At 42.2% G+C, this 72,089-nt stretch overlaps 1 protein-coding gene across 1 annotated transcript; it reads right to left on the reverse strand.

Moving 5' to 3' along the window:
- Positions 1-32,371: 32,371 nt before the first annotated feature.
- FGF4 (fibroblast growth factor 4) lies at positions 32,372-52,258 on the reverse strand. The gene is made up of 3 exons (XM_077462246.1): positions 51,678-52,258; positions 45,855-45,958; positions 32,372-40,044 (listed from the first exon to the last, which is right to left on the reverse strand). The coding sequence occupies exons 1-3, from the start codon at positions 51,973-51,975 to the stop codon at positions 39,868-39,870; spliced, it is 579 nt and encodes a 192-aa protein (XP_077318372.1). The 5' UTR covers positions 51,976-52,258; the 3' UTR covers positions 32,372-39,867.
- Between the last annotated feature and the right edge of the window lie 19,831 nt (positions 52,259-72,089).

Below are 72,089 nucleotides of genomic sequence, written 5' to 3' on the forward strand. Positions count from 1 at the left end.
GTCCGTTCGGAATTCTGTACAAACGATTGGACAAAGTCCGATCGGATTATGTTGTTGGAAAATTTTTAGATCCAGCTCTCAAACTTTGTTGGTCAGACATTCCGACGGAAAAAGTCAGATGAAGCCCACACACGGTCGGATAATCCGACAACGCGGTCCGATCGGACATTTTCCATTTGAAAGTTCGACCGTGTTTACAGGGGCTTAAAGATACACCTGTCTGTTCTTTTTGTTTATGCTTTTTTACTAGGATAGTTATATTCATAGAACACAGATGTAGTTGCAATCCTTTATTATGCACATTGGTTTTAAAAACTCTGATAAATACAAACGAAACGGCATCTTAATTGCACCAAATCTACTGTATAAGATAAACCAAATGTAATACATACTAACTATGCGAGCAAAACACTGTAATGGGTCCCCATACTTTAAACCGCTAGATGATGAAAGGATCAAAAGAGAAATATTAGGACTTGTAGTGTATTATGTCCTCTTCTTCAGTGTGTCATATCTGAGCAGATCTATAGAAGGGAAAGAAAAACTCATGTGATGCAGTAGAAATCTGCCAGATTTTGTTGTCTGCAGGCTGTTTTGCAGCAAAGGTGCTATACAGTGACACAAAAGAGTCAGGTTCAAGACTCTTTATAACAGGGTAGGCAACCTTTTGCGCACAGTGTGCCGAAAAATGTTTTCAAAGAAATTGAGCGTGTCGATTTTATAGCAAAAAAATGTCAACTTCACACTCTCAATCACGAAAAGGATTTTTTATAAAGTAAATGCTGTAAACTAGCGAGAAATTAACATCCTGCACTCTCACACCTCAGATCAGCCCCAATTCATGCACCTTCACACCTCAGATTACTGGCCCCTCGCACATCTGCCCCATCAGTGTACTATCCTGCACATCTGCCCCATCACTGTACTACCCTGCACATCTGCCCAACAACTGTAACCCCCCTCGATATCTGCCCCACCACTGTACCCCCCTGCTCATCTGCCCCACCAATGTACCCCCTTTCTCATCTGCCCCACCACTGTAACCCCCTGAACATCTGCCCCACCACTGTAACCTCCTGCTCTTCTGTCCCACCACTGTAACCCCCTGAACATCTTCCCCACCACTGCAATCCCCTGCACATCTGCCCCACCACTGTAACCCCCTGCAAATCTGCTCCACCACTGTAACCCCCTGCTCTTCTGTCCCACCACTGTAACCCCCTGCTCATCTGCCCCACCAATGTACCCCCTTTCTCATCTGCCCCACCACTGTAACCCCCTGAACATCTGCCCCACCACTGTAACCCCCTGAACATCTTCCCCACCACTGTAACCTCCTGCTCTTCTGTCCCACCACTGTAACCCCCTGCACTTCTTCCCCACCACTGTAACCCCCTGAACATCTTCCCCACCACTGCAATCCCCTGCACATCTGCCACACCACTGTAACCACCTGCAAATCTGCTCCACCACTGTAACCCCCTGCTCTTCTGTCCCACCACTGTAACCCCCTGCTCATCTGCCCCACCAATGTTCCCCCTTTCTCATCTGCCCCACCCGTGTACCTCCCTGCACATCTGCCCCACTGCTCTACCCCCCTGCTCTTCTGTGCCGCCGCTGAACCCCCTTCTCATCTCTTCCATCACTGCACCTCCCTGCACATATGCTCCACCACGTAGCCTCTTTTCATCTATGATATGCAGAGTGGTGAAAGGAAGCAGAGATGAGACACATCTACCTGTACTGGCACACTCATCCTGCTGATTCAACTCTTGCATCCAGCCCACATGCTTCTATATGTTGTATGTGATGTATGTGATGTATGTGATGTATGGGATGTATGGGATGTATGTGATGTATGGGATGTATGTGATGTATGGGATGTCACATACAAGCATCTGGAATGGATGCGCAATGATGAGCTCAGGTCAGGGGCATTTTCTGAAAGCAGTGGGCCTGTGTGCACGATCACAAGCTGGGCCCCCACAGCTGAGAAAAAGTACGGCGCTCTGCGACACAGGAAAAGTTGGGTGCTATTTTCATTGCGCTGAATACTGGCTGTGGCTTAAAGGGACACAGAGTGCTGGGGGTTCAGTAGTAAGTGACACAAAGGTTCAGGAATAATTTCAACAAAGTTCCCAGAAGCTCAACATTAATTCCACAAACTGTCACCTGATTGGGGTTTTCTCAATCACAGTGAAATCCCTTCTTTCTGAGATTGGTAGTGACAACCAAGTGAATCATCTTCCTCCAGATGGTGGGCGGGACTAGCAAGACTGTGATTGGCTTTAGCAGTGGCCAATGACAGTCCTCCTCCTCCTGGAAACAGGGAACCCCCCCCAGCAGAACTGCACCCAATCGCTTTCTCATCACAAAAGCTGACGATCGCAGTTACAGAAAAGTTAGAGAACCAAACAATGTTTCCCATCTTTTACAATGTGTGGGGTCACAGTGCCTCCCCCTCAGTGCAGGGGCGGTGTGGGGAATTGTGAGAATGGAATGTATTAGTGTCTCACCCACACTTCCCTGTGCTGCTCTGCTGATGGCGAGGGAGCCAAGTTTCGGCAAAAGAGGCTTTGTGTGCCGCTTGCGGCACCAGTTCCGTGGGGTTGCCTACCCCTGGTTTATAAGCTGCTAGCCAATTGCAAGGAAAGTATCCATTTCCGTTTTTCTGTTCAAAAAATTCTTGTTAGGTATTTCTGGTTTATAAGCTGCTAGCCAATTGCAAGGAAAGTATCCATTTCTGTTTTTCTGTTCAAAAAATTCTTATTAGGTATTTCTTATGTAAAGTACAAAGTACAAAAGGTGACAATTATACAGATAGACATGAATACATATCCATGTGTCATTTAGAAGACAAGGGTCACTATGATGCATATTGCAAGGTAACATAACTTGAATCAGCACATTACACCATATTATGGAAAAAGGTAAGAGTAGCAATACAATGTACAATGTATTGATAAAGGGAAAAACCTTAGCACTGATATGAATAAATATGTGGGGATAACACTCATGTATAGGAAAAACCTAAATGACTAGGCTGCAACCATGTCAGTGTTCTGTCACTCACTATAAGGATTGATTGTGTCTAAAAAAGGGGATAGGAGGCTACCAATCCTGAGGCTGCTATGAGGATATGTGTTGGACACAGTACGGTGAAAAAAGGCAATAATATCATGTGCAAATAGGCAAAATGATAAAGTGCAAAATGAATTTGTGTACATGTGCGTAAATGCTATGCACTTATCACAAAAAAATGTGCAAATAGGCAATAATAAGTGTTGAAAACGAAAATCTCCTTCACATCCAGTACAAAGTGCTGTTGTGCTTATTGCTGTTCAGCCTAACTCCTGAACAGCCTACAGGGCTACCAATCCTAAAGCTACTATAGGAAAAAAGTACTGTGCAAAATTACAATAATATCATATGTAAGTAAGTAAAAAAGGATAAAGTACATAAGAAATGTAGTGTGAACAATTAGCAAGGTGCAAAAAAGCTGTGCACTTATCACAAATGTTGTGCAAATAAGCAATAATAAGTGCTAAAAACAAAAAACTCCTTCACAACCAATACAGAGTGCTGTTGTGCTTATTTCTATTCAGCCTGTCTCCCGAACAGCCAATAGCATCCCAAAAATAAGCAAGTAACAAAAACATATAAAAACAATCCAGTGAAAGTTAATACATAATAATAATAATAATAATAATAATAATAATAATAATAATAATCACAGAAAAATAAAAAATATTAAATAATATTATAGACACCACCTAAAGACCAAAGATAGTGATTAATATATACTGAATGTGCTGATTACTATATCCATATTAATGTGCGGTCTTTGATTCGTAGAAAACAGAGTCCCACCACTATCAGAAGATAGTTTGGCTTGCGATCGTTTCCCACAGCACAAAGGAAACTATCTGGGACCACTATCACTCACGATCGTATTGCTTCGGGTCCGATCCAATCACAAATCTTGGCACTAAATAAAAAAAACTTTCATTGCGCAGTGGTTACAAATTCTACGAGCTACAACCACACCGATTTCACTCACATAACCCAGGCCGACAAGTAGCGCTTTCAAACAATCAGCTGGATAGGAGGCGTTTCCCAGACAAGCCACCTTGCTTTCTAGATTCTCAGAAGGCTCCGAACGTAACGTCACTGGCTCCACCCGACGCGTTGCTTAATATGTCACATGACTTTATCAAGTCTCTGGATGAAAATACTGTAGACCTGTACTCACAGCCACCATTTGAGTTAAAAAAAAAAAAACACAGATTGTTTTCTGATTCGTTTCTGAGGGCATCAGCTCCAGTTTTCTTGATTCATTCATGCCTTCCGAATGATTCATCCCTGGTTCAAAGCAGGGCAAAAGCACCTTTAGCCAACCAAAATGATAATAGCTACTGTATGGTACAGGGTGGTATCTACTTTCAAGTAAGTGTGCTTCATGGTTGCCAGCTGTGCATTTGATGACAAAATGTTTTGTAAGTGTTTGGAGTACTAAGCACGCCATGGCATCCAACGTCCAGGTAAGATCCTTGTATGTACACCTAGGGGAAAGATGTGTTGAATTACTGGTTCCAACATTACCCCAAGGAAAAAAAGGGAAAAAAGTAAGGGAAGAGTTATAGGGGTATGGGGATGAATGGTTTGAAGTAAGAGAGAGGGTAATGTTATATATTTAAATGTGTTAAAGAGAGTGGGCACACATGGACTGGGTACAATAGTAGTCAGTGTTGGTCATCTTACTTTAAAAAAGTAATTAGTTAAGTTACAAATTACTTCTCCCAAAAAGTAATTGCGTTAGTAACTCAGTTACTACATTGGGAAAGTAATTAGTTACTTAGTTAAAGTAACTGTGACTTTTTTTTTTTAAATATTCTATAATGCAATTACGTTCTATAACATCTTTAATATCAAAGATGCTTATATTAACTGAGGAATAAAAACACTATATACAGTATTTTAGAACATTTGGTATATATTTGAACCCAAATGTTGAGGGGGGTGGCAGCGGTGATACTTGAGGGGTGGCAGCAGGGGTACTTGAGGGGGTGGCAGGGGTGGTGATGTACTTGGGGGGGGGGGGGGTGGCAGGCAGCGTGGTACTTGGGGGGTGGAAGTGGTGGTGCCATCCTCTCCCACCACCTCTGCCTCTTACTGATCCCATCCCCCACCACCACTGATCTCATCCCTACCCTATCCCCCCATCACCTCTGTTGTAGAAGTGATGGTGGGTGGGTAGGGATGGGATCAGTAAGAAGCAGAGGTGGTGGAGGACTTGGGATGGATCGATTGCACTGCAATTCGAATCCTCAGTCACTTACTTGAATGCCTCCAGGGATGCCTTTCCTCATGGGGAGAGAGAGAGACCCTCCCCTTCACTCGATTGGTGTCAGCTAGTCAGCTGACTTCATTTTTCAGTGTCCACCCTGCCTCCCTACATTCTCTCTCTGGATAGGTGGGGCGGGATGAGGCGGTCCAGACAGTCTCTCTGAGTCTCAGCCTCTTCTCAGCTCAGCGGGCAAAAGCCCCTCTCCCGGCAGCGGAACGAACGGCCAGGCAGCGCGGCCACGACGGGGCCTCCCGGGCGGTAGATGTAATTGAGGTAACTCTGCCCAAGTAATGGGAACTGAGTTACCATGGGGGGAAGAGTAATCAGTTAGATTACTCATTACCCTCTAAAGTAACTCCATTTCGTAATGAGCTTCTAACCCCAGCTTGTTCAATTAAGCTTTGGTAATAAAACCTGGAAGCTCATTGGTTTCTATGCAGAAGTAAGCCTGATTTTGAACTTTCCAGCTTTAGTAAATAAACCCCATTGTGTACTTAAAAGTGGGGTATGCCTGTAATATGGGTATAATAATCACTTATTAAATATGGCGAGACAATGTAATTTGTGTAAGCTGAGGGGGGAGGGTAGAGAGAGAAGAGAAGCAAAAGCCTTTATTATCCAAATGATCACCTTTTTTTTTCTTCTTTTGGCATTAGTCAATTTAATAGGCACATAGTGCCGAAATGGCCCTTAGAGGCCTTTTTAAATAGATGTTTTTTTATTTTTTATTTATTACACTAACACGTAATAAAACTAATTTATGAATCTATTCATACTTTATTTTTGCACATGGTGGTAATTCGGCCCACAGGCCTCTTTCATAAAGGGGAAGGGGAAAGAAAAAAAAGAAAAGGGAAAAGGAAAGGAAAGAGAATTTTTCTTTACTTTTACACTAATAAATGTATAATTTTGGTTCTTCTTGCCCCTCTTTTTTTCACTTCATTTTTTTTTGGGGGGTTAGGGGTGTAATGATTGATTGGAGCATCAAGTGATATTAGTAACATGAATAGCTAGGGAAATTGGGACCCTTATAGCCGGTTCACACAGGTGCGACTCGTCAGGCGACTTAGCCACCTGACAAGTCGCGTCCCGCTCTGTGCAATGGAACCGTTCTAATCGGAGCGACTCAAGTCGCTCCGACTTAGAAAAAGGTCCCTGTACGACTTTTGGGGCGACTTGAGGCGACTTGCATTGACTTCTATACAGAAGTCATTTTGCAAGTCGCCGCAGTGGTCGCGTCCAGGTCGCCTGAGGCAGTCGCGCTGTAAGTCGTGCTGCCTCAGTGTGAACCGGCCCTTAAAGCGGGAGTTCGGCCGTTTTTTTTTTTAAAAGTCAGCGGCTACAAATACTGCAGCTGCTGACTTTTAAAATAAGGACACTTACCTGTCCAGCGCGCCCCCGATGTCGGCACCCGAAGCCGATCTCTCGATCATCTCTTGGGTGCTGCCGCCACCATCTTGGGTATGGGAATCAGGAAGTGGAGCCTTGCGGCTTCACTTCCCGGTTCCCTACTGCGCATGCGCGAATCGCGCTGCGCAATAAGGATGGTCCCCGCTGTCCCTGGGATCCATGTGTTTCCCAGCGGACAGCGGGGGACCCGCAGGAAGTGGTGTAAATATCCGCAGATTCTGCGGATATCTATGCTGGAAGTGGGTGCAAATACCTGTACTGTACAGGTATCTGCACCCCCCTCCCCCCTGAAAGGTGCCAATTGTGGCGCCGGAGGGGGGGAGGGTTCCGATGAGCGGAAGTTCCACTTTAGGGTGGAGCCCGCTTTAATTGGGGGGTGTCAGAGCAAATTCAACCTTTATGATATATTGAGGGTTATTTACTAAAGGAAAATCCACTTTGCACTGCAAGTGCACTTGAAAGTAAAGTCGCTGTGGATCCGAGGGGGACATGCAAGGTAAATAAAAAACAGCATTTTAGCTTGCACATGATTGGATGATAAAATCAGATCTACCCCTTAGATTTAGGGCGACTGCAAAAATCCTTGTATGTTGGCTCATGTTTTTGATTCTGTCACAAGCACGGGGTGGGATTCCTCTGAGACCAGTAGATGTGAATAGACACGTCAGTTTAAGCACAGATGTTGCAGTGATCATTTATAACAGTGATTCTCAACCAGGGTTCCGTGGAACTCTAGGGTTCCTCCACAGGTTGCTAGGGGTTCCTTCAGCATTGGGCAATTTCTGCCTCTCAGATAAGTTCCCGCTGACACCATTGATCTTTTTAACTATCTATAAGGAGGTAATTCTTCCCAATGACCACAAGTGTAAGCCCTTGTACACATGATCGGAGATTCCGACGGAATGTGTCCGATCGGAGCGTTTTGTCGGATATTCCGACTGTGTGTGGTCTGCATCGGACTGTTTCCGTCGGAATATCCGTCGGACCAAATTTTCCAACTTGCCGGAAATATTTTCCGACAAAATGCTCCGATCGGACATACTCCGATCATGTGTAGAGAATTCCGATCGGACAAAGTGCCACGCATGCTCAGATCAAATTCCTACACCAAAGCTATTGGCTACTAGCCTGAACATAGTCCCGTCGTAACGAAATAACGTCATCACGTTCTGAACGATTGGATTTTCCGACAACTTCGTCCGACCGTGTGTATGCAACAGTTTCGGACAAAATCCGTCGGACAAAATCCGAAGGACAAAATCTCCGACCGTGTGTACAAGGACTAAGAACCATTCTTCCCAATGACCATCACATTAATGTATCATGAGTTGTAGATTTCTAATTTTTAACAGGGGTTCCCTGAGAACGGAGAACTATTTCAAGGGTTCCTTGTTGAAAATCAGAAAGGCTGATTTATAATAACGTGGTACACATTGAAGCTTTCTCTGTTGAGGGGCATTGAGCTAAATATAATTTTGTATATTATGCATCAGACCCTATTCATCAGGCATTAGTAATATCACCCCTAAAAAAACGTTATGTGGATCTTTAAAAGGCAGCTGAACCCAAGAACAAAAATGTAATATATTGTAGCTTTCCAGGACTTAGATGTGGTGGCTGCATTTGTTTTAATCTTTCTGCTTAAGAACATTTTAACAAGTAAAGAAATGATCTGTCGATCGTGCCAGAAATGCAGCATTTGTATCACTTGCTGTGGGATGAGCTGGAAGCATAAAACAATCTTTTCTTCCTTTTGTACATACTAATCCCCTCTAACTCCATGTAATGGAATGGAAGAATGGCAAACATGTTTGTAGTCCTGGGGTGACAACCATTGGTCCCTCCTTAGATACAGTGGCGCACTGAGCTACCCAGGATAGGAAGTGTGTTATTCTCAGGAAGGTAAAATGAAAAGGAAAAAATACTTGAAAGAGAAAACTAATGTAGTCAACACATCTAAAGACTAGTAAACTGCAACATACTGTATAACATTTTTGTTTTCTAGGTTTTGATAAGATTTAATGCTTGCAGATATTTTAGTGAAACTTTTTTTACTTTTACTTTTATAAATACTGTATGTTATTCTAGACATGTATAACCAAGGAACCAGCCTCGCTTATCTATACACATTTTTTTTATTGAATTAAGGATATAAGTGAGATGTCACTGGTATGGCAATGTATTCTGATTATGTCATTGTCAATGAAACTGATGTTGTCAAAAAGCGATGAATCAGACCATTGAGAAACTTGTCCTTTGGATATGCAAGAGTTGGCTGCAGGATGTGAGAGCACAAGATTGCCCTCCAAATAACAAGAAATGTACTATTACTACAAAGTGTACTTAGCATTTTTGCAATCTGTTTGTTTTACTGTCTGCCCTCATTAGAATGAGTTCTAGTATACTTCCTTCTACCATAAAATGGTCATTGTTTTGGGGTGCTGGTAAGTATTTCTATATATGTCACTGGAATAGACATTATAATCGGAAAACCTTTTCAGAAAGAAGTCACTGCGATCACGTTTAAAACAAGATTAAACAATATATTTTAATTGAGTAATGTGACAAACAATTGCTAAATATACAAATACAACATATACAGTAAATGGAGATTTATTTATATAGCACATTGTCATATTTGTCTTCATTAACCTCCCTGGCGGTATGATTATTTCAGATTTTTGGTGCTGAAAGCGGTACAATTATTTTGCATGGAAATTTGACGTTTTATATTGTAGGCCTGCAAATCTTAGGAATAATTCACTTAAAGAGGGATTCCGCCCCAAAAAAAAATATTAAAAGCCAGCAGCTATAAATACTACAGCTGCTGACTTTTAATAAATGGACACTCACCTGTCCTGGGTTCCAGCGATGCCGGCAGCCGAGGCCGATCGACCGCTCGGGCCTCGGCTGCTGCCGCCGCCATTCGAGGTGAGGGAATCAGGAAGTAAAGCGAATCGGCTTCACTTCCCGGTTCCCTACTGCGCATGCGCGAGCAGCGCCGCGCAATAGGAAATCTCCGCGCTGTCACTGGGACCCGTGTGTGTCCCAGCAGACAGCGCGGCAGGGCAGGGCAGGAAATGGCGTAGACTCCCGTGGGAGTCTATGCCCGGAAGTGGGTGTAAATACCTGTCTTTGACAGGTATCTCCACCCTCCTCCCCCCTGAAAGGTGTCAATTGTGACACCGGAGGGGGGGGGGGGGTTCCGATCAGCGGAGGTTCCACTTTAGGGTGGAAGGTGGAATCCCGCTTTAAATCTGTCCAAACCAGAGTCTAGCAGACATCCCGGTTATGATAAAATGTGAAAAACAAAATCATAAATTAAAATATAACAAATAACTATAAAGAATTATACCAAATAATAATATAATACTAATAAAAAATATTCAATAATGTAATCAAATCAAAAACACTAAAATTTGCTCAGCTGCAGAATTGTCACTGTCGTTACTTTAAAGTATTTGATGACGGATCTCCCCACAAATCGCTGTTTATCCAATTTATTATCGCTGTTTTCTAGATGGTCTAAAACCACTTTTGATGTAAAGGGACGGTTTTGATTGCTATGGACAATCTCCAGTTTCCAGGCAGAAAGAAAAGTTTTTATAATATAAAACTGCATGCAGGACACTGGACAGACCACTAGGGACAAAGGGGATGTGAAATATTTACATACAGCAATGAAATCTGTAAGATTACATTATACTGTATGTAATGTGTGTGTTTCACTTTTTGAATTTTGTGCCGTTCTCTGTCCCCGTGCATCGCAACGCTCGCAGGGAACGGAGCGCGGTTCCGTGATAGATCGAGCGAAGGAGGAGCCGCTCGTACAGCGGGGGGACATCGCTGGATCCAGGGGATAAGGTAAGCACACTCATCCGGGATTCAGCGATGTGATCCCGAGTCTGGCTCAGGGTTACCACTAATGGTTCTGAATTTTCACCCCGAGCCAGACTCGGGAATACCGCCAGGGGGGTTAAAGTGTATATATAGCCAAATTTATTTTTTAGTTTGTATTAACCTCCCTGGCGGTATGATTCAGTCTGGAATTAGGTGCTGAAAGCGGTACAATTATTTTGCATGGAAATCTGAGTCTAGCAGACATCCCGGGTATGATAAAGTTTATAATATAATAAAGAATAATAAAAATTATTCAATAATGTAATTAAATCCTAAAAAACTGAAAAAGGGACACGTTTTGGTTGCTATGGACAATCTCCAAATTCCAGGCAGAAAAAACAGTATTTATAATATAAAAGTGCATGCAGGGCATTGTACAGACCACTAGGGACAAAGGGGGTGTGTATTTTGTAATACAGCACTGTAATCTGTAAGATTACAGTGCTGTGTGTGTTTTGTGTCTTTTTACTTTTTTAAATTTGCCGCCGTTCTCCGCTCCCGTGCGCCGTAACGCCGCAGGGAACGGAGCTCGGCGGCATTCGGCACTGTGAATCAAGCGGAGGACAACTCGATCACACAGCGCGGAGGACATCGCTGGATCCAGGGGACAAGGTAAGTAACTCTCCCTGTGTCCTCCCCTGCATCCAGCGATGCGATCCCGAGTCTGGCTCGGGGTTACCGCTCCTATCAGTAAATTCCTAACCCGAGACAGACTCGGGATTACCGCTAGGGGGGTTAAGTAGGGAAGGATTAGAACCTCTGTCAAGTTTTTGTACTTGCTGGGTAAATTCACCCTCTCTATATTACCTGGTATTCAATGTCACCAGTACAGAATGTGACACAGTACAGTGTTGGGAAATCAAAAAAAATCTTAGGTAATCTTCCAATGGAAACACCTTATCTGATGACTGTCTAAAGCCTGGTAGACGCAATGAGATTATCAGACGAATGATCATCTCATTCTTCTTTTTGCATACTATGTCTCCATATCGCAAATTAACTGCTTCAGCCCCGGAAGATTTGGCTGCTGAATAACCAGGCAATTTTTTTCTGTTTCGGCACTGCGTCACTTTAACTGACAATTACACGGTCATGCGATATGGCTCCCAAACAAAATTGACTTTCATTTTTCCCCACAAATAGAGCTTTCTTTTGGTGGTATTTGATCACTTCTGTGGTTTTTATTTTTTGCGCTATAAACAAATAAAGAGCGACAATTATGAAAAAAACACACTATTTTGTACTTTTTGCTATAATAAATATCCCCATTTTGTGTTATTAATTTTTTCTCAGTTTAGGCTGATATGTATTCTTCTACATATTTTTGGTAAAAAAAAATGCAATAAGTGTATATTGATTGGTTTGCGCAAAACTTATAGCGCCTACAAAATAGGTGATAGATTTATAGCATGTTTATTATTATTATTATTTTTTTTTTTACTAGTAATGGCAGCGATCAGCGATTTTTATCTTGACTGCGACATTATGGCGGACACATCGGACAATTTTGACACATTTTTGGGACCGTTGTCATTAATACAGCGATCAGTGCTATAAAAATGCATTGATTACTGTAAAAATGTCACTAGCAGGGAAGGGGTTAACACTAGGGGGCGATTAAGGGGTTAACTGTGTTCCCTGCTATGTGTTCTAACTGAAGGGGGGGTGGGACTTGCTAGAGGAAGAGATAGATCAGTGTTCATACTTTGTATGAACACACTATCTCTTCTCCCCTCAGAGAACCGGGAACTCTGTGTTTATACACAGAGATCCTGGTTCTCGCCGTGTCACGAGTGATCGCGCAAGCCCGGCGGTCATCGGTAATAGTGGTTAAAATGATCTAGTAGCATCATTAGTTGTATGGAAAATAATTTAATGTAATTTATCTTAAGCTGGCCATACTCTTGTTCAGCTCAGAGCCAGAGTGGATGGATAAGGTTGGCCAATCATCAGGTTGAACGAAAAATAAATAAATTGATTCCCCTATCACACACTTTACACTACAGTCTCCCACTGTAGTCTTTTACTCACTGAGCTCCCAGTCTCTCACTAAATTTCCAGATCCACTCGCCCCTGAATCTCCTGAGCTCTTCCACAGCTAGCACGCTGTATACTTCTCAGATGTCATCCCCATAATCCTGCTGGGTCCCTAGTTTGGCACTCTATGATCCTCAAGCATCATCCCCCCACTGTCCTGCTGGGTCCTTGGCTTGGCACTCGATGATCCTCAAGCATCATCCCCCCACTGTCCTGCTGGGTCCTTGGCTTGGCACTCGATGATCCTCAAGCATCATCCCCCCACTGTCCTGCTGGGTCCTTGGCTTGGCACTCAATGATCCTCAAGCATCATCCCCCCACTGTCCTGCTGGGTCCTTGGCTTGGCACTCGATGATCCTCAAGCATCATCCCCCCACTGTCCTGCTGGGTCCTTGGCTTGGCACTCGATGATCCTCAAGCATCATCCCCCCACTGTCCTGCTGGGTACTTGGCTTGGCACTCAATGATCCTCAAGCATCATCCCCCCACTGTCCTGCTGGGTCCTTGGCTTGGCACTCGATGATCCTCAAGCATCATCCCCCCACTGTCCTGCTGGGTCCTTGGCTTGGCACTCGATGATCCTCAAGCATCATCCCCCCACTGTCCTGCTGGGTACTTGGCTTGGCACTCGATGATCCTCAAGCATCATCCCCCCACTGTCCTGCTGGGTCCTTGGCTTGGCACTCAATGATCCTCAAGCATCATCCCCCCACTGTCCTGCTGGGTCCTTGGCTTGGCACTCGATGATCCTCAAGCATTATCCCCCCACTGTCCTGCTGGGTCCTTGGCTTGACACCTGCTGAAGCTTTCCCCCTTCTTCACCATCCCCACCATCCCCGGCTGTTGAGAAGACTGCTCGGGTACTGGCTCTAGCTTACTCACTGTAGTCACAAGTAACAAGGTGCATGGTCCCTCAGTGGTAACAGCTTCCCCTATACCTCTGACTATAACTGGTTCCCTGTCTGGCTGAACCTTCACAACTCAGTTGGACTCCAATCCTGCAGTCCCAACCCTACGCTGCTTCTCTTACTCCTGGATAGGCCTCAGGCAGCCTAGCAGCAAGGTGTCTGCGAGATAGGCCCCTGGCTTGGCCTAGCAACGCAGGGCGACATAACACACTACCACCCAGACAGCCGTCCAGGTGGCACAGAACCCCGATCACCTGACTCCACCTAAATAAATAGGCTCTCCCAGCAAGCCAAGGGAGCCTGTTTTAATCACATTTATTTTATCTGTGTACACCTCCAGGGTCTTTCATTTTTGGCCTTTTATTTTTGTCTGCTTGTGTAAAAAGGTTTGATCCTTTCTTCTCTGATCCTCCCTTTCTTCCACTAACCCCTAACCATCTCCTGATAAGACAGAGCCACTCTGCACATGCTCAGTTTGGTGTGTATTGCTAGAGAGATTGTTTGTGCTTGGGAGGGTGCATGTGATCGGCACAGGATAAATCAGCACGTTCCAGACAGAGGGTCAGGGGTCCTGCAGCCTCGTAGGATAATCAGAAGAGAATGCAAACTCCTCCTACAAGCTTTAACCAGACTCTCACAGAAGTCACAAGACTGCTATATACTGCTGATGAGAAAAGGTATTTAGCAGTTTATATTTAGTAAAGTAATTATATTTCCATGTTCTGTGTACTGTGGGAGACCAGATGTAGTGAATGCAGGGTCCTGGGTTTAGTAACACTTTAACCGCTTCAGCCCTGGAAGATTTTACTCGCTTCCTGACCAGAGCACTTTTTGCGATTCGGCAGTCCGTCGCTCTGACAGTTGCGCGGTCGTGCGATGTTGCACTCAAACAAAATTGACGTCCTTTTTTCCCACAAATAGAGCTTTCTTTTGGTGGTATTTGATCACCTCTGCGGTTTTTATTTTTTGCGCTATAAACAAAAAAGAGTGACAATTTTGAAAAAAAAAAAAAATTTTTTTACTTTTTGCTAAATAAATATCCTCCAACAATATCTAAAAAAACGAATTTTTTCCTCAGTTTAGGCCGATACGTATTCTTCTACATATTTTTGGTAAAAAAAATCACAATAAGTGTATATTGATTGGTTTGCGCAAAAGTTATAGCGTCTACAAAATAGGTGATAGTTTTATGGCATTTTTATTATTATTTTTTTTATTAGTAATGGCGGCGATCTGCGATTTTTACCGTGACCGCAACATTATGGAGGACACATCTGACACTTTTGACACTATTTTGGGACCATTGTCATTTATACAGAGATCAGTGCTATAAAAATGCACTGATTACTGTGTAAATGACACTGGCAGGGAAGGGGTTAAACACTAGGGGTCAATGAAGGGGTTAAGTGTGTCCTAGGGAGTGATTCTAACTGTGGGGGGGGTGGGCTACAACTCACATGACAGCGATCACAGAATGGGGAAATGCCTTGTTTACATAGGTATCTCCCCGTTCTGCGGCTTTGTGACATGATCCCCAGGAGACCGGTGGAAAACGAGTCCGCGGGTCCCACGGGCACGGTCACGCTGTATGCGTGCCTGCTAGCCTCACCAATCAAAGGGGACACACAGGTACGCCCATTTGCCCACCGCTACCATTGTGCCGACGTATATCGGCGTGCAGCGGTTGGCAAGTGGTTAAAGGAAAAATACGACCAAATCTCTTTGGCCCATTCTTCTCCTGTGGGTCACAGGAGTGCACTTAGTTCTGTATTCCCGTGACCCTGATTCAGCTGACAGTGGGCTAAATCCAGCTGTCAGCTTACATCACAGAGGCAGTCCAGGCTCTCTCTGCAGTGATCCAGACAAAAAAATTTAAGATCTGCCCTGAAGCCTGACTGGCATCTGGCTCAGCCCCTCAGTCTACTGCTAAGAGCTTGTGCCAGCTGCTCCCACCCTCTCCACAGTCCGATGCTCCAGTGAGCACTGGAGGGGCAGAGCAGTGACAGTCACCGCACTCTGCTCAGAGTGGACCTGAGAACCGAGCGATCAGCAGTCTTTGACTACTCGGTTCTTGTTGTAGAGGCAGCAGGGGACAGCTACAGCATCGGGACGATCCTGCATCTACTGTAATACCGCGCTTCTCCTTTAAATTTCGTGAAGTAGCTTTAACTGTAGTGAGAACAGCCTGTTCAGAGGCATAAAAACCTAATGGAGCTCACAATCGTTTTTCCTGTTTAGAGGGATGGCTTGTTTGTTTGCTACTTACTGTAGTCTGCTACTGTTCTACTAAAGTGTTAAAAACAAATCATGTGTGAATGTCAGCAACTATGCCAACTGTGAGTTCTGTTTGTTTATGCTACTGATGTCAGTAATTCAATTACTAAGCATACAGGAATCTTCATTTAACAAGTGAATAGCTGTGGCCTTCCTGCAAGTCTGCACAGCCAGGTGGCCAAAGGCAAAGGGAACTTAGGTGAAGTTTGTAGATTGCCTTGAAATCACAAACCAGTCACTAAATCAATCCACATTCTGTATTATTGCAGGACTTGATTCAATTCACGGAAATTGCGCTAACCTATATAGACTAAAATTGGTGTGAACCCAAAGAATATATGTATGTACCAATCAAAAGGTGAAAAAAACTGAACACCTGAAGTTGTTACACCTGAGAAGTTAATCACTTAAACAAATTGTGCATGTGTATATATGTGCAACACTAACCAGCACAAATAAGATACAGCTATGTATCTCCAGTGTTCGCATCAAAGAGAAAAACCACTGTGTATTAAATGTAAAAAAATTAAAAATATGTAAAAGTTCCCCGAATAAAATGCACAACTTTATTATTATTATTTTTTAAACCATTTTTAAACAATTGTTTTTGTTGAAATGAGTTCATTACAATAAAGAAAAATCACAGATTTAAAAAAATAAAATAAATGAAAAATACAAAGCATGAGTGATAAACTAAAGCTCAAACAAAGAGCGTTTCGCTATATTGTTTCAATATACACATAAAAATATGGTAAACAAATGAAAAACCAATAGGTAAAAATAGGTTAATTAATAATGACAATAATTATATGGACACTATATTATTATTAATATTATTGTCATTATTAATTAACCTATTTTTACCTATTGTTTTTTCATTTGTTTACCATATTTTTATGTGTATATTGTTTAGCTCTTTGTTTGAGCTTTAGTTTATCACTCATGCTTTGTATTTTTCATTTATTTTATTTTTTTAAATCTGTGATTTTTCTTTATTGTAATGAACTCATTTCAACAAAAACAATTGTTTAAAAATTGTTTAAAAAATAATAATAATAAAGTTGTGCATTTTATTCTGGGAACTTTTACATATTTTAAAATTTTTTTAATTTAATACACAGTGGTTTTTCTCTTTGATGCGAACACTGGAGATACATAGCTGTATCTTATTTGTGCTGGTTAGTGTTGCACATATATACACATGCACAATTTGTTTAAGTGATTCACTTCTCAGGTGTAACAACTTGAGGTGTTCAGTTTTTTTCACCCTTTGATTGGTACATACATATATTCTTTGGGTTCACACCAATTTTAGTCTATATAGGTTAGCGCAATTCCCTTTTTTTTCTTATTTCAATTTTGTGTATATTTGGTGTACATTAGAGTTGCAGCTTCCGATAGACCTTGTATTTTGGGTCATTAGTCTTTTTTGTTGTATTCCGTAGCGCAGTTTGTCCCCTCTTGATTCTTGATTCAATTCAGTTTGCATTTGTCGCGCTATTCAAGTCATTCATTCATTCACTGATTAAAAATAAAAGTGAAGTTAATGTCCACAAGAACAATTTAGCTAGTTTTCTTTTAATGGTGTAAACGGCTCCCAGTAGGCAAATATATAATTTATAGGGCTGTTACCGATTAAAATTTTGGTGTTCGATTAATCGATTTTTTTAAAAAATCGATTAATCAACTAATTTCGATTAATTATAACGCACATACAGATCCAACTACTTTTAGCTGATCTCCTTGCATTGCAACTCTGCATTAGTCATTGGTAAATGTGGTATACACTATATACAATCACCCGACACTAGTTAGTTTCCACAATCCATGACTTTACTTCACAGTTCACACAAATACGTTTTAAATTCAAACTGTAGCACTGAAGTAAGTCATTTTTTTTTTTTTTTTACACAGTAGCGTGACAATCCCTCCACCTCTGGTCTATCTAATCACTCTCACCTTATGGCATGGACCCCTGTGCAAACAGGTGGTCATGCAAGCAGGTATCATAAGGGTTAACACGGACGATAAACTTCTCTCACGCCTCCTTAGATCTCAGCAAGGACGCCAGGTCATGGGTAGAAAGAAAAGATCTAAATACTGCAGCTGCTGACTTTTAATAATTGGACACTTACCTGTCCCGGGGTTCAGCGATGCGGGGGATCGAAGACCCGCTCGTCTGCCCCTCCGCTTGGCGGCGCCGACATTGTAACTGTGGGCGCCCGGCTGTGGCTTCACAGCCGGGCACCCACTGCGCATGCGCGAGCCGTGCCACGCACCGGGACTGGCCGTGCAATCATCTGGGGCCTGTGACTTGTCCCAGATGATCGCCTAGAGGGAGGAGGGTGAGGCGATCTCCCTTCCTGCGCCATGGGAAGTGAAGTCAGGAGCCCAGACGCCGAAGGAGGGAGATTACAAGGGATCCCCTAGCAACAGGCATTAAGAGGTGAGTAAAAAAAATAAAAACTTTTCCAAATGTTTTTTTTCTCATGCAATGATTTTTTTTTTTTTTTGGGGTGGAACTCAACTTTAAAGTATTTTAACACCAAAAGGGTTGGCATAATTAAGAGTCTATTCTATTAGATGAGGCAGTATTACATCAGAAATGAAATGAGGATACATGTAAAAAAGTGGTAGTGGAACTTCAGCATCAGCGGCTTTACTCATATCTGTAGAATAGCCATGTACAGTATTTAGTAGTGAGTGATGGGATGTTTGTGTTGGTGTTTAATGTCAGAAGTTAACTATATGGGCTTCTTTATTGTTGTTTGTACAGCGCGCTTTGATCCTCATTGTGACTTTACAAGGATTGCATTAGACTGCAACAGCCAGGGCCTGACTTTGTATGTTTGTGGTTACACAGCTTAAAAATGGGAAGGCAAAATTGTTTTATCATCCATCCACCTGTGGCTCCTTCAATACAAAGGTGCATTAATTACTTGTATTCTGTCTCTGGAGAGATCTTTGTAGTGCTGCTGTTTGCCAAATCTATTGCTTTAAAGTGGAACTTCCCCCGTATCATAAAAATGAGAAAACTGGAGAGGGCAAAATCTGATGCAGCTCTGCAAAGAAACCAATCGGCTTCCAGATTTGTTTGTCAAAGCTTAACTGAACAAACTGAAGTTAGAAGCTGATTGGCTACCATGCACAGCTGTACACAGATTTTGCACTCTCCAGTTTTAGTAAATCAATCACATAGTTTTAAATAATTGCAGATTTTGTTTTATTTGCATACCTTATTATTCTTTTCCTTCCTAACACCCCTTTCACACCACACCGCCCTTTGCGTCGGCGGTAAAACGCCGCTATTTTTAGTTGCGTTTTACCGCCGGATTTGCGGCGCATTTCGGCCGCTAGCGGGGCGCTTTTACCCCCGCTAGCGGCCGTGGAAGGGTTAAAACCGCCGGCAATACGCCGCAATAGCGCCGTTTTGCCAGCAGCATTACAGCGCTGCCCCATTAATTTCAATGGGGAGCAGCGGTGGAGGAGCGGTAAACACACCGCTCCTTCACCGCTCCAAAGAAGCTGCTGGCAGGACTTTTTTCTGACATCCTGCCAGCGCACCGCTGTAGTGTGAAAGCCCTCGGGGCTTTCACACTACACACAATGGTGCAGCTTCTTTAGGGCGGATTGCAGGTGCTATTTCTAACGCTATAGCGCCTGCAAAATGCCCTGGTGTGAAAGGGGTGTAATAGTTTCAAATTGGCCATTTTGTCTAAGGGCAGATGTTACAATCTACCTTTACTTTCTGAAACTCAGCCTAGAACTCTGGGTCCACTTCCTGGCACATGTGACAGGAACTTCCCAGCATGCAGCTGTAAGGCCAGGGTGATATCACCAGTGCCTTAGATAAATCAGGAAGTGGAAAAGCAGTAATTGTGAGTAAAATGGAAAAACGGTAATTGTGTGTAATAGAAAAACGTGTCTTAGCCCTTGTACACACGGTCGGACATTCCGACAACCAAATCCGTCGGATTTTGTCAGAAACTGGTGTTGCATACACACGGTCAGACAAAGTTGTCGGAAAATCAGATCGTTTGTAATGTGATGACGTTATTTAGTTACGACGGGACTACGTTCAGGCTAGTAGCCAATAGCTTTGGTCTAGGAATTTGATCTGAGCATGCGCGGCACTTTTTCCGATCGGAATTCTCTACACACAATCGGACAAAGTCCGATCGGACCATGTTGTCGGAAAAGTTTATAGCCCAGCTCTAAAACTTTGTCGGTCGGACATTCCGACGGAAACAGTCCGATGGAGCCCACACACGGTCGGATTATCCGACAACACGGTCCGATCAGACATTTTCCATCGGAATGTCCGACCGTGTGTACGAGGGCTTAGTGAATGTAGGATGATTTTATATCAGCATGCAGAGCTTTGTGCTCATGTCATTTTTAGTTTAAAGCGTGGAACGTTAATATAAAGCAGAACTTTATTTCAGCAGAACATTTTTTCATCTTTCAATCTATTAAATCTTCTGCCCTTGTTATTTTAACTTTGGATAGTAAAACATTTTTTTTCTGCTAGTAAACACCTTATACAGCCCACTTCCTGTTTCTTGTCTCTTGTAAAAAGTCTAGGCTTATGACATCATGCACAGCTCTCTCTCTCACTCTCGTGAGAGTTTGCCAGGAAGGGAGGGGGGATGAGTCATAAGGGGGCCAATGAGAGCCGCAGAACTGGATGTGTGCCTCTGTGTGTCTGTGTAAATCCAGGAAGTGAACAGACAGCAGCTTCAGCTGCCCACAGTTAAAATGGATGCAGCCAGACTCAGCAGAGGGCGATTTCTGCAGCATATTTGACAAGTACAGAATCACAGTATATATAAAATAATATGCATAAGTGGTTGGAGGGAAGCTTCAGAATGGCAAAGATGTTTTAATTACAAATTGTGTGAGCAGACTGCAGTTCCTCTTTAAGTGCTAAAAGGTTTATATGTTGAATGTTTCCTTATGTAATTTCATGATAATTTTCTCCTACTTGCAAACTAACATGTGTTTTGTGTAGTACTGATGTCATTGCTATAAGTACGCATGTACAGAAAAGAAGGTTCTTTGTGTTTTAACCACTTTTAGCCGCGGACAATTTTGCTGGCTTAAGACCAGACAACTTTTTGCGATTTGGCACTACGTCGTTTTAACTGACAATTGCACAGCCATGCGACGTGGCTCCCAAACAAAATTTACGTCCTTTTTTTCCCACAAATAGAGCTTTCTTTTGGTGGTATTTGATCACCTCTGCGGTTTTTATTTTTTGCACTATAAACAAAAATAGAGCGGCAATTTTGAAAAAACTGATTATTTTTAACTTTTTGCTATAATAAATATCCCCCAAAAATATATAAAAAAACATTTTTTTCCCTCAGTTTAGGCCGATACATATTCTTCTACATATTTTTGGTAAAAAAATCTCAATAAGCGATTACTGATTGGTTTGAGCAAAAGTTATAGTGTTTACAAAATAGGGGATAGTTTTATGGCATTTTTATTAATAATTTTTTTTTTACTAGTAATGGCGGCGATCAGCAATTTTTATTGTGACTGCGACATTAGGGCGGACACATCGGACATTTCTGACACATTTTTGGGACCATTGTCATTTATACAGCAATCACTGCTATACAAATGCAGTGATTCCTGTGTAAATGACACTGGCAGTGAAGGGGCTAACCAAGGGATGGCATTGTAGGGGTTAAGTGTTCCTAGGGGTGTGTTACTAACTGTGGGGGGCTGGGCTTTGTGTTAGTGAACACTAATCTCTGCTCCAATCACAGGGAGCAGAGATCAGCATCACTTGTTGCTAGGCAGAACGGGGAGATGCTGTTTACAACGGCATCTCCCCGTTCAGCCGCCCCGTGAGACGATTGCGGGTATCCCCACGGCGATCGAGTCCGTGGGACCAGCGACCGGACTCATGGGAGTCCCGACCGGCACACGAGCATGCCGCCGGCGGCGCGCACGCGATGGCAGGGCGGAATATTAAAATGGACGTACCTGTACGCCAGTATGCCTGCCCGTGCCATTCTGCCGACGTACATCGGTGTGCGCTGGTCAGGAACCGGTTAATAAGAAATATTGCGGCGTTCTGCTTATGTAGTGAATGCTGCTTACCAGATCCATTAAAACAGCCACATCCCATGTTGCTCTTTTAGGACTCACATTAGGGCCTACATTAGCTTTGTCTTCTAAGAAGCAATCCACAGTGGATGGCTTTTCAGAGGGAGTTAACAGGTGGCTGGGTGGTATTATTTCGCCTTCACACGGCATGTTTTAACCCCTAAAATCCAGCACCACTGTGCCACAAACATGCTAGAGTGCACACGATTGCAGGGCTGTTGCAAAGGGGCCCCATTCACCTGAACGAGTTGTGTTCAGCAGCAGGTGCTGCCCACCAAATTTGACAGGGAGTATAAATCTTGCCATGCCACAATGCAAACCTTTTTGCACGCTCCTATGAAAGGGCCTTTATGCTGTTTCATGAAAATGAGAAGCAGCACCACCAAAATAAACCATATACTGCCAACCCTGGAGATGTGAATGAATTCCCTATAGTGTACATCCTTTCCAGACTATTACCAGCTGGTTGAGAGGCATAAACAGAGATCAGGAGCCTGTGCTTGCGAATTTAATTCCGCAAGTCTCGAGAATTTCTCTTATTTTGTGCATATGCACAAATGGGTACAGTGTTGCATGATTGAGTAATTGTCATTCAAAGTGTGAGAGCGCTGAAAGCTGAAAATTGGCCTGGACAGGAAGGGGGTATAAGTGCCCAGTAGGCAAGTGATTGTGGAAAAGGTTCCTCCCTTTCCCATTAGAGCCCATTTTACCAGGACTATTGCCATCTCCTGGACTTTTTAGCATCAAGCGTCTGTATCCCAGGTTTGCAAGGTTGCTACTTGGTCCCCTGTCCGAACATTTTCCAAAGTCTCCCAGGTGGGATGTTCAGGCCGTGGCTGATGTTAGCGTCAACCTCAAGGTGCTTTAAGCTGCTATCTGAGAATTTTGTTCATTTTTAAAAAACCTTGTGCTTGTTTTGTAGACTTGTTGACAGCTCTATGTTGCTACATTGTTGCCTACCCCTCTGTTTTATATCTTGGGTACATCCTGTGGTCTATAAATACAAGTCCTGTGCCCAGTACTGCATGATTATGATACAACATTGTAATAGGAATATTGACTTACCTGTAAATGCCTTCTTGGTGTACAGTACAGGACGCAAGCCCCTCCCCTCAATGTCTTGACTCCCTATTGCTTGCTAAGCAACTGGAGCCTCAATGAGCAGGCAGGGTTGTTTGGGTATGCTCCAGGGGAGACCCTAGCAAAAAAAAAAAATTGCAGTGTGCAATCACCTGAACATAGCTGCATATAATCTGTGCCCTATACTGTACTCAAAGATAAGGAAATTACAGTCAATATTTCTATTAATTTTGACAATCCAAAAAACACCAATCAGCAATAATATTACGAAGACCCACCCAATATTGAGTAGGTCCCCAAAACAGCCCCTTCTGCCACCAAAATGACACCTCAAGCTTGTTGTTGTGTTCCTCAAACCATTTTTCCAATGTGGCAGGGGGCATTATCCTAATGAAACAGGTCACTGCCATCAGGGAATGTTTCCAATAAGGGGTGTACTTGGTCAGCAACAATGTTTAGTTAGGATTTACATGTCAAGTAAAGTCCATATAAATGACAGGACCCATTTACCAGCAGTACCCGTTTCCCAGCAAAACATTGCCCAAATTATCACACTTCCTCTGCTGGCTTGCCTTCTTCCCATCCTGGTGCCATCTCTTACCCCAAGTAAGCAACATGTGCCTGGCCATCCACATGATGTAAAAGAAAGCATGATTCATCAGACCAGGCCACCTTCTTCTATTGCTCCATGGTCCCGTTCTGATGCTCACATGTCTCACGTGTCCATAGTAGGTGCTTTTGGTTGTGGACACGGGTCAGCATGGCTCTAGCCATTAAAAGTTGCTCCTTACGCTTGCCCATTTTTTCTGTTTTCAACACATCAGCTTTATGGGCAGAATTTTCAATTGCTGCCTAATACCATGTTTCCCCGAAAATAAGACCTACCCTGAAAATAAGACCTGCTGTGATATTCGGGGAGGGCTGCAATATAAGGCCTACCCTGAAAATAAGCCCTAGTTTAAAGTGGTTGTAAACTGCTAAAATCCCCTCTATGTATCCTCTAATGTAAAAGGTGTTTCTGTAATCAAATTGATTCAAATACCTTCTTATAGCGCTGCTCAGGGCTCAGCTGATCTCCGCTGCTCTCGCCTTCTCTTCTCCTGGCTGTCAGCGGGGGGATCCCAGGCCCCCCCCCCCCCTGCAGTGCTCAGAGCAGGCAATGGAAGCGCCGCTGAGCTGATCTCCGCTGCTCTCCCCTTCTCTTCTCCTGGCTGTCAGCAGCCCCCCCCCCCCCCTTCTGCAGTTCTTGGAGCGGGGAAGACAGCTCAGGCAGGTTATGGAAGCACCGAGCGGCACTATAAGTAGGTATGTGACTCAATTTGATTACAGAAACACACACCTTTTACATACACCTACCATTTTACAACCACTTTTAATATTATTCACACTGGGGATTCCTGACAGGCATGGAGGGAGAGGGGGAGAGAAGACAGCACATTAATTGGCAAGCCCTACCCCCGAACATAATAAAATAATGTGTTTTTGGTGGCCAAAACTAATATAAGACCCGGGCTTATTTTTGGGGAAAAACGGTATATATCACCCATATTCAAATGTCATTGTAAGACAAGATAAGATAATCAATTGTATTCACATAAAGGATAAGTTCACTATTCTTAACATTCAGAGTGTTACATGTAACATGGTATGAACGAACCACCCCCCCCCCCCCCCATGACCTCCCCGATCTGGCAGCTGGCAGAGATCTTCCCGCTATCTGCAGCAATTTATAAAAACGTGGCTAAACGGACTAGAAAACTACAAGGTCTGGCAGCCTTTGCGGCTGTTGTTTTGTAGTTTTCAAAGAACTAGTAGTAGTTCATTCTGTCTTCCTGTCAGATTGTGTCTGCTTGTATGTACGGAATGTACAGATACACGGGCAGATCTGCTGGGGACCTACATTGCACCAGTGATCTGCTAATTGCATGTGCAATTCTTTACAGGCTGCAAAATAAATAAATGAATGCACATTTTTTACCTGCAAAAAAATACGCATTGATTTTTTTTTTCTAAAAAGTGAACGTATTCTTTAACTTGTCTATAATCTTAATGTTATGGCTGTCTGGTGTAAACTTACTAGAATATTCCCTTTCACTTTGTGAGTTATGCCTTTCTGCTGTCCGCCTCTTTCCACAACTTCCTGGATTTCCTGTGTAGTGTCACAGTTTGATGCCTATCACAGGATGGTGCGGAAGTGACGTTGTTGCGTACTGCGCATGCGCGATGCGTTCCAAACGCTCGCGCCGTGCGTTCCAACATAGTTTCGGCAATACAGTTCAGCGAAACCATCACATAATGTTACGGAAGTGATGTTACACACAACACAAACACGGGCCACGTTGTTGCGTACTGCGCATGCGCGATGCGTTCCAAACACTTGCGCCGTGCGTTCCAACATAGTTTCGGCAATACAGTTCAGCGAAACCATCACATAATGTTACGGAAGTGAAGTTACACACAACACAAACACTGGGCCGTTCGTTACAACACTAATACTTCCCTTGTTACCTAGTAGGTTTTGCATTGCTGGGACTTGTAGTGCCTATCCTGAGCTACATGCTTCAATGTTCAGAGTCCTCATCCCTATCCCCATGCTTCAATGTTCAGTGTCCTCATCCTTATCCCCGAGCTTCAATGTTCAGTGTCCTCATCCCTATCCCCCTGCTTCAATGTTCAGTGTCCTCATCCCTATCCCCGAGCTTCAATGTTCAGTGTCCATCCTTATCCCTGTGCTTCAATGTTCAGTGTCCTCATCCCTATCCGCAAGCTTCAATGTTCAGTGTCCTCATCCTTATCCCCATGCTTCGATGTTCAGTGTCCTCATCGAAGCAGGGGGATAAGGATGAGGACACTGAACATTGAAGCTCGCGGATAGGGATGAGGACACTGAACATTGAAGCAGGGGGATAGGGATGAGGACACTGAACATTGAAGCTCGGGGATAAGGATGAGGACACTGAACATTGAAGCTCGGGGATAGGGATGAGGACACTGAACATTGAAGCTCGGGGATAGGGATGAGGACACTGAACATTGAAGCATGGGGATAGGGATGAGGACACTGAACATTGAAGCATGTAGCTCAGGATAGGCACTACAAGTCCCAGCAATGCAAAACCTACTAGGTAACAAGGGAAGTATTAGTGTTGTAACGAACGGCCCAGTGTTTGTGTTGTGTGTAACTTCACTTCCGTAACATTATGTGATGGTTTCGCTGAACTGTATTGCCGAAACTATGTTGGAACGCACGGCGCAAGTGTTTGGAACGCATCGCGCATGCGCAGTACGCAACAACGTGGCCCGTGTTTGTGTTGTGTGTAACATCACTTCCGTAACATTATGTGATGGTTTCGCTGAACTGTATTGCCGAAACTATGTTGGAACGCACGGCGCGAGCGTTTGGAACGCATCGCGCATGCGCAGTACGCAACAACGTCACTTCCGCACCATCCTGTGATAGGCATCAAACTGTGACACTACACCTGCATGCTTTGCAGCTTCTCCTCTGCTGTTTATTTTCATGTTCTAAGGACTACATATCCCATGGTACCTTGCTGCCTGCAAGCTGTGATTCCTGTACTGACTCCACCTTCTGAAATTCCTCCTCTCAGCACCTCTGTAGTTCAGAAGGCAGGCTCTGTGAAAGGTGTGACACAGCAGTGCCACATCACAGGGCATAGTGACCATGTGTCACAGAATTCAAGGAAGGAAATGTGTGGGGCTCTTTACAAAGTAAGTTAGAAAACTTCAATATCTTTCAGATTATTAGGAGTAGGCTAGAAATTGATGGAATATTGAATATATGACTTTACATTTTGACCATAGATATGCTTGAATCCTTACTTTCCCCTATTTATCACATGGAATGCTCAGATTTATTGTATCACTTGAGAGCACTGAGCCACATGCAAACTTTCGTTTTTTGAAAGTCATTATTAGTGATTATTAACCGCTTCCCGTCCGCCGCCTGTCAAATGATGGCTGGGCAGCGTGGCTCTCGTTCGTTATATAACAGCCCCCCAAAACGACCACTCTCACGCGCCTATGGGGGCATGAATCTCGGCAATCGATGGTGAGGTGTGTGAGTCTGATGAAGGCTATTTACTACGTGATCAGCCGTGTCCAATCATGGCTGATCACGATGTAAACAGGAAGAGCCATTGATCGGCGGCCTTTCCTCACTTGTCTCTGACAGACGTGATTAGAGGAGAGCCGATGAGCTGCTCTCCTGACAGGAGGGTGCCTGGACCACCAGGATGCCGCCAGGACCACGAGGAATGGCCACCACACTGGACCACCAGGTATGCCACCCTAGACCACCAGGGAAATGCCAATCAGTGCCCAGGCAGCTGCCAATCAGTGCTCAGGCAGATGCCAATCAGTGCCCAACCCTAATGCCTGCCAGTGCCATCAGGGATCCCTAACAATGCCCTCTATCAGTGCTGCATATCAGTGCCCATCAGTGCCACGTATCAGTGCCCATCATTGCCCAGCAGTGACGCCTATCAGTGCCCAGCAGTGACGCCTTTCAGTGCCCATCAGTGTCGCCTATCAGTGCTCACCAGTGCCACCTATGAGTGCCCATCAGTGCCGCCTATCAATGCTCATCAGTGCTGCATATCAGTGCCACCCATCAGTGCTGCCTACCTGTGCCCATCAGTGCCCATCGTCAGTGCCCGTCAGTGCCAGCTCATTGGTGCCGCCTTATCAGTGCCCATCAGTGGAGGAGAAAATTTACTTATTTACAAAATATCTTTTTAACAGAAACAAAAGAAAGCCTTTTTTTTTCTAAAAATTTTAGGTCTTTTTTTATTTGTTTAGCAAAAAATAAAAAAACACAGAGGTGATCAAATACCACCAAAAGAAAGCTGTATTTGTGGGAACAAAATGATAAAAATTCTGTTTGGGTACAGTGTAGCATGACCGCGCAATTGTCATTTAAACAAAAACAGCGCAGAAAGCTGAAAATTGGCCTGGGCAGGAAGGGGGTTTAAGTGCCCGGTATTGAAGTGGTTAAGAATACAATAGCTCTTCCTGTTTGTCCAGCCTTCCCATTACCTCTTCATACTCATTTCACATTTAAAGTGGTTTCATGCTCGCAACAATTAACATATGTACTTTATAAAGTACCTGCTAATCACATTACCTCTGAAGTACAAATTAGTACAAATCAGCACTTCTCATGATCCTGGAAGTGCAAGTTTCAAGGCATTTCTCTATATACGTGCGTTTACTGTCCTGAAAAAAGATGATCTGCTTGTAATATTCAAGACTATTCCTTTTCCTAACATCATTTTTTTTAGAAATAAATGCAATGTATTGTAAATGTTTTCTTTATTGAACTTTTGTCATGTTTGTAAGATGTACACCCTTCACATCAAAACTGATAAAGCGGACCTTCAGTCATTTTTTTAATCTTTCCATCTATTAAATCTTCTGCCCTTGTCATTTTAACTTTGGATAGTAAAACATTTTTTTCCGCCTGTAGTACCTTAAAATGGGGGGCCACCCAAATAAAAAATGCATTAAAATTCTTTAAAAAAAAATTATTTAAAAAAAAATATATATTTTTTTTTTTAACTTACCGTACCTGAAACCACAGTTGCTAGGCAGTCTTCCTGATCTGCCTCTTCCTATTCCGCGGCGCTTCCTCCTCTTCGGTGAGCGTCCCCGTTGCCTTCTGGGACATGTGTGTGTTCCAGAAAACAACGGGGACATTCACAAAGCACCGCGTTACTTGCGCATGCGTAGTAGGAAAAGGGCAGTGAAGACCCAAGGCTCCACTGCCTGTTTCCCTTTATTAAGATGGAGGCGCGGCCTCGGGGCGCCCGGCATATCGGGCTCACTGGACAGGTAAGCGTCCCTATTAAAAGTCAGCAGCTACAGTGTTTGTAGCTGCTGACTTAAAAAAAAAAAAAAAAATCTTGGCCTGAACGCCCCTTTAATATAGCCCACTTCCTGTTTCTTGTCTGTTTATTAGCTGAGGCTTATGACATCATGCATAACTCTCTCTCTCTCACTCTAGTGAGAGTTTGCCAGGAAGGGAGGAGAGAGATGAGTCATAAGAGGGCTAATGAGGCTAATGAAAATTTGCTTTCCTAACACTGAACTGCCTCTCTGCCAGTCTGGTGCTCACCTGATTGGCTGAAATGACAGGCATGTATGCCAGGAATGTAAGCTTCTTGAGGGTAGGGAGGGACTGATGTGAATGTATATGTAAAGTAGAGCCGAAAAAATTAATTGATTATGAAAATAGTTGTCAACTATTTTCATAATTGATTAATCTGTGAGCTGATTAATTAATTGGTCTGCATACAGAATGCATTATTTGTTTACATATAAGGAAATACATGTCAGAAAGTGCCTGAGAACTTGTGAATGTGTGAGGAGCGATGCCTCATGGGACATGTAGTCCTGGGCAGGAAGTGAGTGGTTCTAAAGGCAGAAGTCTTTTTTTTACCTTGCTATAGGAGCGCTCTGTATTATTCTGTACACTGTATGAAGATTCCTTTGACCAAGAAGTTTTCTATTCTGCTCCTTAGTTTTCACCCACAGTGATGGGAAAGTTCAAACGTTGATTTCACCCCACTAACGATTAGGAAGACATTGTTTTGGTATGGTTATTTACCATATTCAACCTCTAATAGTATATACAGTATATCTCTTCTGTCTGTTATTCTCAGAGTGGATTAAATATTTTCCCCCCTAACCATATAGTTGGTTATTTATATTTACCACTGCATAGAAATATTTCTGAATAAATTGTCTTTTTTTTTTTTTTTTTACTTTATGTAGCACTGACCCCCGAAGGAGCTGCTGGTTTTATTGGGCTTACCGTTACCTTCTTGACCTCGTCTCTGTCTAGGGATTCCCGTGGTAAATGGGCCAAAGAAATGTATAAACTGACACTGGATCTTCTTTTGGGTTATTTATTTGAAATAGAAACAAGATCTCTTAGTTTAGGGTAGAGGGTTAGGAGGAAGTTCTGGTACTTTTGGACTGCAAAAATAGAAAGTCTCTTTTAGAAGAAATCCAAAGAATAACCATTTCACAGCTGGATTCTCACAACCTCTGGATAGACCTCCTCTTACTAGGCCTAGCAGCCGGTAGGGTGTTAAGTAAAATAAATTCTCTGCCACAGACTTGGATGTGAAATACTTGAAAAAAGTCTCCACCACAGACTTGAGCGTAACCAAGGGACATAGACAAATGAATGAATGAATGAAATACTTATATAGCGCACAATGCGAACTGAATCGCCTCTAGGCGCTGTGGCGAGCTTTGATCATCTGCTAAAAGAGGAAGGTCTTGAGTTTTTTAGTGACAAAGACCTAGATCTAGACAAAGAGTGTAGATCCATGAAGTGTCCTTCAACTGAGCCTCCAGGCTCCTTCAGAGAAGCCAGCCTTGTGCATGGCCTTCTCCCGAAGAGTCCTCCCCTGGATGCTTCTCCAGTTGCTGGGCCTCTCCTTAGAAGAAACGGCACCGGACCACCCTTGATTCCTCAGGCCTCGGCATCCGTTCAGGCCTATCCCTGCAGTTACTTCGCCTCAGGCTATCCAACCCCGAGACTTGGAATTGCATGGATCCGCACCCCAGGCCAGGAGGCCCATGGGCTCTGGTCAGGAGGACCAGGACCAAACAGACAGAAAATATCTTCTGGGCTGGAACCCCGAAGCACGTGATGTGAGTACCTTAAATACTACCTCCCAGAGTGCATAGCAGGAGAACACTCCCACTGGGCTGATTCAGAGAAAACGTGGCACTCAATACACCCAGCTAAACTGCGTTCTACTACTTGCTGGCAGTCACAGCGACACCTGTGGCCAAGAAGAACTCAGTGCAATCCAGCTAGACCAGTGATGGTGAACCTTGGCACCCCAGATGTTTTGGAACTACATTTCCCACGGTGATCATGCACTCTGCAATGTGGTTGAGCATCATGGGAAATGTAGTTCCAAAACATCTGGGGTACCAAGGTTCACCATCACTGAGCTAGACTGATACTGAAACCATAATTTAGCAAAATTAGCCCTAAAACCCAACTGTGGTTTCAGGAATATTAAGTTCCAAAAACATATAGTGCATGCTCGTCAGGAGCCGGCGCTACATTTATATATTAACGAAATTATACACCACACTTTTTTTAAAGGCTATTGTCCGATTACCCGTATTTATCGGAGTATAACACGCACAGGTGTATAACACGCACATTAATTTTAAGAGGGAAGTTTCAGGCAAAAACGTACATTTTTGTATTGGCATATAACACGCACATGCTATTTGCACCCGATTTTCATGGTGAAAAAGTGAGTGTTATACGCCAATAAATACTGTAATTGATTAATCAAAACAATAATCGGCCAACTAATCGATTATGAAAATAATTGTTAGTTGCAGCCCAAATGTAAAGCGCTGCGTAAATTGACGACGCTATATAAGTACCTTAAATAATAATAATTTGAGGGGAAAAAAGGACGTCAATATTGTTTGGGAGCCATGTTGCACGACCGCGTAATTGTCAGTTAAAGCGACGCAGTGCCGAATCGCAGTGCTCTGGTCAGCAAGGGGGTAAATTCTTCCGGGGCTGAACTGGTTAAAGAATGCTTTAACACAGAACCACAAAAGTTAAATAAAATAAGAAGTTGAAACTGTCCTATAATTGTGTGTTCTTTTTTAATATTAATTTATACAAATAAAAAAAACAAAATATCTAAGGCTTGGTTCACACAGGGGCGACTTGTCCAGGCGACTTAGCCGCCTGACAAGTCGCGCTCCGTTCTGTACTATGGAACCGTTCTAATAGGAGCGACTCAAGTCGCTCCGACTTAGATAAAAAGGTTCCTGTACTACTTTTGGGGCGACTTCAGGCGACTTGCATTGACTTCTATACAGAAGTCGTTTTGCAAGTCGCCACTGAAGTCGTGTGCAGGTCGCGTCTGTGAGTTGCGCTGCAAGTCGTGCCGCCCCTTTGTGAATCGAGCCTAAGCGCTTAAAAAGGCACTTAGCATCCTTGATTGCATTCTGTCAACACAGGTTCCCACTCTGGAATTCTCCATCTTACAATGGTTTCTGTGTGACACTTTAAAACTTGACCGTTAACACTTTCTACGGAAACAAAGAACAGGATGCAATCTAGTTTGCATATACTCGTGTAGTTTAAACAAAATTTACAAGGCAGACTTGATAGCATCTAACCTGAAATTGCAGAGAGCTTTATGGAGGGGGGGTGGTTATTTTTTGGGAGCTTCTAAGGAATGCTTTAATCTTGGAATGAATCCTCATGGACAGTACATACAGTGTAAACATACATTGTTTATTATGCATTCAGTTGTGCACAGCACATACATGACAATATCGAAGAACACCTGTATAAAACTACAGACAAATCATGGAACATTGTAAACTGCTTTCCATTGAAGTCTTAATACTGTACTTGCCCTCGACAGCATTAATCTGCAAAAAAACAACTCATGTGATATCATTTATATGATGAACCAAACCTACATATAGACCTTCCAGATATCGTAACACCTTCTGGATGTGTCACTATACACCCCCCCCCCCCCCATGCATGTATTTACTGATTGCTGTCAAGTTAGCCCCCGTACACACGGTCGGATTATCCGACAACACGGTCCTATCGGACATTGTCCATCGGAATATCCAACCGTGTGTACAAGGGCTAAAAGTGGGATTTAGCTCAAACTTGCGTAGGCATTTGTGGAGTACAAATTAGCAGCAGTGGTTTAGCCCAAGTTCACACCGGGCCGTTTTGACATGCAATTTGACCTATTCGACTTTGCGTCACCGCGCCGATTCCCAAAAGAAGTTCCTGCGCTACTTTTGGAGGCTTCAGGGGGGGGATTTGAATAGACATCTGTGCAGGAACCCGAACAGATGTCTGTCACATCGCCCCCAAAGCCGGACTGAAATGCTGGTTTGAAATTGCGCACGTTCAAACGGCCCTCAGTGTGAACGTGGGCTCAAACTGTATCTAAACCCAATAATTAAAATGTAATATATTGCAGCTTATCATAGTTACATAATTATTTCGGTTGAAAAAAGACACAAGTCCATCTAGTTCAGTGATGTGAACCTTGGCACCCCAGATGTTTTGGAACCACATTTCTCATGAGGCTCATGCACTCTGCAGTGTAGTTGAGCATCATGGGAAATGTAGTTCCAAAACACCTGGGGTGCCAAGGTTCACCATCACTGGTCTAGTTCAACCAAAAAAAAAATACAATCCCATATACACAATCCTTCACCCACAGTTGATCCAGAGGATCTGGGATCATGGGAGCTGCGTTATTTTTTCAGGCTTTTTTCCTTTATTTTCACCTATTCTGCCAGTGACATACATCCTGCCCAAGGGTGACAACACTTAGCCCTTGTTCACAATGTGATCGCATGACAGGTCGCACCCTAGTGACGGCAATGGATCTGTTTAAATCAGTGCGATGCCAACTTTGCGGCACTGCATCGATTTGAAAAAAGTAGTTCCTGCATTACTTTTGCCCATTTTGGGTGCAACTTGAATAGACTTCTGTGCAGGAAGCCACACAGATGTCTTCCAAGTCACCCCTGAAGCCGCACTGACACGCGGCTTTGAAATTGTGCGATTTCTGATGAAGTCGCATGATATCAAAGCTGCATTTAATGTGAATGAGGGCTTTCTGTACTTTTTCCTTTGGAGGAGTAGTGTTGTTACACTAGGCTGCTCTCCTAATATAGACTACAAACACCCTCTGCTATCCTGATCACCATTATGCAGGGAGGAGGTCTTGCGAACAGAACATAGCTGGGAAAGTTTTAAAAAAATTTTAAGATATCAGTTCAGTGCACAGAAATTTACATGGACACTGGAAATCTGGCAGGATAAACAGACATTTTGTTGTACTTGCTAGAAATATTCTCAGCCTGAAAAATGAAAACGAATGAAGCCACCACATCTACAGATTGGTAGGCTGCAATATATTAAAACTGAGCTTCAGACACAAACACGTCTTTATAAATCCCTTAGCCCCCCTTTCACACCTATGCGAATTAGATGTGCGTTTCCCTGCATCTAATTCGCATAGTAGGAGAATGGGACTGGCTCCCTGTGGAGCCCGTTCACATATCTCCGGGGCGGCTGTGGAGCGCACTGCAGAAAAAACGCGTGCGTCTTTGGCTCCGTTTCAGGGCGTGAATACAGTCATAGGATCGGCCCTGATTCGTCCCTGAAACGGGGAACAGGGACGCACAGCGCTCCTGTGCGTTCCGCAGCGGGTTATAGTGTGAAACCAGGCTAAATGTAAAAAAAAAGTCACTTCTGGGCAGGTGTATTGGATGGAAATAGAAGCGATCTTCACAGGTAATTCATATATTTGTATGCCGGTTGTTCCGGTATGGTGCGGACATGAGAACTGTCACTCTCGTACAGTGAGGTGATCCTGTCATTTATCCATCCCTCGTCCTCCTTTGTCTTTCACAGAGCACCATGTATTTTGTGAATGGTTTATAAGCTACTAGACGTTCTGTGAATGTACAAAGGGAGAAGAGGGACGGATCAATGACAGGATCACTTCTCTGTACAAGAGTGACAGTTCTCCTATGGAAGTACAGCGATACATACATATACAAATAAATGAAATGTCTGTGACGATCACTTCTGTGTCCAGTCCAGTACACCTGTCCAGAGGTTATTTATTTTTCCAATTGGGAATTTATAAAGCTATGCTTCTGCATTGAACTCTGCTTTAAAATTGTGTTTGCGGGTTTAGATATCCTTGAAGTATGACTATTGGAAGGAAGAGTTAATAAGGAATGTAAGTAAGAATTTGGCAGTTAAAGTAAGCATGTCATTATACATCCTGTTCTAGCTGATCGGTGATATACAATATTTCAGCCCATAAACCAAACCCTCCTGGATTGAGAAGGATTAAAGGAGTATTCTTGTACTGGTAGCAGTTTGAGCGGACTGGCTTTAGGAACACTTCGGTCCTCGATAGCTGGCTGTACCGTTTGCAAAAGCATATAATGAAAAATATAAGGTTACTCGATGACCATATAGTGCAGACCAACAGCTGCCTGCAAATATTTTTACCATGATTATCCTTACTAAAAGTAAGTCGCAGGGTAAAGATAGTGTGAAACGTGACGAGGCTGAAATAGTCAGCACTGCCTTCTACCTAGAGTACATTTGGCCACATATGGAAAAAAAAAATGGATTTCCAAGACGTGATTGCAGGAATACAAGTCCTATGGAGAGATAGTGAGGTAGACGTGTAGTAAAGCTTTAAAGTGCACCTGCCCCATCCCTGGAGAAATCAGTTATTGGGTGGATTCTGCCTGCAGGCGCCCTGTCAGTTTCTTAGCATATTGCCCACATATTGTCCACATATTGTCCACACCAGGACCTGAGGTACAAAGTATCTCGTGCACCTGTAGTGTCTGTTTCAGGTTAGTTCACAGAGATATTTCCTGCACATATGGCATGAAACACACTGAATTCAGCATTCAGGGAATGGGACATAGTTGAGGGTGCACATGTGGTTCCACCAAGGCCCAAGAAGAACGTGCCGACTAATATAGAATTAGGTCAGAGGAACCCCATCCAAACTAGACTCTGGTGTATCACAGGCAAAAGAAAATCTCTTCCCCAGATTTTGTAAGAGACAGGTAAACTTTAACAGGAATGAGCAATAGGAAGCAGCAAGGTTTGGATTCTTGGGTATGCCACCTTGTTATCAACATTTACAAATACACGTATTCAATTTTCGATACAGTTTTTTAAAAGTTAAGTAATGATTTTTTTTTTTTTCACATGTACCAGTAATAAACTTAAAGTAGAACTGTAGGCAAAACATATTTTTTTCCATTTTGGATAGATTAAGCAAGGGTTATTTTACCATTGTTGTCCCATTGGGGGAGATTTTCCTTCACATTTTGTCCCATAGCCAAAACAGGAAGTTAGGGGAAATCCCTGTAATTTAAAGCAAATCTGTAATGCCGCGTACACACGACCGGACTTTTCGAGGGACTAGGTCCGATGGTCTTTCCGACGGACTTTTGGCAGAGTTCCGACGGACTTCCCGAATGAACGGACTTGGCCACACACAATCACACCAAAGTCCGACGGAATTCGAACGTGATGACGTACGACTGGACTAGAATAAGGAAGTTCATAGCCAGTAGCCAATAGCTGCCCTAACGTTGTTTTTTGTCCGACGGACCAGCATACAGACGAATGGATTTCTTGGTCCGGCGGAGTTCCGGTGGAAAAATTTAAAACATGTTCTATTTCTAAAGTCCACCGGATTTTTGGCAAGCAAAGGTCCGATGGAGCCCACACAAGATCGAATTGATCGGACCTTTGCTGTCAAAAAGTCCGGTCATGTGTACAAGGCATTAGGTGAACTTACACTGGACCCCATCCCCACCGATCCCGCGGTACCCGTGCCCCTTGATAACCTGCTCTCACACATTGGGTCGCTGCTTCACTGGTCCAGGGGGGATTTGAAATCCCAGCGGCTTATTCTCCTAAACGTACCTCGTAAAGGTACGTATAGGAGGCACTCAGAACCCGCCTAGTCCACCCTGTCAGCGCTGGAGAAGAGGAGAGAAATCCGCGGGGATTTCACATCCCCCGGTGAAGCAGCGACCGGATGTCTCACAGCAGATGATCGTGGAACTCGACTACCGTGGGACCAGGGGGGATAGGGAGGGGGTCCAGTGTACGTTCACCTTACAGATTTTCTGTAAAGGTGAACTTACCCTTTAAAGGAATCTCTTGGGGCTCCTCAGGTCACCAGAACTAGTGTCTCCATTGGAAGATTTCCCCTCTATTACTGTTCTGGGGACAACCCAACATTTTTCATTTGCTTTTACTTTTGATGAGTACGGTAAACAGGACAAATAGAGAGGGTGAATCTGCCTATTGGGGCAGAGGTATCAATAAGACTTCGCCTCTCAATCCAAAACTAAAAATACAAGTTTTGCCTCTAGTTATACTTTAAAGTAATGGTAGAACTTTTTTAGTTTTGGATATAGTAGCGAATGGATAAAACTCTTGTCATCATTTTTAATTTTTTTTGCTTTTTTGCTGGTTATGTTGGGTAGATTATCCTTCACTTCCTGTCTTGAAACACAATAGGAAGTGAGAGTAATTCTCTGTAAAGCGATCACCCGTTGAAAGGTTTCAACTATATTCCTGTTCCAGTGAAATTGTACGTCTCCCCACTAATTTTTGTCCCAGTGACAGTGGTCACCAGGACAAACAAAGAGGGTAAATCTCCTCAGCAGGGACACAGACAGCAGTAAAAACCTGACAAAGGATGTAACCCTCCCCTATTCTATCCAAAACAAGAAAACAAAAGCAAAAGATACATTTTAAAGCTGAACTCTGGGGATATTGTCTAAACAAAAGAGCCATATGTATTCTCACTTCTATTCTAATTCTTCCAGATCTGTGCAGTAATCTCGTAAACTTTGCCTATGTGCAGCTTCCTGTAATAAAGACCGGGCACTGCTGCCCTTTCGCCTTGTGCAGGGTGACTGGTCTTGTCTCCGCCCCCTCCTGTAGTTTCCTGCAGGCAGCCTGTAGTGGGTGGGGTCTGCTGGGTCCCTCCCACAACTCTTCTCCCTACTCAGGCTATGTACAGCACAGTGATTTGGAGCAATGTCCCTCTGTCCCTCTTTCCCCCTCATTTTGGTCTGATCTATATAGTTGTATATAAAATGCATTTTTTATCTTTCAAAAAGTCTTTCCCAGCACTAAACCTTTCATCTACATTCTAAATTGCTGCATTTGTAAATTTTAAAGCCAATATAATGGAATAGTAGTGGTAAAAAAAAGCCCTTGTGGATTTAATTAACCTTTTTTTGTCAATTCTCCTTTAAGGGGGTGTGGCAGGGGGCGTGTCCTACACCTACATACATTTCCTAGTAGGTGTCCCTCATTCCCATCTCAAAATGTTGGGAGGTATGTACCTTTCTCTGCAGCCTCATCTGCGCGAGGGAGGGACTGAAGGGGAAGTGCTCTGTGCTGAGTGGCTTCCTGTTCATTCATAAACCGAAGCATAGTAAATACAGTTTGCGATGATTCAGTTATGAATGGACAGAGTGAGCGAGTGTGTTCACTGTGTTCATTTAGAAAATAAACTATTTACTAGCCGCTCTCCATCCTGAAACATCCCCCGCAGCATGGGGGAGAGGAGAAGAGGAAAACCATACCGCCCAACATTTTTAGATGGGAATGAGGGACACCTACTAGCAATTGTATGTAGGCATAGGACACGCCTCCTCCCTTAAAGGAGAAATAACCCCCCAAAAAAGGTTAATTAAATCCACAAGTGCTTTTTTCTTACCACTACTATTCCTTTATATGGGCTTTTAAAATGTACAAATGCAGAAATTTAGAAATCGAATGAAAGGTTAAGCGCTGGGAAACTCTTTTTGAAAGATAAAAAGTGCATTTTATATACAACTATATAGATCAGACCAAAATGAGGGACAAATGAGGAGGAATGAGGGACAGAGGGGCATTGCTCCAAATCAGGGACAGTCCCTCCTTTTAGGGACAGTTGGGAGGTATAGGAAAACCAGCAGGGGGCACAAGATTTTGTTTTTGGTAAAAGTGGTTGTATACCCTTTTTTTAAACTTTTACCTACAGGTAAGCCTATAACAGTGATGGCGAACCTTGGCACCCCAGATGTTTTGGAACTACATTTCCTATAATGCTCAACTACACTTCAGAGTGCATGAGCATCATGGGAAATGTAGTTCCAAAACATCTGGGGTGCCAAGGTTCGCCATCACTGGCCTATAATAAGGCTTACCTGTAGGTAAAATGAATATCTCCTGAGGGTGGGGGGGATTGGCAATGCAAATAGTGGTTAGGGTGTGCCCAGGCACACCTGGCACACCCCGTGCGATTGCCTAGGCATGGAAGATTTTTTTTTTTACCCAAAGTTCAGCTTTAAATGTTGTGCTCTGTTTAGATTTTCACCTACTGCTTACTTCACATGATATCTGATTATGATTTATTCTTTAAGCAACATCTGACTTTAAAACGTCCTCCAGCTCCAGTACACCCAATAGCACCTAAAATCACTTGTGTCTTATCATTTTCAGCCTCAAGCAGATAGATCCATACGTTTAAGTGCTAGACCCTTTACCAAAGAAGGGGTTAAGAGGCATGTGATCTGTGGAGACATAGCAAAGATTGACTGTCAGAGCGGTTCAGAGTTCAGCCCTGACAGCTCTAAAAACAGATTTGTGAAGTCCTCTTCTCACACTGATCTTTCTGTACAAGAGGTAAACTGACACTCGCTCAGTTTAATAGTAACTGAGCGGAGGAAACACTATTGGTAGCTTCAGCCTAACACTTGTTTCATCTTATCTGCTTTTAGCCAAGAAATATGTGCACACCGACACAATTGTGTGCAGCTTGTAAACAGTACAAAACCGTGTCGTGATTAGCAGCTCAGCAATGGCACCAACGTTTTTTTTTTAATTTTTAAATGCTACTGCTGCGACTCACAGCACATTGCATAGCAACACGTTGTAGGCCCATCCAGCAGTTCTCGAGTTAATAAACTACAGTTCGCCCCCCCCCCCAATAAAAGAGAAATAAAATATTAAGGGAAAATACAAAAGTAATTAGCTATAAATAAAGTTTCTCCTGAACCATATATACAGACTTAAATTATTAAGTTAAATATGTTACATCAGCTCTTGCATTTAACTGTTTCTTGAAAGTGCACCAAGTTCTTTCCCCGCAGCCTGGGGGGGGGGAAATGTTGTCAAATCCGCGGCAGAAAATGCGTCAGTGTCATTGTGGGGGAAACTCTGTTCCCCTTTTTTGTCCTTCCGTTTTTGTTTAGAGCGATGTACATTCCAGGGTATCGTCTTGATTCGTAGGCATTGTAGTTATTTGGGAGAAGTGTCTCTTTGAATTTGCAATCATCTGTGAATGGTTTCTGTAGAAAAAAATTTAAAAGTACAGACCTGTTTAGCACTGCTGAGCATCATAAAATGTAACATAACAACTAAGTAAACCCAAAAGTTTAAATACATTAAAAGCTAGAAGTGTTTGGTGTGACTCTAGCTCCATTTTTTTTATAATGTGATATTTGAGTTAGATTATCTAAACTGACCCATTCTGTATATATAAAAAAAAAAGTACAGACCTGTTTAGCACTCCTGTGCATCATAAAATGTAACATAACAAATAAGTAAACCCAAAAGTTCAAATACATGAAAAACTAGACGTGTTTTGGGTGAATCTAGCTCCATTTTTTAATAATGTGATATTTGAGTTAGATCATCTAAAATGACCCATTCTGTATAAAAAAAAAAAAAAAAAGTACAGACCTGTTTAGCACTCCTGAGCATCATAAAATGTAACATAACAACTAAGTAAACCCAAAAGTTCAAATACATGAAAAGCTAGAAGTGTTTTGGGGTGAATCTAGCTCCATTTTTTTTATAATGTGATATTTGAGTTAGATCATCTAAAATGACCCATTCTGTATAAAAAATAAATTTAAAAAAAGTACAGACCTGTTTAGCACTGCTGAGCATCATAAAATGTAACATAACAACTAAGTAAACCCAAAAGTTTAAATACATAAAAAGCTAGAAGTGTTTTGGTTGAATCTAGCTCCATCTTTTTATAATGTGATATTTGAGTTAGATCATCTAAAATGACCCATTCTGTAGAAAAAAATAAAAAGTACAGACCTGTTTAGTACTCCTGAGCATCATAAAATGTAACATAACAGCTAAGTAAACCCAAAAGTTCAAATACATGAAAAACTAGATGTGTTTTGGGTGAATCTAGCTCCATTTTTTAATAATGTGATATTTGAGTTAGATCTTCTAAAATGACCCATTCTGTATAAAAAATAAAAAAAAATTAAAAAAAAAGTACAGACCTGTTTGGCACTCCTGTGCATCATAAAATGTAACATAACAAATAAGTAAACCCAAAAGTTCAAATACATGAAAAGCTAGAAGTGTTTTTGGTGAATCTAGCTCCATGTTTTTACAATGTGATATTTGAGTTAGATCATCTAAAATGACCCATTCTGTAGAAAAAAATAAAAAATACAGACCTGTTTAGCACTCCTGTGCATCATAAAATGTAAAATAACAACTAAGTAAACCCAAAAGTTCAAATACATGAAAAACTATAAGTGTTTTGGGTGAATCCAGCTCCATTTTTTTTACAATGTGATATTTGAGTTAGATCATCTAAAATTACCCATTCTGATTTTGCTGGGTTATTAGCTAATATGGGGGCATCCTTTGAAAAGAGACCACCAATGAGAGTCACCGGATTCGTCCACACCTCAAAGGGAGGGGAGTCCTGTGCAACCACAGGGGACATAAAAGAACCAAGCTAAAAAGATACAAAACATATATTGGCTTTCGATATAACAAGAATCACTGGACGACCCCTTTGAGATGTGGACAAATCCTTTGACTCTCATTGGTGGTCTCTTGGGTATGCTTGAAGTGGATTGGACAGAGTGAATAATTATATATCAATAGTTTTGTATGTATTATTCCAATACAGGCATACCCCACTTTTAAGTACACAATGGGGTTTATTTACTAAAGCTGGAAAGTACAAAATCAGACTCACTTCTGCATAGAAACCAATGAGCTTCTAACCCCAGCTTGTTCAATTAAGCTTTTTTAATAAAGCCTGGAAGCTCATTGGTTTCTATGCAGCAGTGAGCCTGATTTTGCTTTTTCCTGCTTTAGTAAATAAACCCCATTGTGTACTTAAAATTGGGGTATGCCTGTAAATTTTTTCTGATTGTATATATCATTTTGTTTTTATTATAGTCCCTTGACTAGTGGTGGTCTGCAAATCCCCTGAAGAAGCCAAGTTTGGCGAAACATGTTGGGATCAAATACCATGTTATGACCATCCACATTACGGACACCAATGATTAATGATGCAATATATGTATATATATATATATATATATATATATATATATATATATATATATATATATATATATTCTTTTTATTGAACCCATTTTTAACCTTCTGTGAATAAACTTCATATGTTTTATATTTAAGTGGTCTCTTACTACCTTTGGCACCGCTATAATCCCACAAAGTACCCTGTTGTTCCATACTGTCAACCACAGCCAATGAGCCAATGAGGAGAGAGCGGGGGCAAGGCAAAGCCATGCTCCATGTGTCAAAGGACACACAGAGCAGCAGCTCCACCCACTTAACAGGAGGAAGGGGCCAGGTGGACCCGAGAAGAGGATCGGGGCTGCTCTGTGCAAAACCACTACACAGAGCAGGTAAGTATGACATGTTTGTTATTTAAAAAAAAAAATCTGCCTTTAATATTACTTTAAGGCAAATTGACTGTGCACTCTGCAAATGCAGTTGCTCCAATGCTTAGTAAAAGAGGTGAAGCTGCACTTTACAAAGAATACCCAATCACATGCCAGGAAAAAAAAAAACGAAATTTTTGCTTGCACATGATTGGATGATAGAAATCAGCAGTCCTTCCCATCATTTACTAAGCTCTGGAGCAACTGAACTTTCAAAGTACACTATTTGGCATTTGTAAATTAACCCTTGTGTAGAAGGCTCTGCTCCATAAACATGAATATACTGCTAAATTTATGTTTATCATCAGTGAGAAGAAATGCACAATATATGTAATAAGCATGTAGACCCTGTCAGCTAAGCAAATCAAAGAGGGCAATAATAATGATTGGAACGGTTTTCTAACATGTACAGTTGATAGTTACCACCAAGTGTGATAAGATGGAAAGCATCTTCTACCATAGACAGGTGATTATCAGTTGTGACTGTGGTATTGTATTTGTGGGTGAAAGTAGGTGGTTTTGGTCATTGGGCGAACTGCGGAAGTTCATACAGGCTTAAGTTGGTCATACGCTCTAATATTTCTCTTGTTCAGTGTGGAAGGAGAAATGTTACCTGCTGGCTATTGTATTCTGACAGCTGGCATCCATGCCTGTCAGGATACCCAAACAATGGCTGCACCTGATTGGATGAAGCGGCTGTTAGGCGGACAGCTTTTTACCCGACTCAGTCAATTTTCAGATTGAAGGATGTCGGGTGGGAGGATGCCAACAGGGCCACCTATGGCTTAAATTTGTCTGGTTCTTGATGAATTTGCTATGTATATGGCCATTTTTAGACAGATTCTGTTTCTTGTCATGGCTAAAATCAATCTTGCTTTCCCCTTCTTGCAGGAAGCATAAAAAATCTGAATATGGGGACATATAAAAACATCCCAGTATCACAATGCAATGTGGGAGCTTCAGGAGCCTTGCATTTCATTGCAGAACGTGGAGTACCATGATTAAGTGCTGACATGTTGGAATAATGCTATTTGTTGGATTGTGTATGGGGAATATAGAGTGTCCTGGAGAATAAGTTGGGTTTGACTGAATAGGAAAGTATTTACCAGCACCTTGGGCACTGATGTAGGTAGGCAGGATTCATGATGGGTCCACTTTAAAGTGAATCTCAAGCTAAAAAATGTTTTATACCTTTGAATAGCGTGGGGAAAGATTAGAACTCTTGCCATGTTTTAACTGCTAAGTGGGGCTTTGTTAGAGAGATTGACCCTCACTTTATATTCTTTGTCATTGGTTTCACCAGACAGGAAATGAGAAGCTAAACATACATTTTAAAGCAACGTGTTACGAAAGTCAATGTTTTATTTAAATATCTCCCTGCAAAAAAAAGGAAGGGGAATACTTAACTCTCCCCCTGCCTGTGCTGTGGAGGTGTGAAGTTTCTTTATAAAGTGACACTTCTGGGAATGTCAATCTATGAGTCCTCTGCTGTGCTCGGTGGTTCCTCCTACATCGGCACAATGGCGCGACTAGGCAAATGGTTGTACAGGTACGTCCCCTTTAAATCGCGGCATTGTGGGAGCACGCACGCCCGCCGTGTGCTCCGCGAACGTGCCCGTGGGTCCCGCGGACTCGATGTCAGCCGGGGGTCCGCGATTGCGTCACGGATCGATAGAACGTGGAGATGCCTATGTAAACAAGGCATTTCCCTGTTCTGCCTAGTGACATGACAGAGATCTACTGCTCCCTGTCTTTGGGAGCAGTGATCTCTGCCATGTCTAAGGTAGCCCACCCCCCCAGAGTTAGAATCACTCCCTAGGACACTTGATTGCCCCCCCTCCTCACTATAAAAATAAACCCCTTCTCTGCCAGTGTCATTTACACAGTAATCAGTGCATTTTTATAGCACTGATCACTGTATAAATGACAATGGTCCTAAATTAGGTATTACTAATAAGATAAACTTAATAATAAAAATGCCATAAATCTATCCCCTATTTTGTAGACTCTATAACATTTGCACAAAACAATCACAATATATGCTTATTGCGATTTTTTTACCAAAAATATGTAGAAGAATACATTTTGGCCTAATCTGAGAAAGAATTTTTTTTAATATTTATTTTTTGAGGATATTTATTATAGCAAAAAGTAAAAAATATATAGCTTTTTTTCCAAATTGCTGCTGTTTTTGTTTATAGCGCAAAAAATAAAAACCCGCAGAGGTGACCAAATACCACCAAAAGAAAGCTCTATTTGTGGGAAAAAAATTACGTCAAATTTGTTTGGTTGCAATGTTGCATGACCACGCAATTGTCAGTTAAAGTAACGCAGTGCCGAAAAAAAGTGCTCTGGTCAGGAAGGGGAGGAAGGGGGTAAATCCTTCCGGGGCTGAAGTGGTTAACTACACTGGTTAAGTAATATCTGCATGATATTTCTCTTTTCTCCCAATGTTTCTGTGGATTACTTCTGGGTGCTCCAGTTGACATAAACATACTGTTAGGTGAACTGGCGTGGAATGAGTTTAGTGGTATGATTGTGATAGGGACATTATACAATATGTTCTTCTGGGGCAGGAACTGATGTGGTTCTACAAGCCCCTGTAAGAGCTATGTAATAAATATGTACTACAGAAATATAGAAAATAAAATGTCATGGAGAATCCTATAACCGCATGGAACAGGTAATACATGATGGTGTTTATTGTATAGTCTGATTTATTACAACATGAATGGTCCACAGGGAACTGTTCCCATTTTACCCCAGACAAGATTAATTAAATCGCCCAGCTAGCAATGCAAGGAATGGCATGTACTTTGGAGTATGCAAGTGGTAGCTTGGAACTACTCCACTTTCATGTTATTAAAAGCTCTCTCTTACGTATTCAGTGAGCTACACAGCATTACATGTCCAACCACTTATAATGAAGTATACAAGTTACCATTAGCTCATGCCTTAGCCAGCTCAGTAAATAAGGGCATTATGAGAGTTTCAAGGTTTTTGTTTCTGTAGTTAGGTGATATGAGGGGTTAGCCACAGTTATGAAAGATATGTATGTTACCACACCAAAAATTCTATATTATTTTAGCAAATATCTGTTCATTCCCTTTCCCCTATAGAAAAAGGAATAAGCCTTTCTATGTGTTGCAACAAATCATGAAACCAATGTACAGAATGCTGTCACTGGCCTTTCTTCTGGGGAACCAAACTTGCCCAACCGGTATCATTTCAAGTATATTGGACCAACTTCACACCTCACAGTCTTTGCTGTTGCTTTACAATGATCTCCTAGCAAAATTCAATTTCCCCTTTGTTATGACTCTTGATAAATTGCATTATTTTATCAATTTGAAGTGAAATCTGACACACAAAGTTCTAATGGACTTGTATTCATAAGTACAAAATAGGTTTGTATTACTTACTGATCCATATAGCTTTCCTTTTCCATTCATGGCAACAAATAGTCCACTATTAACACCATACAGGCTCACCACTCCAACTTCCACAGGTGAGATTTCCAACAAACCTACAAAGAAAACATCACAAAGTGTTACCTTTCCTCTTTCATCAAGGTCATTTTTTTTTTTACCACTTTTGCGCCTTTTTTTCTTACTTTTCTTTATACATTAATGATTTTAGACAGCTCATTAAGTTATGACATCATGCCCATTGAATTGTTATGCATAAATACTGTTGCCTACTTACGGCCAGATTTGGCTATCCAACATTTCTGGTTCTCAGGTGCAGAAGGCCCGATTTAGAAAAGATTTACATATTCAGCTGAGGAGCAAAACTGACTAGTATTAATAGTTATCAATAATAGATTTCACTCAGACAACTGGTGCTAGTGATTTCAATTACAATATCCTTGACAGATGTACAGATTGAAACACATGTAAGGACACATATGGGACCCATAATGTAATGTAAGGTAGGCAAGTGTTTCAAGATACTCCTAACAAACCTTCAGAGCGATAACCAAGTTCTCCAGCTCCACACAGGTTGTGTGCCCTTCCTCCCCTGGAGTATGCCACCAGGGTCACATCAGAGAAGACTGCAGTAATGTCAAAAGAGCAAAGGATGCGAATGCCAACCTGACTGCTTACAATCAGATCATGTTGTTCTATCTAGTAAGATTATCATTATCTCACTAGTCAGGTTGGCATTTATAAACTTTGCTCTTTTCACATGATTGTGGATCTCTCTGACATAAAGGTTGGCGCTGGAGGCATAACCCAGACAGGAAGAAGAACAGTACCTGCATGATGCTCCTTGATCAATGATTTGGACGTTCTGCCAGAGTGTCTTGAGGTGCTTTAAGACCTTCCATTAAGTTGTGGGTTGCACCATCCAGTGCTCTGTACATCTGCTAGGGGTCACAGTAGTCTGTTATACTGTATTACTGTATGTAGTCTGAGTGCTGGAATCTGTTAATGATATTATAGATAGGAGTGGCATTGGCAGTTGAATGGCATTTGTTTCCCAAGCTTCTGGCCATTTTCATATGTTTCATTATGAATATTTGGCACCTATGGTAAAAGTCCAAATTATGTATGGGACAATAGAAACTGTCATTCAAAATGAACTGATTTAGCCAATGTACAAATATACCGTCTGTTCTGATCTAAAGAAGAGTCTCCCAGGCTCAAAAAATAGTCAATAATCAGGGAAATTCTAATTGGAAAAAGTCCAAAACAACCTTTTCACGTGAGCCATCTGATGTTTCAATGGCATCATCTCGTCATGACCACATTTCTAATAAATACCAGGAAGACTTCTATGTTATATTTTATCGCTATATTTGTTATACTAATAAAGTCCCATGATTAAGAGCAGTGATCTCCAAACTGCGGCCCGGAGACCAGGCGTGGCCCTTTGCTTGTCTTTATCTGGCCCTTGGGGCACTATCCCACCAACTGACACCAACAAATTGGGCACCATTCCCTCTGCCGACTCCATCAACGGGACACTATTCTTCTAATTGATACCAACAATGAAGCACTACTTCTCAAACTAAATCCAATGATGGAGCACTGATGCTAGGGCATTTTCGACTCCCGACTGGCAACAGCCCGGCCCCCCTAAAGCCTGAAGGAAGACCCCTGGTTTACAGGAAAACATTCTTGATAAAGGAAGCTTTAAAACATGAAGTCCACCTTTTTTAGCAAAGATGTAGACTTCACTTGCATATACAGGGGGTGTAAGGATAGCTCCCTATAACCGAGTGCTGGGACTTATCCAGTGTCATCGTGTGTAAAGTTGTTTATGAATGTAGAAAGGGTGAAAATCTTTTTCTAATTTGTAATTTAAATTTAAATTTCGAATAATAAATGTTTGATTAATTTTGCTTTTCTTCCTGGCAGGTACATGGTATTTTCTGCATACCACAAACGTCTCAGATACTTGGGATGCATTTGATGGCTGTCAATTCTCTGATCCAGTTTCATTATGGTAGGCTGTAAGTGATATCACTTTGTTGTGTATGATTCCATTACAATCTGCTTCTATATGTATCCCAGTGCTGTTGTGGATAGTGACATAAGCTTGCTCACAGCACTTGAATACATGCGTAGATGAGGGTAATTAGACTAACAATACACTTGTTTAATTGTTGCCAGAAACTATTTTCAGGTCCAAAATCAGTAACGTGTTTTGAACAAAACTTTTTTTCCTTTAGCTGCAACATCCAAGACATACACAAAGTTTGACAATCACTCGTGATACTCATCAGATGGCAGAGAGCGTTCCTTGATTAAATTCCTGCATTAGAGGATAGTGCTTCTCTGTATTTAAAAGATTCCCAACGGAGCTTGAATTCTGAACATCACAGTTGCAAGCTAAGAGGATAGCAGCTTTTAGATCTTTTTCGCCCTTTAGAAATACTTCAGTTAACTCTAACTGTTCAAGCATAAACCCCTATGTGTGAAAATTGGGCTAGTGGAGGTAGTACTAGGTATGATGGCTTATTCATTAAAGCAATGATGACATGTAAAGTTACCTGCCAGTCACCCATAGCAACCAGTTACAAATCATCGTTCACTGCTGCGAAAGTCACAGTTATAAATCGTCTTTCACTAATATATGGCTTCCATGCGTTATTGTATGATGCATTACCTTGGGATACATGCAAGGTCTCCACCAAGATGCATTTCAAAATTTGATTTGGCATTTTTTTTTTTTTATTCCTCACAGGTCAGGTTTTGTGTGGTGACCACAGACGCAGCACACACTCTTAGGACCTCAAATGTATTCACTGCAAGGTGACAGAGGTAGTGCCCTACTGCAGTGGTTCTCAACCTCAGCCTTCAAGTACCCCCAATGGGCCATGTTTTTGGGAACTTCCCTTAGATAAAATAGCTCTTGTCAATGCCATGTCATTGATATTGATTTAAAGCAGCTGTGTAAAGTAAAGGAAAATCTGAAAACATGTCCCGTTGGGGCTACTTGAGGACTGAGGTTGAGAACCACTGCCCTACGGCACCCATTGTTTTTGATGATGGTTCAGATGAACACTGAAACACACTGCAGTCACCAACGTACATAGACATTTACAGGTGGACAAGATAGAGAAAGCTATACAATGCATTGATTTACAGCATTTGCTACTATCATTTTGCTCTTTGACTTACATTACTGGCGATACATATTTTTTGTTTCATCATATAATATGTACAATTTAAATGTATTGTTTGCCATTTAAAAAAATACCAAGTCATAACTGAGAAAAAAAACAGCACAACATAACTTGTATTCTATATTAATACTATATTTCGGTAAAATACCATTCATGCTAATTGTTTTTAAACTCTGTATTCTGGACAACTATCATTATCGATGCAGTATATATATTTTTATTTTTTTCTGGAACAACTCTATGTAGATACTGTCTTAAGTCAAACCTCTTAAGCCAATTAAAGTCAGTTTCCAATATCATTATAAAGCTTAATGGAAATTATAATATGTATAGCACTGTAAAAGACTGTGGAGGTCCGCTAAAAATTTTTCAATGTACAACCTCAAATGTGATCCGCCCGATCATCACCCGTTTCAGGGATACATATACCAAAACTATAAGCTTTCCAACTTTTCTTGCACTATTTTTATAAGAAAAATTGGGTGGACTCTTAGCCCTTGTACACACGGTCGGACATTCTGAAGGAAAATGTCCGATCGGACCATATTGTCGGATAATCCGACCATGTGTGGGCTCCATCGGACTGTTTCCGTCGGAATATCCGACCAACAAAGTTTTAGAGCTGGGCTATAAAATTTTCCGACAACATGATCCGATCGGACAAAGTTTGTAGTGAATTCCGATCGGACAAAGTGCCATGCATGCTCAGATCAAATTACGAGACCAAAGCTATTGGCTACTAGCCTGAACGTAGTCCCGTCGTAACGAAATAACGTCATCACGTTACAAACGATCGGATATTCCGACAACTTTGTCCGACCGTGTGTATGCAACACCAGTTTCGGACAAAATCCATTGGACAAAATCCGACGGATTTGGTTGTTGAAATGTCCGACCGTGTGTACAAGGGCTAAAAGTAGTGTCAATGAGTATAAAATTTACCATCATCCAAGACTTAATGAAATAGGGGTTTGGGAGCCTGGTCTCCAACCAAGGCTCACCAAATGCAAGGATACCTTACATATATGTACCCTTGAACTGTACAATATATATATATATATATATATATATATATATTGTTTTTTATATATATATATATATATATATATATATATATATATATCTTCTATACGTCTTTGATTACATTATCATTGATCTTGTGTCTATTTACAGATGTATTTCCTGATGAAGCGGTTCATCCCGCGAAACTAGACGAAATACCGTGGATGACCAAGTCACTTCTGTTTTAACTTTATTGTCCTGTATTATGTACTAATAAATCTTTCTTAAATTTTTATCTTTGTCTATATATTCCATTGTATCCTTACTGTATTGGACCGAGATAGTCCACTTGCTCTTTCCTTGCCTTTGGTGAGCCTTGGTTGGGGACCAGGCGCCCCCAACCCCCTATTTCATATTTTCATAAGGCTTAATGTCAGTTTTAGGAGTGATTTAATACTATGTTGTGCTCAGTTATAGTATATTGTGCTGAGAAAGTAAAAATCCTACTGCTTTAGTTATAGCATGTTGTGCTCACAAAGCCAAAATCACCTTGTTTTGGTTATTTTAATTTTTTTTACTATTTTTAATATAGAAAGTTATTATACACATTTGTGAACATATTTGTATTTCTGTAGCTCATTGTCAATATAAAATCCCCATGTCCTCTGCAAACCTACAGCTTTGAGTGACAACTGTTACTTGATTCTCCCAAAGTTTCTATGTCTGTCCGTCAAGTATGTACTGAAACACAGCACCTGACATCAGCTCGTGGCTTAAGAATTTTTTGTCTCTGCAGAAGAAGGGTCTTTGCAGACTACTGAAATGAGAGATTACCGCAGCTTTTAAAGCCTTTATTAGTTCCCCTTGAACAAAATCTGGTAAATACAAACTTTCCAGCACTTGACCTATCACTTTTTTTTAAATTCTTTTAATATAACATTATTAAACAAGCAAGGCAAGATCACGTTTTAAATGACACTAATCTCACAACACAGACCAAGCAGAACACAATCCAGTCTTTGCTTTAAGTGTCACTTTTCCTGTTAACTGCTCCATTTAATTATTACAATTAACTTTATCTTAAGTTCAGCAGATTTGCCCTAAGCATTAGGCACTACAGCAGAGATCAAGTGAAATCACTGTGACTAATCTACATTGGGCGATTTCACAAGATGATAAAAAAAAAAATCGGTAATTTTATAAATGAACGTGCACATTGTGATAAAAAAAAATCGGTAAATTTAAAAATGAACATGCACATTGTGATAAAAAAATAATCTGTAAATTTATAAATGAACGTGCACATTGTGATAAAAAAATAATCGGTAAATTTATAAATGAACGTGCACATTGTGATAAAAAAATAATCTGTAAATTTATAAATGAACGTGCACATTGTGATAAAAAAATAATCTGTAAATTTATAAATGAACGTGCACATTGTGATAAAAAAATAATCTGTAAATTTATAAATGAACGTGCACATTGTGATAAAAAAAAGAATCTCAAACAGGTAACTGTCAACAACATTGTTGCATTTAAAAAAAAAACAAAAAAAACACATTTTATATATTTTTAAGCAAAATATAAAAAAAAACCTTATACTCACTGTATTTATTTTCATTGTGCATCCCATTTATTTTTCCATCTGGCAAAACTTGAATATGAAATCCGATGCCCACGTTGCAGTAAAGTCGTCGCAAGCGCTTGATGCCCAGCAAATAGTCACCTTCCCGGTTTGCGTCTTTTCTCTCTCCTGGCATCCTAGCCATTTGCTTAGAGTAGAGTTTCTCCCAGCGTCGCTCCAGGGTGTCATTTCGTTGGGGAGATAATCGCGGCATGCAGTGTACCATCCCCGAAACCAGCACCAAGAGTAGGATTGGCACAAGCGCCGATTGAACAGTCATCCTGATCAACGTGGGCACACGTGGTTTAAGGAGTCAATTGCTCTAAAAATACCTCAACTCCAGCTCCACTTATACTTAGATCAAAGAACCAACTGCTTAACTCAAAAGGAGGTGGGGTTTTCTTAGCTTGCATGGAGTCTTCTCTAAAAAGGGGGGTTGACTCGAGCAAAGTTTATTCGAACTTGATCTCAACTTGTCGTTAGCTGCTGGGGACTTGTCTGTAGTGTTGATCTTCTCCAACAGCTCAGCCATAGCACTTTACCACTGACCAACGATATTTATATCCACCTCTGCTCATCTCCCAGCAGAAGCTGACAGACCAGTCACTGAGCAGACAAGAGGGAGAGGGAGAGAGCAGGGTCACTATAGTCAAAAGCATTCAGGGAAACTGCTCTTATTGCAGCTCTTCTATAGATGAAAGCAATGCATTCAAGTAAATGCTGCAACTCAAAACATTGAATATCTCCTTTATAATAAAAGGCATCTGATAGATAAATGGATATACCTGCATGGATTCTTTTTTTTTTTTTTTTTTTTTGTTTTGCTTTTTGTTTTTTGTTTTTTTGTTTTTTTTTTAGATCATTATGCTGATTTACATTTCAGTGAAAAAAAAGCCCCAACAAAGTTAAATACCTTAGTTAATACCTAAGTTAAATACCTAAATAAAAATAAATTATAAATCAATAAAAATAAATAAATAAAAAATATTTATATTAATAAATAAATAAATACATTAAATAAGTTAAATACCTAAGTTAATAATCCGTGGAGACATTTAAGCGGAGTAAAATAGCTTTTTTTTTTAAGTAGAAAAAAATGCCAGCAAAATGGAAAAATCTCCCCCAGTGGGGTTTTTTTTTTCCGCAGCAAAGTTGCAATCTTTATAAGAGTAGTATGAAAATTATTTTTTAATACTACTCTTCTAATGATTGCAACTTTGCTGCGGAAAAAACCCCCACTGGGGGGGGGGGGAGATATTCCCATTTTGTAACCCCCCATTTTGTAACCCTATCGGGGTGGCAGCATCTATGTCATTCATTTTGATGTGTTTTTCCAATGAGAAAATTCTATTTTTTTAATGTGAATATTTATGTTTGGCTGTATACTACCTGAATTTTGACCTTGCGCCCCGAATTAAGCATTGCCAGAGAGGCCGATTTAGTAAAGCAATTGGGAATAAACGTGTGAAGATTCACTTCAATTATCCAAACATGTGAAAAGAAAATCCCTGTTTGCTTATCCTCGTAATCCCTGCTTACTTATTTGATCTGAACATAATTTGGAAATTCAATATTTACGCAATTTATTCTATGAATATTCTCAACTCCTTTAGTAAGTCAGCCCCATTATTTTAGGCAATTGGCTCAGGATGACCATTTATAGCCAAATAAATGCAAGTTTTGCAGTCGATTGGGCTGTAGTAGCTGCCAGACTGAAATGAAGTGTTTCTGAGCATTACTAGATATTTCACATAGACATATTGGAAAATCTCTGCAAAAAAAAAAAAAGAAGTTTTCCTTTTATTCTCCTTAGGAAAGAGAACGTGCTATTTTGGATGCCTTGTGCTGCATCTGTTCATTGCCCCCGAGAGCCTTTCCATGGTCACCCAATGTTGTGACCACTCCTGAGTGCTGGGAAATGTGGAGACAAAGCTTCAACTATTTCTATTTTAGTATCAGTGTTGCTATAAGAGATGTTAGCTATACTATCATGCACCCTTACCAAACATTTATGATGTAATTTAGCTCAGCCTAGTCAGACAGAATCCACAAGTGTGCTTTAGAGCCCCCCTAGCCAGAGATTTGAAAGAGATCTCTTTGCCTCAGGCAATGTTGCTGAAACTGTAGGTGTGAAAATCTGGGGCCAGCCTCCATCCTTTGCAGACACAACTCTCTGATTTCTGCCCATGCAATCCACAATTACTTTCTGCTCATTCACAATTTCCTTAAGAGGGCTTTCAGACTGCGCCGCCCATAGCGTCGGCGGTAAAACGCCGCTATTTTTAGCAGCGTTTTACAGTCGGATTTGCGGCTTTTACCCCCCCGCTAGCGGCAAAGAAAGGGTTAAAACCGCCCGCAATATGCTGCAATAGCGGCGTTTTGCCGGCGGTATTGCAGCGCTGCCCCATTGATTTCAATGGGGAGCAGTGGTGAAGGAGCGTTAAATACACCTCTCCTTCACCACTCCGACCCCTTTCCCACTGGGGCGTTTTTCAGGTGTTTTTCAGGCACTTTAGCGTTAAAAAAGCGCCTGTAAAGCGCTTGAAAGAAGCCTCACCTGCAATCCCAATGTGAAAGCCCAAGTGCTTTAAGAGCCCTTTCACAATGTCAGTGCCCGAAAAAACGCTCGTAAAGCACCGCTTAAACTAGCAGCGCTTTACCAGTGTTTTTCGAGCGCTATTGGGGCGCTTTTAACCCCTGCTAGTGGCCAAATAAAGGGTTAAAAGCGGCACAAAGCGCTGCTGTCAAAAGCGCTTTTCAGGCGTTTTGCAGGCGCTTCCCATTGATTTCAATGGGAAGGGGCGCTTTAGGAGCGGTGTATTCACCGCTCCAAAAGCACTGCAAAGAAGCTGCTTGCAGGACTTTTTTTGACGCCCTGCCAGCGCAGCGCCTCAGTGTGAAAGCACTCGGGCTTTTACATTGGGATTGCAGTTGCGGCTTCTTTCAGGCGCTTTACAGGCGCATTTTTTAAAGCTAAAGCGCCTGAAAAATGCCACAGTGTGAAAGGGATCTCAGTGTGAAAACACTCAGGCTTTTACATTGGGATTGCAGTTGAGGCTTCTTTCAAGCGCTTTACAGGCGCTTTTTTTTTTTTAATGCTAAAGCGCCTGAAAACCTCCTGAAAAACGCCCCAGTGTGAAAGGGGTATCCAAAGAAGCTGCTGGCAGGACTTTTCCTGACTTCCTACCAGCGCACCGATCCAGTGTGAAAGCCCTCGGGCTTTCACACTGGAGACAATGGTGCAGCAGTTTGAGGGCGGATTGCAGGCGCTATTTCTAACGCTATAGCGCCTGCAAAGCGCCCTCGGTGTGAAAGGGGTCTAAATCTGCTTTCACCAGTTTGTAGCTAACTAAAGTCTGCAGTTCTCTGCTCAAGTATGACATACAACACTGAACTACCGGGACCCATTACTATACTATCCTTGACTCCGTGATAATCCATCGAAGTGCACAGGTAGTGAGGTGTTCATCTTCTTTTTTAGGGAGTAAAGGAGCAATAGCAAAATGATAGCAGAACATTTCAAATAAGTTGACAAACCTCTATGTTTATTGTCACGCACTTTACACCACATGCACGTTATTATTAATATTATAAATTTAAAGGGTATCTCCTAGTGACCCTTGCATTGAGGGCACACGGGCGCCGCCCCCTCTCTCTTGCCACCCCCTCTAGCACCAATAGATAGATTCATGCATTTATGGCTGCCGCTGCCACCCCCTACTCAGGTGCCCGGCCCCTTTTTGGGAGCAGGGCACCTGAATTACAGCAGTGGGGGGGGGGGGGTGTTTTTGAAGCACCTGATTAGAGCCATAGGCCTTAATTGGCGTCAAAAAAGGTGACTTTGGAGCGCCATGCTGGGTGCTTGCAGGTCACTCAGCTGTGTTACAAAAGCGAATGAATATTCGCTTTCCTAACACTAAACCGCCTCTCCGCCAATCAGGTGCTCCTATCTGTTACCTGTCACCTGATTGGCTGAAACAACAGGCACCGTTATTGGATGCCTATCAGGAGGAGAGGACAGGAGATGAGGACGTCAGGAGACGCACGAAGGACCCCACTCGTTGCCGTCACCCGCTGCCCACCAAGACGAGATAGGTGCTGGGCAAACGACGAGGGGGGAGGGGTCACACTGGGGGCATTTAAGGGCACACTCGCAGCATTTAATGGGCACACTGGCATCATTTGATGGGCACACCGGCAGCTTTTGATGGCACAGTGGCAGCATTTGATGGGCACAGTGGCAGCGTTTGGCACAGTGGCTGCGTTTGATGGGCATAGTGGCAGCATTTAATGGGCACAGTGGCAGCATTTGAGAGCACAGTGGCAGTGTTTGATGGGCACAGCGGTAGCGCTTGATGGGCACAATGGCTGCAATTAATGGCACAGCGGCAGCATTTTATGGCACAGTGGCGGCGTTTGAAGGGCACAATGGCTGCAATTGATGGCACAGTGGCAGCATTTGATTGCACAGTGGCGGCGTTTGATGGCATAGTGGCTGCAATTGATGATTTTTTTCAACATTATTTTGCGCATCAGTCGCCACTGGTAACTCCACTTTCATGGGGAAAAAAATATCAAATAAAGAAAAAATAATATAGCACATATAAATGCGACACTAATCATATTGTAATTAAATGTTATTAAAAATTACCTTTCCTTTTTAATCTGCAGCCACAGTCATTTTCTGAGAATGCATTGCAATATGGTTACTTGGAGTTGTTCTGTACACAGAGTATGTACTGACCTCTCCCCAGAAACATCATTTCCTGCTTGTGTGATTGGCTCACCAGTTTTCCCAGAAGTCTGCACTAAGATACAAGTCAGATTTCAGGCATCCCCTGCAACAAATATGTCATTTTGGGAGAGATACTTTCAATAGGAACACGTCTAAAGGGATGCAGGCCCAGCAGATTTTCTCATTAGTGCCCTGCAGCTGCACACCTGACAGTTAATTATGAAATCACTCCCATTAGACCCACTCAGTACAGAGGCACAGAGAAACACACAGGGATTTCTTCAGAATAACAAAAGGTAGGAATCTGCAACAAAGCTTGTTATAATCCTTGCAATGTACATAAAGTCCCAAAATCTCTTAGTTCTTTCATGTCAATAGGGATGGAGGCATTGGACCTACATGTCCTATACCTCATTTAAAGTTCCAAATGTTCTCCTTTTTTGACCCAGAGGGGAATGTTTTTTTCTCAACAAAAGTGGAGTTACGCTTTAAACCCAAATTTCATACAAACGGATTAAATACATTTAAGGAAGCTATTTTACATGCCAAATGATTTGTATTTCTGTTCATTAATTCCTGAGATTTACACAACCCTGTCACAAAACACAGCCAGTTAATTAGATCTAAGGAACACAGCAGGGCCCTCCCTCCATCCCAGCCTGCTATCTGGACAATGTAAGGTCTGCTCACTCTGTTCTCTCCTTCTAACAGCATGTTCATTTTTTTAACCATATTGTTTTAATGTACTGACTTGCAAATCTGAGATGCACACCAAGGATCAGAGCTATGCCTTATGTTTTAGCAAATTATCTGGTATTTGTATTCATTCTTGGAGTGAAAATAGTTTTGATTAGTGCTCCATTGTAGTTTGGACTTATTGCCCAGAAACGAAAAAAACTGTATTTGTTCTATGTATGACAGCTTTTGAAGAGACAGGCAGCTGGGTGTGCTCTCTGGGTGGCCAGGCGTATAGATGTCACGCTGCTTGCTGGACCACATGGCTGTGTCTGACCCTTGAAGTGCTAGAACATCAACGCGTTTCATTTCAGGTGGTACTCCATCCTGATGGAGCTCTGGATCCAGTTCTAAGAGGATGTAAACAGCGAACAACAGCAGGAATGGGGAGACAAAATGATCTGAACTTAGATGTCACATGAAGAAATATAAATGTTTGTAATATGCAATGCCCACACGCGTAGCTGATGGACTTGATGTTAATGTGACAGGTTATACACGTGTGATGTTTGCATTTTGACACAAGTTACACATTTTATGTGCATATACAGATTCCTTGTATGCGAACGCAAAGGTATCATCCTGATACAGTATTTCTAAGGCAAAGAATGATAGGTTTTGGGACTTTAGATATACCCTCGTGCTCACTCTATTTTTACCAAACAAAAATGGGATATAGTATAATTTATCTAAAAAGGTTTATCTTTTATTACATACAGTATAAAAAAAACATTGTCAATATAATACATTGCAAAAATCAATGTGTTCAATTTTCAGAGAAGGTCAACGGGTTTTGCGGATCATCCGCTTCATCAGGACCCACCGAATTTAATATATTGAAAGAACCAAATCATAGTAGTAGTTAAAAATAAATTTACAACAAAAAAGAAAGAAAGACATAAATCATGACTGACAGTGCAGCCTATTCATATATTATTGGTACAGGTCAGATTATCATCCTTATCCAAACAGTATCATACAGGACTCAAAACATTCCTCATGAAAAATTGATTTGTATCTTGGATATTATATATTAGTCCATCATTGGGAAAAGTGAATTACTTATGCCGCGTACACACGACCAGACTTTTCGAGGGATTAAGTCTGACAGACTTTCGACGGAGTTCTGACGGACTTTTCGAATGAGCGGACTTGGCCACACACAATCACACCAAACTCCGACGGATTCGAACGTGATGACGTACGACTGGACTCGAATAAGGAAGTTCATAGCCAGTAGCCAATAGCTGCCCTATCGTCGGTTATAGTCCGTCGGAATAGCATACACACGAGCGAATTTCTCGGTAGGAACTGGGTCCGGCGGAGTTCCGGCGGAAAAATTTGAAGCATGTTCCATTTCTAAAGTCTGTCAGACTTTTGCGAATCAAAAGTCCGTTGCAGCCCACACACGATCAAATGGTTTGCCGGAATCATTCCGTCAGACTTTGGATGTTGAAAAGTCCGGTCGTGTGTACGGGGCTTTACCCGAAAATGGATACAATATAGCATGCTCAATGTTTGTGGAAGGAGAAGTCAATGGACTCGAAGATGGCCTGCCTGTATATAGCCTGTATTTTTGCCTTTAGTAAATTAACCACATAGTCTCTGATGTGGAAACAACAGTAGTGGAATGCACAAAACAATGGCCTAGTACAGTGATGGTGAACCTTGGCACCCCAGATGTTTTGGAACTACATTTCCCATGATGCTCTTGCACTCTGCAGTGTAGTTGAGCATCATGAGAAATGTAGTTCCAAAACATCTGGGGTGTCAAGGTTCACCATCACTGGCATAGTATCTGTATATTATTTCACACTGGGGCGTTTTTCAGGCACTTTAGCATAAAAAAAAAGTGCCTGTAAAGCACCTGGAAGAAGCCTCTTAGGCGCTTTAGCGTTAAAAAAAAGCTCCTGAAAGAAGCCTCATCTGCAATCCCAATGTGAAAGCCTGAGTGCTTTCACACTGAGACCCCTTTCACACTGGGGCATTTTTTTAGGCGCTTTAGCGTTAAAAAAAAGCTCATGTAAAGCTCCTGAAAGAAGCCTCATCTGCAATCCCAATGTGAAAGCCTGAGTGCTTTCACATTGAGGCGCTGCACTGGCAGGGCATCAAAAAAAGTCCTGCAAGCAGCTTCTATGCAGCGCTTTTGGAGTAGTGAATACACCACACCTAAAGTGCCCCTCCCCATTGAAATCAATGGGAAGCGCCCGCAAAAAAATGGCTGCAAAGCTCTTTTGACAGCGGGGCTTTGTGGGCGCTTTATTTGACCACTAGCGGGGGTTAAAAGTGCCCCGCTGGCACTCAAAAAATGCTGGTAAAGCGGCACTAGTTTAAGCGGCTCTTTACCAGCATTTTACAGGCAATGGCAGTGTGAAAGGGCTCTTAAAGCACTTGGGCGTTCACATTGGGATTGCAGATAAGGCTTCTTTCAAGCGATTTACAGGAGCTTTTTTAACGCTAAAGCACTTGAAAAACGCATAAAAAATGCCCCAGTTTGAAAGGGGTCTAAGAGACTGTCTATAACATCTTTATATTGAGTCAACTCTGACTTTTTTACATGAAACTTTTCTACGAATGCAAATCTGTGCATTTCCAAATGCTCTACACCTAAAGCTTGCTTTCCTATTTGAGTAGTTATATCTGTTATGTGTGGCAGGCTGGACGTATTTCAGTTGTTGTTTGCATTACTTACTGGTGGTTTATGTTGATAGGTTTATCATATGTCCTTTTATATAGATATATGCCTCCCGGGAGAATATATGACAATTGTCAGTTTTAAATATAAATTGGCTAAGAAGGGCAAGGTGACCCAGAGGGGAATGTTTTTTTGTGGTCTGTCACTCATGTTTCTCTCTTGTGTTTGATATTAGGGGTAAAGAAACTCTAAAACACCCATCTCTGAGTTCTGGCTCCTGCCAGGAATCCCCTGAATGTCAGATGTAAACATACTTAGGTCAATACATATGGCAGCAGGTGTGGCATTGGGACATGTTGACCCAAAAGTTACATATGACATTTGGGCCACAACTGCCTAATGCTCTTGCTTTCATTGGTGTCTCACCACCACCATCAAGAGAGCTGTCCAGTCTCTGGTCAATCTAGAATGGTAAAGCTATGGCAGAAAATATGGTTTAGTGTGTACTTTACTTGTATTGTTATTCACTATATTGTTTTAGTGCTTGACTTAAGTCCCATACACACTATCAGATTTTCTGCTGATTTTTGTCTTCAGATTTACCAAAACCATATAATATGAGGGCAAACCTTACGAGTTTCAATGTGTATGCAATCAGGCAGGCCCTTGCACTACATGGTTTTGGTAAATCTGAAGACAAAAATCTGCAGAAAATCTGATAGTGTGTATAGGGCTTTACAGATCTGAGATGCACACCATGGATCAGAGATACAGTATGCCTTTTAGCATATGATCTGACTGTAATATTTACATGTCATTGGCATACTTTCCTGGAATCTTATTTGGGGTTGTAGCAAACCCATATGGATTTAAATAATTAATCATGGCAAATCATCTCCCCAAAGGGGTTGTATGAGTTGTCAGTTGTCGGTTGGTGTTTAGTGAAATTTTCACACATAATTTAATTTATCACAAATTATCAACAGATTATACAGTACATTCATTGGATTACATTATACATTAAAGGTTGTGAAAAGCAATAATTGATGTGATCATGGTAAACAGTCATGTGTCAGTGCTCTGATATACCCAAGCTAATCCAAATGATTATCTCCCATTAAACTGGGCACACTTGGAGTGAAATTTGACTAATTTCAATGCAGTTAAGAAAAAGGTCATTAGGAAATCAGTAATAGGTATGGGAGGAAAGTATCAAGAAGAACATTCTGAATTATTCACTGATCTTCATTAAACAATACTGCAACTTGGGGCTTCTGCAAGCATACGCAAAATAAGGTTTGTCCAAGGGTACAAGAGATTTTTGAGAAAAATTCCAGTTCATTTTTTTTTCTCTCTAGGTTTGGATAGACTTTGGAAGGGTAATGCCCCGTACACACGAGCAGACTTTTTGATGGACTAGGTCTGACGGTCTTTCCAATGGACTTTCGGCGGAGTTCCGACTGACTTTGCGAATGAACGGACTTGGCCACACACAATCACACCAAAGTCCGACGGATTAGAACGTGATGACGTACGACCGGACTAGAATAAGGACGTTTATAGCCAGTAACCAATAGCTTCCCTAGCGTCGGTTTTTGTCTGTTGGACTAGCATACACACGAGCGGATTTCTCAATAGGAACTGGGTCCGGCGGAGTTCCGGCAAAAAAATTTGAAACATGTTCTATTTCTAAAGACCGTAAGAGTTTTGGCAAGCAAAGGTCCGATGGAGCCCACACACGATCGGGTTGTCCGCCGGATTCGTTCCGTCGGATCTTTGCTGTCAAAAAGTCCGGTCGTGTGTACGCGGCATTAGAACTTCTGTCTGGTCTTTATTGTTGTGCACAATCACTTTCTGTCTGGGTAACTGTTGTCGCTGGGACAGAAATGAAAGGAAAAATCTAAACATTTAGAATTGGCACTAAAATTGGAGTGTAGGTGATTTTCCCAATGTTCCAATGACAAATGCCAAAGATAGAAATTCTGTGTGTATGGGCCTTTAGTGTGTACGGGCCTTTAAAGCGGTTCTTCCCCCTAGAAACAAAAAATCTAAAGTCAGTAGCTACATATACTGCAGACTTTTAATAATAGGACACTTACCTGTTCAGGGATCCAGCTTGGTCCTCACCCAAGCCATTTGGCGATCTTTGGGTCTAGGCATAGACATGTTTACCTTGAAAAGGAGGCTTATGCCCCATACACACGATCAGAAATTCCGTCAGAAAAGACTTGGATGGTTTTTCCGATGGAATTCCGCTCAAACTTGTCTTGCATACACACGGTCACACAAAAGTTCTCTGAACTTTTGACCGTCAAGAACGCAGTGACGTACAACACTACGAAGAGCCGAGGAAATGAAGTTCAATGCTTCCAAGCATGCATCGAATTGTTTCCGAGCATGCATGATTTTTTGTGCGTCTGAATTGCATACAGACGAACGCATTTTTGGATAGGAACTTTTTCCGACCAAAAAATAGAGAACCTGCTCTCAATCTTTTGCTTGCTGGAATTCTGCCAGCAAAAGTCCGATACGGTCAGAATTTCTGACCAAAAGCTCACATCCGACTTTTGCTGGCAAAATTTCTGAACGTGTGTACGGGGCATAAGACTGCTTGCGGCTTCATAGCTGTCTTCCTACTGCAAATGCAAGGGCCCGTGCAGCGCTTTGTGAAGGGTCCTGCAGATTTCTGGGACCTGTGATGTGTCTCAGAAGGCTGCGGAAGAAGGGGAGGGCGAACTTCTGCTTGGATTGCTGCGACAATCTGGCTGGAAGTGAGATTGGGTACCTATCAAAACCAGGTTCCTGCTCCCCCCAAAAGAAAATAAATAAAGTGCCAACACTTAAAGGGGGGGGGGGGGGGGTTTGGAGAGGAGGCAGACAAGATGAACATCCATTTTTAGGTAAAGTTCTGCTTTTAGGGATGATTTACTAAAAGCAATTAGGCTTTTCTTTTTGTAGGGGAAGATGCACAGTACAAGGGATTTTTCCCCAGAGCTTAGTGAATGAGGTGAAGCTCTGCTGATGTCCCTCATCCAAGCAGTTTTTTTTTATTTTCCCTGCATGAGATTTTGTATTCTTTGCAAAGTGAAATTTCACCACCTTTTCTAAGCTGGGGGGAAAATTCCCTTGCAAATTGCAACTTCCCTTACAAGGTGAACAGACTTTTTGTCGGCATTAAATTATGCCCTTAAGAAGGACCAAGGGCGGCTTCTTTGATGGGCCGTGCTTAGGGCTACAGTTGCCTTAATCTGGCACTTGGTTACAATACATTGCCGAGTTGGACTATAAAGCTTCCCAATGTGGCTCATTTTGTCTTTATCTGTGAAGTATTTTATGATGTGAATGTTGAACCAAAGAATGCAAACCACTACACTACTACAGTATACCAACCTAAAGCAACCACCTAGGAATACTCACCTGACTGGTGGAACCAGTATTGCTGCAGCAAGATAAAATTCAATTGGTTGGTATGGGAGACTGATTTTTCATTGGCTTACTAAATCAGCTTAAATGAATATGGTATTTGTAAGAAATGATTTGCCATCTATAAAGCTGGTTACAATAGATTGATCAGCCAACAAAACTTTTTTTAATATATGTTAGAGTCTTATTCGTTTTGGCACCTTAAAACTCCCTTCTCTCCCAATTCTATTTTTTTTTATAAAGCTGGTTAGTCAGCGCATTTCTACTTGTTTCTTTTTCTTTTTTTTTCTACTTTTTCTTACTAGTTTATTTTCTTCTTCAATACTAACAAGAAGCTCATCATTTCTAAAATGCGTCTGTCATCTTAATTGCATATACAAACACTTATTGTTATATGAACAATGGGCTGTAATTCATTCTGAGAGTAGCGTCCTACATATGCTTGTGCACATATCAGAGAGATCATTACAATAATTGATTAGATTTACACGTGTTAGTGTATAATCTACATGTGCATGAATTCAGTAGCACCACAGTGAAGTATGTAAAGACCGGCTGCCGCTGTTTGTTAGGAAATGATCTGACCGACAAAAGAGTTTTCCTTAAATATGACACCTGCATAGACATGCGTGCTTGTATCCTGCTGTAATGTAATAAGCCTTTATTGTTTTACTGACACATGTGAATAACAGAGTGTCTGCTGAACATTTCCTGCTTGGTGTGAAAATTCATCTTTGGGTGTCCGAAATGGACATATTACGTCATCACAAATGGGAGAATTGTAGACATTTGTCAGCAGTACAGAGTTACTTCAATGCTTTCAGTGCACATGGGCATTTCTTACACTACAGTGCATCTATAAATAGAACATTGTTCATATATATATATATATATATATATATATATATATATATATATATTTTAACTACTTTCCTGTCCACACCAATTTTCAACTTTCAGCGCTGTCGCACTTTGAATGACAATTGCGTGGTCATGCTACACTGTACACAAACTAAATTTTATAATTTTGTTCCCACAAATAGAGCTTTCTTTTGATGGTATTTGATCACCTCTGTGGTTTTTATTTTCTGCTAAACAAATAAAAAAATGACAGAAAATTTTTGTTTCTGTTACAAAACTTTGTAAATAAGTATGTTTTCTCCTTCACTTATGGGCACTGATGGGGCTGTACTGACGGGCACTGATAAGGCAGCACTGATGGGCATCGACGAGGTGGCACTGATGATGGGCACTAATATGCGGCACTGATAGGTGACACTGATATGCAGCACTGATGGGTACACATAGGTGGCACTGATGGGCACTGAAAGGCGGCAATGATGGCCACTGAAAGGCGGCACAGATGGGCACTGATAGGTGACATGGATGGGCACTGATAGGTGGCACGGATGGGCATGGATGGGCACTGATAGGGGGCACTGATGTAAACTAATGGATGGTACTGATAGGTGGCACGGATGGGCATGGATGTAAATAAGGAGAGATCAATACACAAACCAATAGGAGAAAAAATCAACAGGCAGCTGCCAACATCAGGGTGTTCCCACACCAAAACAACAAGCTACTATTTATGTGTATGAATGTGTCACTTACCAATATACGGATGGGCATGGATGGGCACTGATAGGTGGCACTGATGTACACTGATGGATGGTACTGATGGGCATCACTGATTGTTATCCCTGGTGGCCATGGGTGGCATACCTGGTAGTGACTAGTGGTGGGCATCCCTGGTGGTCCTGGTGGCATCCCTGGTGGTCCAGTGTGGGCATCCTCGGGGGGGGGGGGGCTGCGCTGATAATCAATCAGCGCAGACCCCCCTGTCAGAGGAGCAGCCGATCAGCTCTCCTCTACACGCCTCTCACAGATGTGAGTGAGGAAAAGCTGATCAACGGCTCTTCCTGTTTACACTCTGATTAGCCATGATTGGACACGGCTGATCACGTGGTAAAGAGTCTCCATCAGAGACTCTTTACCTAGATCGGTGCTGCGATGTGTCAGAATGACACGCCACAACGACGATCGCGCATCGGCTTGTTATCCTAAAAGACGGTCAGGATAACACAACCACTTTGCTGACTTTATTTTGCTATATGGCAGGTGGCACGTGGTTAAATACAATCTTTCCACATGGCTGAGAGTTTCCAGCATGTTGGAAAGTTATTGGACTGACAGGTGTATCCGACTCTTGTGTAAGCTTGTTGTTTCATAATTGAGTCACTACATGGCGTAGTCATTTTAAATTGTGATTGGAATGGGAACCTAATCTGTGAATTCTGCAGACTGTGGGGTTGATCTGCTAAGGCTCGGTTCACACTGCCGCACGGCTTACAGTGAGACTTTGCAAGGCGACTGGAGTGCAACTTTGAAGCAACTTCAGGGAATGTCTGGGTAATCTTCCTGTAATGTCAGATCCAAATCACATCAATTAAGATGAGGATCTGAGTTGGAGGCGACTTCCATTAAAGTCTATCGGCACAAGTTGGATAAAAGTCCTCTTGAAGTAGTACAGAAACCTTTTCTAAAGTCAGAGCGACTTCAGCTAATTAAGACAGCTCTCATTGACTAAAATAGGATTTCACATGTCACGTGACTTGGGGTCTCACAAGTCGGGTTCCCAAGTCGCAGCAGTGTGAACCGAGCCTAAAACTGGAGATTGTAAAATCTGGTGCAGCTCTGCCTACAAATCAATCAACTTCAATTTTTTCTTTTTTTTCTTTGTCAAACTTAATTGAACAAGCTGAAGTTAGAAGCTGATTGGCTACCATGCAAAGCTGCACCAGATTTTAGACTCACCAGTTTTAGTAAATCAACCCCAATGCATCCTTAACCCAATGACAGTGTTCTGGCATTGTGTGTTTGGGCTTTTTTTTTACCCGAGATGCCGCATCATTACTTTGAGTAAAGGAAGCATAGTATCTTCGAGCAGGGGTTTACAAACATTTTATTACAAGGGCCACATCATATATTTAAAAAATATTCACAGTCCAAAAAAAAAAAAAAAAATCAGAGAACACCATCATGGTCCCCCTTACATCAGTTCCCTCTGATATCTGTGAATGAATGACGTGGCTGTGTGGGTGAAGCTCCACACGGCTGCACTGTTTTTAAATTGTGACAGCGGGTGTATGGAGAGGATCCCTTGCCCACTGTCACAGTGGGGGATCGGAGTGGTGCAGGCAGGTGCTCTTTGGTTGTTATATGTAACACCCATATGGGCATAACATGTTACCAAAGGTGAACTTGTACTTTAAATCTCCCCTAAGATCAGAACTAATTGGGCATTTTCAGTACATTCAACAGTCTATGCAAAGTTGAATTTAAATTTCACTAATATTTTTTATTGCTTTTTGTTTTCTATACCATTTTCCTTTGTATGTCATTTGGGTATCATTGAAAACATTGATGTTTTGAAAAAAAAAAGAAAGAAAAGGAAACAGTGTTATGTCTTCTGAAATACATTTTATATACACACAGAATACTTCTTGTCCAAACAATTATCATGATTTCTGATGTCACACATTTAAAAAAATTGTCATTCATGACAAATGATTGGGTACATGGGTGCTGTGGAGACGGCTGTTGAGCATTTTACAAATGCTTTTCTGATATCTAGTTTTTTTTATGAGGTCATTTTCCCAGACAAACTGATTTTGGATCTTCTCTAAAGATTCAATCTTTATTATCTGCAAGCACTTCTATAGTAAAAGAGGTAATCTCTGTGCCTCTGAATTGCTGTTGACACCTAGGGGGTGATTTACTTACACCCCTTTCACACCAGGGCGTTTTGCAGGCGCTATAGCGTTAGAAATAGCGCCTGCAATCCGCCCTAAAGAAGCTGCACCATTATATGTAGTGTGAAAGCCCCGAGGGCTTTCACACTACAGCGGTGCGCTGGCAGGACGTCAGAAAAAAGTCCTGCCAGCAGCTTCTTTGGAGCGGTGAAGGAGCGGTGTGTTTACCGCTCCTCCACCGCTGCTCCCCATTGAAATCAATGGGGCAGCGCTGTATCACCGCCGGCAAAACACCGCTATTGCGGCGTATTGCCGGCGGTTGTAACCCTTTCGTGGCCGCTAGCGGGTGTAAAAGCGCCCCGCTAGTGGCCGAAATGCGCCGCAAATCTGCCGCAAATCCAGCGGTAAAACGCTGCTAAAAATAGCGGCGTTTTACCGCCGACGCAATGGGCGGTGTGATGTGAAAGGGGTCTTAATGCAAATAGACTGTGGACTTTTGCAAGTTCAGTTGCTCCAGAGTTTAGTAAATGATGGGGAGCTCTGCTGACTTCCATCATCCAATCACGTGCAAGCAAAAATGCTTTTTTATTCTCCTTGCATGTGATTGGGTATTCTTTGTAAAGTGACATTTAGGGGTTGATTTACTAAAGGCAAAAAGACTGTGCACTCTGCAAGTGAGGCTTCTCCAGAGCTTTCTAAATGAGGTAAAGCTTTACCTTGCAAAGAATATCCAATCATGAGCAAGGGAAATAAAATAAAAATGTTTTTGCTTGCACATGATTGGATGACAGAAGTCAGCAGAGCTTCTACTCATTTACTAAGCTCTGGAGCAACTGCTCTTGCAGAGGGCAACAGTCTATTTGCCTTTAGTAAATCCACACCATATTATATGACTTAGGGCCGGTTCACACTGCTGCGATGTCAGAAATTGCATGTGATTCGCGCCACCCTGCAGTGCAAATCACATGCAATGTCTGTGCGATGTGAATTCAGCCATACAGATTCTATGGCTGAATTTGCATCGCATTCGGACCAAAATCGTGCAGGACCCTTTTTTTTGGTCTGCACCAGAATCGGATTGCACGGATGTTCACACCCATGCAATCCAATTCCTGTCTGAATTGACAGTTCGCTCTGCGATATGCAAACCGATCTGGGGGTGTCATTAACTTTCTATTGAGATCCGCAACAGTTCAAATAGGGCAGTGTGAACTGCCGGCGGGTGACATGCGATGCGGAACCCGTTCTGGATTTGCATGGGTTCTCACATTGCAGCAGTGTGAACCGGCCCTTACTTAGCAATGCTGCTCAAAAGATTTCCACTGTAACTAAGGGCCATTATACTCATATCACAGCCCATGCTACCAATCCTTACCATCTTCAGAGAATCTACTTAATCAAACATTTCCAGGAGTGTTGGATTTCTTGCCCCCCAGCCAACACTTTTTTTCCCCTGGCCCCTTGGTCACTGCAGGACACAGTAGTTACCTGGGGGCGGCAGAAGGAGCCCTGGGCAGTAGACCAGGAATTCCAAGCTCTTGGAAGTGTTTCTTTTTCTTGTGGCCATAAATTCTCACAGTGGAATTCTCACATGGTCACAGTGAAAGGAAAATTTCCTACTGAAAGCCCGGTGTCTCTTAAAGTGAATATTAAAGTGATTGTAAAGTTTATTTAAAATTTTAAATTAACAAACTTGTTATACTTACCTGCTCTGTGCAAAAGAATTTCACAGAACGGCCCTGATCCTCCTTTTCTGGAGTACCCTGCTGGCACTCCTGGCTCCTTCTTTTCTTGGTGTGCAACCATAGGAAGACGATTCCTATTGTGGTACACTGTCAGGCTTGATCCCGAGCAGCGATGCCTGCGTCTATAGACACAGACTGTACAGCTTGGTCCCACCCTGCTCCTCTGTCACAGGATTTGAATGACAGCAGCTGGAGCCATTGGCTCCCACTGCCTCAGCAAAGCCTATGAGAGCAGGGAGAGATAGACACAGTGCTGAATCAAGTGAGGGCTTAGGTATAAGTATTATTACCTAAAAATTTTTTACTTTAATGCAGGAAATGCATAATGCCCTGTACACACGATCTGATTTTCCGACAACAAATGTTGGATGTGAGCTTGTTGGCTGGAAGTCCAACCGTGTGTACGCTCCATCGAACATTTGTTGTCGGACTTTCCACCAACAAATGTTGGCTAGCAGGTTCTCAAAATTTCCGCCAACAAAACGCTGTTGTCGGAATTTGCGATCGTGTGTACACAAGTAACAGTGAAGCTATTTGCCAGAAAACCATGGAACGACATAGATAGCGTCCAAACGGGGTATTTATTGCATGATCACAACACAAGGAGAGTGCAACGTTTCAGAGTCACGCAGGCCCCCTTCATCAAGCAAGTCAGACACACAAAAGTTCACGCATGCTCGGAATCAAGCAGACGGAGCCGCACTGGCTATTGGGCTTCCTTTTTCTTGGCTTGTCATACATCTTGTACGTCACCGCGTTCTAACGTTCATAATTGTTGGCCAACATTTGTGTGACCGTGTGTATGCAAGAAAAGTTGGAGCCAACAACCTTCAAACAAAATTCCACATTTTTTAAAAAAGTTTTTAAAGTGGTTCTAAAGGATCAATGTTTTTTACCTTCATGCATTCTGTGCATGAAGGTGCAGTCTCTCCCCCCACCCCAGCTCCCCCTAATACTTACCTGAGCCACATATTGATCCAGCGGAGTGCACGAGAGCCCCGGCTCTCTAGGGACTCTCCCTCATCATTGGCTCCCACTGCTGTCAATTACAGCCAATGAGAAGAGAGAGGGGGTGGGGCCAAGCCATGGCTCTGTGTGTGAATGGACATGCAGAGTTGTGGCTCAGGAGCAAGCCTGCTTGGGTGCCCTCATTCCAAGCTGCTTACTCTGGCGACACTCGGCAGGAGGGAGCAGCCAAGAGCTCCAGTGAGGGACGCAAGAAGAGGAGGATCCTTTTTTGTTTTTTCATCCTTTAAAGATGTGTTGAGATCTGCTGAGCTTCTGCAGCCCTTTGCAGCCACTTCTATCTACATGTACTCCAGTGATGCCTTCATGCCATTTCCTAGGGTGGGTTTTTTGTTGTTGAGAATGGTAAAACATGCTTGTGCAATGTGCTTGGCACAACCACTTGTATTCTCTGTTGTGAGAGACCGCATGACAGGGACATTACAGGAGAACAACAGGGAGGCGGGAACAGATCTTTGTCACCCTATGACAGGAAGTGCATGAACAAGGACCTCCATGACAGGATCACCAGCTAATATTTTAAACTACAGATTTAAAAATATGAAAATGGAATATATGATTTTAGCGATTGGGTTTACATATGCTTAAAGTCAGGGGCGGACAGACCATTCGGGCACTCGGGCACTGCCCGAGGGCCCCATGCCACTAAGGGGCCCCATCAGGTTTGCCAGCCTCAATAAAACCAGGGACAGTATGTAAAAATCTGAGTTTTTAAAAAAAATCCCAAGATTATAGCTGCCCTGCCTCTCCAATAACTTTGTGTGTATTCTGTGTGTGTATATTGTGTGTCTGTGTGTGTATACTATATGTGTGTGTGTATACTGTGTGGCCCCATAATCTATTTTATGGGGGCCCCATTATCTTCTATTGCCCGGGGCCCCATAATCTCCTTTTGCCCGGGGGCCCCATAATCTTCTATTGCCCGGGGGCCCTATGAGTTGTCAGTCCGCCCCTGCTTAAAGTATAACTAAAGGCAATTGTTTTGGATTTGGGCAGTGTGCCGAGGGCTTATAACCCATTGCAGACTTTTATTGCTTTTTCTGAATCCTCATTAGGAAGATTCACTCTCTGTGACTGTCCTAATCACCAATGTCTTTGTGAATGTAAGTGAGGGTGTATCCAAACTTTTGAGTTGCCAACACAACAGGCATATTGGGGAAAATATTTCAATGGAGACACTTGTTCTCATGACAGCTGTCTAAAGCCTCTGAATATGACAGTCCGATGTTAGTACAGTGATCTCTCTTGCTGTGCGATTGTGTTCTGACAGGGGGACAGCCCCCCCACCCAAACACTCCGGTCGGTGCTCTCAGCCATCGGCTGGTCAGCAGACCTTCAACGGAAGCTGGCTGATCAGTCGGCTTCTGTTGGACTGGCTGCAGTACACACGGGCCACACGCCTGACATTCGGCCCATGTGTTCTGTGGCTTAAAGTGGAGCTCCAGCCCCCCCCCCCACCAAAAAAATTTAAAGTCTGCAGCTTGAAATACCGTAGCTACTGACTTTTAATATTAGGACACTTACCTGTCCAGGGATCCCATGATGTCGGCACTCCAGACGATTTTTCAATTGGTTGCCGCCGCCATTCCTATTGAGGGAAACCACCAATGGAGGCTTGCGGCTTCACAGCTGTTTCCCTATTGTGCATGTGCAAAGCGCGTTATGCTTTTTGAATGGCCTGGAAGCGATAGTAGGGGGGTGAACTTCCAGGGGGTGACAACAAGCAAGGCTTCCCTTTTGGGTGGAGCTTCCCTTTAAGAGGTGATACCTTCGCAGTGGAAAGATATCATTTCACTTCATGTTGCGTTTACTGGACGGGAAGTGAAGGTGAATCCCCCTGATAGCAAAAAAACAAATAACAAAAAATAAAAACTTCCAACAGTTTTAACCCTCCCCTACTCTAATATTAATAAAGTTTTCGCTTTAGATATACTTTAGTTTACATAAGGCTACTTTCACGTTTAATGTAATATACGATTTTAGTGATCGGGTTTACATATACTTAAAGTATAACTAAAGGCAATTTTTTGGGGGTTTGGGCAGTGTGCTGAAGGCTTATAACACATTGCAGACTTTTATTGCTTTTTCTGAATCCTCATTAGGAAGATTCACACTCTCTGAGGGTGTATCCAAACTTTTGAGTTGCCAACACAACAGGCATATAGGAGCGATCTTTCAACTGAGACACTTGTTCTCATGTTTTCGCTTTAGATATACTTTAGGGTATATAAGGCTACTTTCATGTTCAGACCGGCACTGTACGGGCAGGAGCAGGCCGCTTTTAACCCCAAAGAAGGGGTTAACAAGGGGTTAAAAGTGGCAGCGCTGCCCATTGAGTTC

The sequence above is a fragment of the Lithobates pipiens genome, unplaced genomic scaffold, assembly GCF_037356315.1.
Source record: "Lithobates pipiens isolate NorthernLeopardFrog02 unplaced genomic scaffold, aLitPip1_a1.2 Scaffold_10, whole genome shotgun sequence".
Taxonomy (NCBI): Eukaryota; Metazoa; Chordata; class Amphibia; order Anura; family Ranidae; genus Lithobates; species Lithobates pipiens.

Bases quoted from the DNA above. Each gene is read 5' to 3' on its own strand.
- FGF4 (XM_077462246.1), bottom strand. From the start codon at position 51,975: ATGACTGTTCAATCGGCGCTTGTGCCAATCCTACTCTTGGTGCTGGTT. The intron at 45,959-51,677 runs GTGAGTATAAGG...TTTTCTTTGTAG, and splicing joins GCACAATGAAAATAAATACA to GTTTGTTGGAAATCTCACCT. The intron at 40,045-45,854 runs GTAAGTAATACA...TTTTTTCTACAG, and splicing joins AAGGAAAGCTATATGGATCA to AAACCATTCACAGATGATTG.